This window comes from Panulirus ornatus, chromosome 69, assembly GCF_036320965.1.
Source record: "Panulirus ornatus isolate Po-2019 chromosome 69, ASM3632096v1, whole genome shotgun sequence".
Classification (NCBI taxonomy): domain Eukaryota; kingdom Metazoa; phylum Arthropoda; class Malacostraca; order Decapoda; family Palinuridae; genus Panulirus; species Panulirus ornatus.
The window spans coordinates 9,483,996-9,546,069 of record NC_092292.1 but is presented as its reverse complement, the minus strand read 5'-3'; the positions used below and the strand labels follow the sequence as shown (position 1 = coordinate 9,546,069).

At 42.4% G+C, this 62,074-nt stretch overlaps 1 protein-coding gene and 1 long non-coding RNA gene across 2 annotated transcripts; both read right to left on the bottom strand.

Annotated features, from left to right (window-relative positions):
- Window positions 1–4,017: 4,017 nt before the first annotated feature.
- Window positions 4,018–12,623, bottom strand: LOC139747570 (uncharacterized). Its single transcript, XR_011712415.1, has 2 exons — window positions 12,398–12,623; window positions 4,018–5,888 (listed from the first exon to the last, which is right to left on the bottom strand). It is a non-coding gene; the product is annotated as an uncharacterized lncRNA (long non-coding RNA).
- A 1,780-nt stretch (window positions 12,624–14,403) lies between these two features.
- Window positions 14,404–39,983, bottom strand: LOC139747656 (uncharacterized). The gene is made up of 3 exons (XM_071660221.1): window positions 39,527–39,983; window positions 19,784–20,128; window positions 14,404–14,564 (listed from the first exon to the last, which is right to left on the bottom strand). Exons 1-3 carry the CDS (start codon window positions 39,579–39,581, stop codon window positions 14,404–14,406), a joined length of 561 nt encoding a protein of 186 aa, XP_071516322.1. The 5' UTR covers window positions 39,582–39,983.
- Window positions 39,984–62,074: the final 22,091 nt, after the last annotated feature.

The following is a 62,074-nucleotide window of genomic DNA, read 5'->3' as shown; positions in this document are numbered from 1 at the left end:
TTCTGCTCTCTCAACCACACTCTTTTTATTTCCACACATCTCTCTCACCCTTACATTACTTACTCGATCAAACCACCTCACACCACATATTGTCCTCAAACATCTCATTTCCAGCACATCCACCCTCCTGCGCACAACTCTATCCATAGCCCACGCCTCGCAACCATACAACATTGTTGGAACCACTATTCCTTCAAACATACCCATTTTTGCTTTCCGAGATAATGTTCTCGACTTCCAAACATTCTTCAAGGCTCCCAGAATTTTCGCCCCCTCCCCCACCCTATGATTCACTTCCGCTTCCATGGTTCCATCCGCTGCCAGATCCACTCCCAGATATCTAAAACACTTCACTTCCTCCAGCTTTTCTCCATTCAAACTTACCTCCCAATTGACTTCACCCTCCTGGAGGTGGAAAGATGGAGTGAAGAAGATTTTGAGTGATATATATATATATATATTTTATTATTTTTTTTTATTATACTTTGTCGCTGTCTCCCGCGTTTGCGAGGTAGCGCAAGAAAACAGACGAAAGAAATGGCCCAACCCACCCCCCATACACATGTATATACATACGTCCACACACGCAAATATACATACCTACACAGCTTTCCATGGTTTACCCCAGACGCTTCACATGCCTTGATTCAATCCACTGACAGCACGTCAACCCCGGTATACCACATCGCTCCAATTCACTCTATTCCTTGCCCTCCTTTCACCCTCCTGCATGTTCAGGCCCCGATCACACAAAATCTTTTTCACTCCATCTTTCCACCTCCAATTTGGTCTCCCTCTTCTCCTCGTTCCCTCCACCTCCGACACATATATCCTCTTGGTCAATCTTTCCTCACTCATTCTCTCCATGTGCCCAAACCACTTCAAAACACCCTCTTCTGCTCTCTCAATCACGCTCTTTTTATTTCCACACATCTCTCTTACCCTTACGTTACTCACTCGATCAAACCACCTCACACCACACATTGTCCTCAAACATCTCATTTCCAGCACATCCAACCTCCTCCGCACAACTCTGTCCATAGCCCACGCCTCGCAACCATATATCATTGATAGAACCACTTTTCCTTCAAACATCCCCATTTTTGCTTTCCGAGATAATGTTCTCGACTTCCACACATTCTTCAACGCTCCCAGGACTTTCGCCCCCCCCCCCCCCCCTATGATTCACTTCCGCTTCCATGCGCTGCCAAATCCACTCCCATATATCTAAAACACTTCACTTCCTCCAGTTTTTCTCCATTCAAATTTACCTTCCAACTGACTTGTCCCTCAACCCTACTGTACCTAATAACCTTGCTCTTATTCACATCTACTCTCAGCTTTCTTCTTTCACACACTTTACGAAACTCAGTCACTGCGAACAACAACTGACTCACCCCCCAAGCTCTCTCATCCACAATAGATTGCATGCTTGACCCTCTTTCCAAAACTCTTGCAATTACCTCCCTAACAACCCCATCCATAAACAAATTAAACAGCCATGGAGACATCACGCACCCCTGCCGGGAACCAACATTCAATGAGAACCAATCACTTTCCTCTCTTCCTACACGTACACACGCCTTATATCCTCGATAAAAACTTTTCACTGCTTCTAACAACTTGCCTCCCACACCATATATTCTTAATACCTTCCACAGAGCATCTCTATCAACTCTATCATATGCCTTCTCCAGATCCATAAATGCTACATACAAATCCATTTGTTATTCTAAGTATTTCTCACATACATGCATATGTATGTATGTATGTATGTTTTGGAAAGAGGGGCAAGTATGAAGTCTGTTGGGGATGAGAGAGCTTGGGAAGTGAGTCAGTTGTTGTTCGCTGATGATACAGCGCTGGTGGCTGATTCATGTGAGAAACTGCAGAAGCTGGTGACTGAGTTTGGTAAAGTGTGTGGAAGAAGAAAGTTAAGAGTAAATGTGAATAAGAGCAAGGTTATTAGGTACAGTAGGGCTGAGGGTCAAGTCAATTGGGAGGTGAGTTTGAATGGAGAAAAACTGGAGGAAGTAAAGTGTTTTAGATATCTGGGAGTGGATCTGGCAGCGGATGGAACCATGGAAGCGGAAGTGGATCATAGAGTGGGGGAGGGGGCGAAAATTCTGGGGGCCTTGAAGAATGTGTGGAAGTCGAGAACATTATCTCGGAAAGCAAAAATGGGTATGTTTGAAGGAATAGTGTTTCCAACAATGTTGTATGGTTGCGAGGCGTGGGCTATGGATAGAGTTGTGCGCAGGAGGATGGATGTGCTGGAAATGAGATGTTTGAGGACAATGTGTGGTGTGAGGTGGTTTGATCGAGTGAGTAACGTAAGGGTAAGAGAGATGTGTGGAAATAAAAAGAGCGTGATTGAGAGAGCAGAAGAGGGTGTTTTGAAGTGGTTTGGGCACATGGAGAGAATGAGTGAGGAAAGATTGACCAAGAGGATATATGTGTCGGAGGTGGAGGGAACGAGGAGAAGAGGGAGACCAAATTGGAGGTGGAAAGATGGAGTGAAAAAGATTTTGTGTGATCGGGGCCTGAACATGCAGGAGGGTGAAAGGAGGGCAAGGAATAGAGTGAATTGGAGCGATGTGGTATACCGGGGTTGACGTGCTGTCAGTGGATTGAATCAAGGCATGTGAAGCGTCTGGGGTAAACCATGGAAAGCTGTGTAGGTATGTATATTTGCGGGTGTGGACGTATGTATATACATGTGTATGGGGGGGGGGGTGGGCCATTTCTTTCGTCTGTTTCCTTGCGCTACCTCGCAAACGCGGGAGACAGCGACAAAGTATAATAAAAAAAAAAATAATATATATATATATATATATATATATATATATATATATATATATATATATATATATATATACACTTAGTTGTCCTAGGAGACCCTTCTACTTATTTGAGGCTCATTTAACACTCAGTAAGCTGTCCACAACTGATCGGGACCATAACTCATAATGTTGTGTTTCTTTGCGTTTCCATGTGCGGTGAACGCAAGGCAATTCCTGTTGTGAGTTTTTTTCTTTATAGCAGTTACATTGTGGGGTCAGGGGAATTATTATGTGATCGTGAGGTCGTCTGCTTTTGAAAGGACCTTCATGTTGAGGTTTGATGGGTAGCGTAGGAAGAGACTAAATGGAGTTGGAGTAAAGTGCTCCTTTGGGGAACTCCATTGCATTGTTGAAGTGTCTTACAGGTGAAACCATCCCACTTTTCGTCATTGTTGTGGAAGGTGGTGTCATTTATGTTGGAGGATGTGTTTGGGGACAGCGTCAAATGCTTGATTAGTTAGTGTCTTGCCACTATCCGTGCTCGGGAAGGGGTATGTTGTTTGTGATCAATGTGATAATAATGCGTTAGGGTCTGAGTCCATGATGTGTGGGTGAGAGTGGCAGGTTTTGTTTGTTCTGTTGTGCATCAAATTATCAGAGTTTGGATGCTGAGGATTAAAGTGATAAAGGACGATAAAAAAAAGGATTGGTGGAGGTGGGGGGGTTAAAGGACTGGTTTTAGGGTAGCAATTATCCTGAAGTAATGGAATTTGTCGAGCAGCCGGGAGTAAAGGCTTTGAGTATGTGTGTGTGTGTGTGTGTGTGTGTTCTTTGCGAGAGGGGATTCAACTGGAATGGGGTATAGGTGCTGCACGAGTTGGGGCTGGATTGGTGCGACAAAAGTGGAGCTTTCAATATGCGTCGGAGTTGGCTGCTGTGGTTCTCGTGATTCATTGTGTTGAGGAAGAAGTTGCCAGTTTTCAGTGTGTCATTCACTGATAGGTTAATGATGGTTTTATTCAGACTGGCTGCACTAAATTGAGCAAACGAGTCAATTCTCAAAATTCACGGCAATGTATCATCTAGTCTGAGTTGGCATGAATATTCAGGTCATCAGGTGTGATCATGAGATGCCTACGGTAATCAATGAGCCAATACTAATTACCAACAGTCAGGCGTTGCATGAATACACAACCTACAATAGTTTAAACAGCCGAAAAAGGATTCAAACCTCCTCGGTACTTCAAATTCATACTAATCTCCGAAAAGTAACATATACATTTGTATCGCTCACATTATCTTAATCCTATCATATCAAGTAGAAAAATACAATGGTACATCAATGAAAGTTTCATTCTGAAAAAGTAAACAAACAACTGTTTAGACTTAAAGAACGAAATCTGAATTTTTGTACCTTTGGACTCGTACTTCAGGGCACACACACACACCCACACACACACATCAAACATATAAAACAGAAATTCTCAGTAATACAATGGACACAAAACTTTGCTGGACTGTCTTGTCCAACGATGATGAACAATGGCATCAACTTAACGGTTCAAAAGGATAAAAAGCCACTTTTTTCCAGCGATGAATGCACAATTGTGGCTCCTCGTCGAACGTACAAAATTAGATATATATAAGTGTATCGAACTTTAGGACACAGGGACGAGTTCTATAAGAATCATAGCAATCAAATTTCTTCAGAGCAAACTAATGCACAAGCATTTCACAAAACTCTTAAAGTATCAATTCAAAACTATAGTATACATATGTTGAAAAGAATGGTGCCAATAGCTATCTTAGTAAGTAAATCAACAAAACAAACACAAGATAATCAATCAGTCCTCTAGTTGGGTAACCCAGGAACACCACACTAGCCCCAGCATGAGAGGGTTTCACAAACAAATCAATAAACAATAAGAAACTTTGAGATTCAAGTTAAATCAAACAAGAAACTACTTCTATATGTCTTTGGAGTAATCACCTGTAGATATCTATAACATATTGACTAGCTGTTGTTCGTGTTAATAGAAAGGTCTTATAAAAAAAAATGCTTCCACAATGATAAGAAAAAAATTACAGAAAGATCCAAAACCTTTTCCGGGAATCTGTGAGAAAAGAAAGCGAGTTGTTGTTAATGCCAAATCCATTTGACCACTCGGGTGGACGTCCGCGGAACTCTGCGAGAGTCGCGGTACCAACAATATATTCTTGTATCTGTAAATGAAACGTGTGATTCATACGGATATACAAAGACGTGACGAAGATTCGACCATTCTACCAATGATATCGAAACATACTACAAAGATATCAAAACATCTCACCTTTTTTTGTAATGGGATCCAGAATACTCTCTTGTTACACATATGTGCGGTGAAGGATATTTGATGACAAAGAATGAAAAAATCTGAGCCACAAAGATTACATTCCTGGTAGACAAAACCGCGCTATAACACACCACTGTAACACATGACGGAAACAACAATAGTAGCTTGGATTGTGCCTTGTGATGAGACTGGAATACAACTTTCCCATCGTTGCACATCGCACGAACACATTTCTGCTGGCGAATGAAGAATCGGCAATGTTCTTGCCACGCTTCTCATCTGCCTATTCCATTTGCTTCTCCCACAGAGAAAGAATAATGAAGAGAACTAGATAATATATATATATATATATATATATATATATATATATATATATATATATATATATATATATATATATATACATATCCAGAGGAAGGAGAGTGAAATTGAAATACATTTCGCTGATAAAGAAAGGGTTATAAGGGATTATAAGGATCAGTGACAAAATTAGAATTAGCAAAACATAAGAAAAAGGAAAAGAACTAGATAAGAAAAAACTAAATCCCAAGAAAGTGGAGTGTAACGAAAAAAAAAGACTATTGCTAATAAAAAAAGGATTATGAGAGATTATAAGGATGAGTGATAAAATTAGCAAGAATGAATACAATATAGGAAGGGAGTTCAGAGAATGCAACCAGCTACCACAGGAGACGGCTGGCGAGAAAGACTAGAGTAGAAAGAAGAGGCGTGTGGGTTGCTGTCTTCTGACTGCTGCTGTACGACACAGACCCTGCAAGAAGGAATCAACTGCTTTAGTCTATGGCACAAAATACATCCCACTCAACTTTGTCTCTTAACACAAGTTACTTACATCGCTTTTTTTGTAGCAAAAATCTGCTATACAAAAATGTCTTAGGCCACTAATGACATGCTTGACTTTGCCTGTGAAACAAATTATGGACTTAAGTCAGTGGCACAAATTACATGCTTAACAGTCTGTGGCACAAATTACATACTCTGGTGTAAATCACATACCTAACTTTGTGTGTTGGACAAATTACATACTTTGTGTGTGGCACTAATTACATACTAAACGGTGCCATAAGTTACATACTTAATCTTATATGTGGAAAAATTAAATACTAAGTTTGCCTATGGTGCATATTACATATCGAGGCAAAAAAATTACATATCTAACTTTATCTAAGTCACAAATTACACACTCAATTTTGTACATACAACGAAAATTGCATACTTCACTTTGTCTGCAGTACAAATTACATACTTGTCTGTAACACAAATAATGTACTTAACTTTGTCCGTAGCACAAATTACATGCTCAACCTTGTCTGAGACACAAATTACATATTTGTCTGTGCCACAAATTACAGTCTTAACTTTGTCTGTGGCACAAACTACATACATATTTTTCTTCGATTCAGGGACGAAACCTTCTATACAATGGGAGAGACATATCTAGAATATAATTTGAGTGTAATGCTGAGAGAAGGACAGTCTTACCTTGACGTAGAGATGAGATATATATATATATATATATATATATATATATATATATATATATATATATATATATATATATCCTTTTCTTTTAAACTATTCACCTTTTCCCGCGTTAGCGAGGTAGCGTTAAGAACAGAGGACTGGGCCTTTTTTGGAATATCCTCACCTGGCCCCCTCTGTTCCTGCATTAGCAAGGTAGCGCTAAGAACAGAGGACTGGGCCTGTGAGGGAATATCCCCACCTGGCCCCATTCTCTGCTCCTTCTTTTGGAAAATTAAAAAAAAAAAAAATGAGGGGAGGATTTCCAGCCCCCCGCTCCCTCCCCTTTTAGTCGCCTTTCACGACACGCAGGGAATACGTGGGAAGTATTCTTTCTCTCCTATCCCCAGGGATATATATATATATATATATATATATATATATATATATATATATATATATATATATATATATATACATATATATACACATATATACATATACATATATATATATATATATATATATATATATATATATATATATATATATATATACACATATATACATACATATATATACATATACATATATATATATATATATATATATATATATATATATATATATATATATATGTATATATATATATATAGCAAATGGATTTGTATGTAGCATTTGTGGATCTGGAGAAGGCATATGATAGAGTTGATAGAGATGCTCTGTGGAAGGTATTAAGAATATATGGTGTAGGAGGAAAGTTGTTAGAAGCAGTGAAAAGTTTTTATCGAGGATGTAAGGCACGTGTACATGTAGGAAGAGAGGAAAGTGATTGGTTCTCAGTGAATGTAGGTTTGCGGCAAGGGTGTGTGATGTCTCCATGGTTGTTTAATTTGTTTATGGATGGGGTTGTTAGGGAGGTAAATGCAAGAGTTTTGGAAAGAGGGGCAAGTATGAAGTCTGTTGGGGATGAGAGAGCTTGGGAAGTGAGTCAGTTGTTGTTCGCTGATGATACAGCGTTGGTGGCTGATTCATGTGAGAAACTGCAGAAGCTGGTGACTGAGTTTGGTAAAGTGTGTGGAAGAAGAAAGTTAAGAGTAAATGTGAATAAGAGCAAGGTTATTAGGTACAGTAGGGTTGAGGGTCAAGTCAATTGGGAGGTGAGTTTGAATGGAGAAAAACTGGAGGAAGTGAAGTGTTTTAGATATCTGTGAGTGGATCTGGCAGCGGATGGAAACATGGAAGCGGAAGTGAATCATAGGGTGGGGGAGGGGGCGAAAATTCTGGGGGCCTTGAAGAATGTGTGGAAGTCGAGAACATTATCTCGGAAAGCAAAAATGGGTATGTTTGAAGGAATAGTGGTTCCAACAATGTTGTATGGTTGCGAGGCGTGGGCTATGGATAGAGTTGTGCGCAGGAGGATGGATGTGCTGGAAATGAGATGTTTGAGGACAATGTGTGGTGTGAGGTGGTTTGATCGAGTGAGTAACGTAAGGGTAAGAGAGATGTGTGGAAATAAAAAGAGCGTGGTTGAGAGAGCAGAAGAGGGTGTTTTGAAGTGGTTTGGGCACATGGAGAGAATGAGTGAGGAAAGATTGACCAAGAGGATATATGTGTCGGAGGTGGAGGGAACGAGGAGAAGAGGGAGACCAAATTGGAGGTGGAAAGATGGAGTGAAAAAGATTTTGTGTGATCGGGGCCTGAACATGCAGGAGGGTGAAAGGAGGGCAAGGAATAGAGTGAATTGGAGCGATGTGGTATACCGGGGTTGACGTGCTGTCAGTGGATTGAATCAAGGCATGTGAAGCGTCTGGGGTAAACCATGGAAAGCTGTGTAGGTATGTATATTTGCGTGTGTGGACGTATGTATATACATGTGTATGGGGGGGGGGGGCCATTTCTTTCGTCTGTTTCCTTGCGCTACCTCGCAAACGCGGGAGACAGCGACAAAGTATGATAATAAAAAAAATAATATATATATATATATATATATATATATATATATATATATATATATATATATATATATAAATACACATGTACATATTCATACTCACTGCCTTCATCCAATCTCGTCGTCACCTCGCCACACATGAAATGGCACCCCTTTTCCCCCGCGAGCGCAAGGTAATGCTAGGCAAAAACAACAAAGGCCACATTCGTTCACACGCACTCTCTAGCTGTCATGTATAATGCACCGAAAACACAGCTCCCTTTCCACATCCAGGCCCCACAAAATCTTCCATGTTTACCCCAGAAGCTTCACATGCCCTGGTTCAATCCATTGGCAGCACGTCGACCCCGGTATACCACATCGATCCAATTTACTCTTTTCCTTGCACGCCTTTCACCCTCCTGCATGTTCAGGCCCCGATCGCTCAAAATCTTTTTCACTCCATCCTTCCACATCCAATTTGGTCTCCCACTTTTCCTTCCCTCCACCTCTGACACATACATCTTCTTTGTCAATCTTTCCTCACTCATTCTCTCCATGTGACCAAACCATTTCAATACACCTTCTGCTCTCTCAACCACACACTTTTTACTTCCGCACATCTCTCTAACACTTTCATTACTTACTCGATCAAACCACCTCACACCACATATTGTCCTTAAACATCTAATTTCCAACACATCCACCTTCCTCCGCACAACCCTATCTATAGCCCATGTCTCGCAACCACATAACATTGTTGGAACCACTATTTCTTCAAACAAACCCATTTTTGCTCTCCGAGATAACGTTCTCGCCTTCCATGCATTCTTCAACGCTCCCAGAACCTTTGTCCCCTCCCCCACCTTGTGATACTTCCGCTTTCATGGTTCCATCCGCTGCTAAATCCACTTTCAGATATCTAAAACACTTCACTTCCTCCAGTTTTTCTCCATTCAAACTTACCTCCCAATTGACTTGACCCTCAACCCTACAGTACCTAATAACCTTGCTCTTATTCACATTTACTCTTAACTTTCTTCTTCCACACACTTTACCAAACTCAGTCACCAACTTCTGCAGTTTCTCACATGAATCACCCACCAGAGCTGTATCAACAACGAACAACAACTGACTCACTGCCCAAGCCCTCTCAACCACAACGGACTGCATACTTGCCCCTCCCTCCAAAACTCTTGCATTCACCTCCCCAACAACCCCATCCATAAACAAATAAAACAACCATGGAGACCTCACGCACCCCTGCCGCAAACCGACATTCACTGGGAACCAATCACTTTCCTCTCTTCCTACTCATATGCATACCTACATCCTCGATAAAAACTTTTCACTGCATCTAGCAACTTACATCCCACACCATATACTCTTAATACCTTCCACAGAGCATCTCTATGAACTCTGTCATATGCCTTCTCCAGATCCATAAATGCTAAATGCAAATCAATCCGTTTTCCTGAGTATTTCTCACATACATTCTTCAAAGCAAACACCTGATTCACACATCCACAACCACTTCTGAAACCACACTGCTCTTCCCCAATCTGATGCTCTGTACATGCCTTTACCGTCTCAATCAATACCCTCCCATATATATATATATATATATATATATATATATATATATATATATATATATATATATATATATATATATATTTTTTTTTTTTTCTTTTTTCTTTTAAACTATTCGCTATTTCCCACGTTAGTGAGGTAGCGGTAAGAACAGAGGACTGGGCCTATTTTGGAATATCCTCACCTGGCCCCCTCTGTTCCTTCTTTTGGAAAAAAAAAAAAAAAAAAAAAACGAGAGGGGAGGGTTTCCAGCTCCCCGCTCCCTCCCCTTTTAGTCGCCTTCTACGACACGCAGGGAATACGTGGGAAGTATTCTTAATCCCCTATCCCCAGGGATAATATATATATATATATATATATATATATATATATATATATATATATATATATATATATATATATATTGGTTCTCAGTGAATGTAGGTTTGCGGCAGGGGTGTGTGATGTCTCCATGGTTGTTTAATTTGTCTATGGATGGGGTTGTTAGGGAGGTGAATGCAAGAGTTTTGGAAAGAGGGGCAAGTATAAAGTCTGTTGGGGATAAGAGAGCTTGAGAAGTGAGTCAGTTGTTGTTTACTGATGATACAGCGCTGGTGGCTGATTCATGTGAGAAACTGCAGAAGCTGTGACTGAGTTTGGTAAAGTGCGTGAAAGAAGAAAGTTAAGAGTAAATGTGAATAAGAGCAAGGTTATTAGGTACAGTAGGGTTGAGGGTCAAGTCAATTGGGAGGTAAGTTTGAATGGAGAAAAACTGGAGGAAGTAAAGTGTTTTAGATACCTGGGAGTGGATCTGGCAGCGGATGGAACCATGGAAGCGGAAGTGAATCATAGGGTGGGGGAGGGGGCGAAAATCCTGGGAGCCTTGAAGAATGTGTGGAAGTCGAGAACATTATCTCGGGAAGCAAAAATGGCTATGTTTGAAGGAATAGTGGTCGCGAGGCGTGGGCTATGGATAATAGAGTAGTGCGCAGGAAGGTGGATGTGCTGGAAATGAGATGTTTGAGGACAATGTGTGGTGTGAGGTAGTTTGATCGAGGAAGTAATGTAAGGGTAAGAGAGATGTGTGGAAATAAAAAGAGCGTGGTTGAGAGAGCAGAAGAGGGTGTTTTGAAATGGTTTGGGCACATGGAGAGAATGAGTGAGGAAAGATTGACCAAGAGGATATATGTGTCGGAGGTGGAGGGAACGAGGAGAAGTGGGAGACCAAATTGGAGGTGGAAAGTTGGAGTGAAAAAGATTTTGAGTGATCGGGGCCTGAACATGCAGGAGTGTGAAAGGCGGGCAAGGAATAGAGTGAATTGGATCGATGTGGTGTACCGGGGTCGACGTGCGGTCAATGGATTGAATCAGGGTATGTGAAGCGTCTGGGGTAAACCATGGAAAGTTCTGTGGGGCCTGGATGTGGAAAGGGAGCTGTGGTTTCGGGCATTATTGCATGACAGCTAGAGACTGAGTGTGAACGAATGGAGCCTTTGGTGTCTTTTCCTAGCGCTAACTCGGACACATGAGGGGGGAGGGGGATGTTATTCCATGTGTGGCGAGGTGGCGATGGGAATGAATAAAGGCAGTGTGAATTGTGTGCATGGGTATATATGTATGTGTCTGTGTGTGTATATATATATGTGTACACTGAGATGTATGGGTATGTATATTTGCGTGTGTGGACGTGTATGTATATACATGTGCAGGGGGGTGGGTTGGGCCATTTCTTTCGTCTGTTTCCTTGCGCTACCTCGTAAACGCGGGAGACAGCGACAAAGCAAAAAATAATAATAACAATATATATATATATATATATATATATATATATATATATATATATATATATATATATATATATATATATATATAATGAAAATAGCCTAGCTTTCTGCCGTTTCACTGAACACCGACATCCAGCGATTGTCACCCTCACCTCCCCGTAAAAATTACATTTTACAAATATCTCAAAAGCTATTTGTCTTCAAGAGATTGTAACTCTTTTAAATCCCTTATTCATAATACTATCTAATGCAGTTACTAATAAATAAACCTTTCCCCTTACTTTTGCGTTAATCTAACGCATGAAACGATAAAATCCTGATTCTTTCTTCAAAATCTTTCCTTGCTCCACAGGAAAACAAAACCAGTGTATGGTAACACACGCCTATCACTACCTGCCCGGGGCCGAGCGCAAAGGTCCCAATCCCTGTTGTAGCAGCTGGTACATACACACATATGGGTTGGTCGGCAAAATAGGCAAAAAGATATAAGGAATCACTTTCTGTACTGACCCTGTGAGCCGAACAGGTGGCTATAGTTGTGGGGTAACTCAACAGAGAGGGTCGTCTCGCTGCTCAGCCAGTACATTTCGGGGATGGACGCCACACACTTCACTTGCAGACCGTCCAGCTGCACCATGGTCAGCCGCAGGGGAAACTGCAGGCTCTTTACGGCCGTCTCCAACCCCGACGTCTCGTTCACAAACACCAGCTCCCGACTGTCCCAAGTAGGGTCAACCTGTGTGGGTTGTACAGGACCAACGTTACACACACACACACACACACACACACACACACATACATACATACATACATACATACATATATATATATATATATATATATATATATATATATATATATATATATATATATATATATATATATATATATATATATTCCAATGAGTCCACGGGGGAAATGAAACACGATAAGTTCCCATGTGCACTTTCGTGTAATAATCACATCATCAGGGGAGATACAAGAAAGAAATATAACAGTCAGCTGATATACAACGAAGAGACGGAGCTAGAACGCCATTTGGTAAACAAGTGATTGTCCAAGACAGACAAGACAGCGTATCACAAACTTACTATGTAGACAAGAAGGTGATTTGTTTACATATTTTTTCAACAATTTTCTACTAATATTAAGGTTATAATTCTTTGTATATCTAATAATAGAAGATTTAATGATATGTCTCGTGGTGCTGGAGTTGGAGTTAATAACTGAGATGGCATTACTCCAGTCAATACAATTATCATAGTTTGTAACGTGATTAAACAAAGCATTTGATTCTTGTCCTGTTCTTATATTATATTCATGTTGCTTAAGTCTAACAGAAAGATCCTTACCAGTCTGCCCAACATATTAATGTTGCTTAAGTCTAACAGAAAGATCCTTACCAGTCTGCCCAATATATTAATGTTGCTTAAGTCTCACAGAAAGATCCTTACCAGTCTGCCCAACATAAAACTTATCAATTTTTACATGGCACTTTATAGATACATCCAGGAGAATTTTCTGGCGAGTTCCTGATTAAGATATTCTTTATAGTACTATTGTTGCTGAAGGCAACATTTACATTAAAGGATTTAAGCAACATGGGAAGTAAAGTAAAATTATTATCAAAAAACTATATCCGAGATATTGGAAGAACCGGATGTTGGACTATTGCTATAATAGATTAAGAAGTGAACGCAATAGGCTACAAATTCCCTGCGTGTCGTTGAAGGCGACTACATGGGAAGGGAGCGGGGGGCTGGAAATCCTCCCCTCTCGTTTTTAGTTTTCCAAAAGAAGGAACAGAGGAGGGGGCCAAGTGAAAATATTCCCTCAAAGGCCGTCTTCTGTTCTTAACGCTACCTCGCTAACACGGGAAATGACGAATAGTATGAAAAAAAAAAATGTTTATATATATATATATATATATATATATATATATATATATATATATATATGGAGCCACTTTGTAGGATGAGGATTAATAGTTCAATATCTTCAATGCTGAAGTTTCAGCTTGGGCACGAGACGCCTTGTAATACGTTGAAATGGTGATGGAGAGATAGGTTGTGTACAGAAAACTGAAACACACAGTTTGCACAGATTCCAGAGCGAGATGGAAGGATGGAGCGAAAGAGGCTTTGAATGAAAGGGGGGGCCTGAAATGCAGGAAGGTGTAAGGGGTGTACGTGGTAAAGTAGAATTGGTCGTCCGAAGCAAGTAGTACACTTAAAGGACCCATGTAGACGTAGGCCATGAGAGTCAGCGGTACTAAAGGTTAGTGTTTACTCCTAGTCACTGTGAAAGCCAGCCAGCAACAATGAAAGTCAGCAGTACTAAAGGTTAGTGTTTACTCGTAGTCACTGTGAAAGCCAGTCAGCTACCCTGAAAGTCAGCAGTACTAAAGGTCAGTGTTTACTGCTAGTCACTGCCAAAGCCAGTCAGCAACACTGGAAGTCTGCGGTCCTACAAAAAGACAGTGGCTAGGGTAGTAAGGCTTGTCGGCGGCGTCCTCATCAGTGTTCGCCACAGGGACTCACAGACTCGTTGTTGATGTAGAAGGTGAGGTTTGGGGCAGGCCTGGCGCCGTGGGACGTACAGTTGACGGTGATCAGCTGCTGAAGCTTGTAAGGTCCAACTCCATCTTTGATAATCCTGGGTTCAGCGTCTGGCAAATCTGCATGAGAAAAAAGAGAGCATCAACACTTGCCTAAAAGATCCACATCCATCTGACACATGAAAAGATCTCGCTCCCAATCCTGGCACCGTGGGATTGAACACCATGCAATCCCGGGATATTTCCGGGATGCAGGAGCATGTCATACGACAGATGAATACTTGACTAGGGAGAAGTTTCGTTCTTATTCAAATACAATTAGGATGAATTGGTAAACAAAGTGTGTGAAACATGAATGCTGTTATGTACTCAGGATAAATTGGCAAGAAAATATATGAAACATTATTCCTTATTCAATCAGGATCAATTTGTACACAGAATGACTAAAAGCAATGAATTTTGCAAAATAACCAAAAACCAATTTTTTCACTCATAATATTAATGTTCAAATGATTCCTTTGACCCTTCCCAATAACTATATTTACCATTATGACAGAAAATATCATAAAATGCATGTCTGAATAATATATTTAAGTAATAATAACATATAACGTAATGACACCAAATTAAGGGTTTGTACTTGAGAAAAAATTTGAATAAGCTTTCGTAATCTTGACATATACAGTATTACTCTTTTTATGTGCAAGCTAATACGGCATGGGCAACTGAATGCCCTAATCGAGGACATCTTATTAACGCTATATCATATCAAGAGACAATAATGATCCTCTAATATGGTCACTCAAACTGTCTTTAGCAGCTTCGTCACAAGGAACACCAGCGGCAGAGAAGGGTCTCTCAAGAGGCTGATGCCTTCTGAACTTTCCAGTCACTAAATTTGCTAATCTAGATAATAAAAATGATGCCCGGAAGTCTCCCGAACTTGTGATAAATTTGCCGGGAACCTAGTAATCAAATTTACCTCCGGGAGCTCGGAGGACCACGGTTCACGAACCATACTTGACACTTACATGAATATCCATGTAATGCAAAGGAGCTATTACGCATATATGTATATATATATATATATATATATATATATATATATATATATATATATATATTTCTTTCTTTTTTTTTTTAAACTATTCGCCATTTCCCGCGTTAGCGAGGTAGCGTTAAGAACAGAGGACTGGGCCTTTTTTGGAATATCCTCACCTGGCCCCCTCTGTTCCTTCTTTTGGAAAATTAAAAAAAAAAAAAAAAAAAAAAAACGAGAGGGGAGGATTTCCAGCCCCCCGCTCCCTCCCCTTTTAGTCGCCTTCTACGACACGCAGGGAATACGTGGGAAGTATTCTTAATCTCCTATCCCCAGGGATAATATATATATATATATATATATATATATATATATATATATATATATATATATATATATATATATATATATATATATTCCTTTCATACTATTCGCCATTTCCCGCGTTAGCGAGGTAGCGTTAAGAACAGAGGACTGGGCCTTTGAGGGAATATCCTTACCTGGCCCCCTTCTCTGTTCCTTCCTTTGGAAAATTAAAAAAAAAGAAATGAGAGGGGAGGATTTCCAGCCCCCACTCCCTCCCCTTTTAGTCGCTTTCTACGACTCGCAGGGAAGACGTGGGAAGTATTCTTTCTACCATATCCCCAGGGATATATATATATATATATATATAAATATATATATATATATATATATATATATATATATATATATATATATATATATATATATATTCTTTATGTATTTCATTTATCATACTTAACCGCCGTCTCCCGCGTTAGCGAGATAGCGCAAGGAAACAGACGAGGAATGGCCCAACTCACCCACATGCACATGTATATACATAAACGTCAACACACGCATATATACATACATATACAATTTATCGCATATGTACATATACAAACACAGACATGTATATACACATGTACATATCCATACTTACTGCCTTCATCCATTATCGTCGCCACCTCATCACACACAAAATAGCATTCCCCACCTCCCCTTTCCAGCAGCGCCAAGAAAAGACAAAAAAGTCCACATTCGTTCACACTCAGTCTCTAGCTGTCATGTGTGGTTTACCCCAGACGCTTCACATGCCCTGGTTCAATCCACTGACAGCGCGTCAACCCCGGTATACCACATCGTTCCAATTCACTCTATTCCTTGCACACTTTTCACCCTCCTGTATGTTCATGCCACAATCGCTCAAAATCTTTTATACTCCATCCTTCCTCCTCCAATTTGGTCTCCCGCTTCTCCTTCCCTCCATATGTCCTTTGCCGCAAACTGACATTCACTGGCAACCAATCACTTTCCTCTCTTCCTACCCGTACAAATGCCTTACATCCTCGATAAAAACTTCTCACTGCTCGCAACTTACCTCCGATACTAAATACTCTTAAAACCTTATACAAAGCCTCTCTATCAACCCTATCATATGTCTTCTCCAGATCCATAAATGCTACATACAAATCCATCTGTTTTTCTAAGTATTTCTCACATACATTCTTCAAAACAAACACCTGATCCACACATCCTCTACCACTTCTGAAAACACACCGCGCTCTTCCCCAACCTGATGCTCTGTACATTCCTTTGCCCTCTCATATAATTTCCCAGGAACATTCAACAAACTTATCCCTCGGTAATTTGAACTTTCTCTTTATCCCCTCTGCCTTTGTACAATGGCACTACGCATGCATTCCGCCAATCCTCACACACTTCACCATGATCCATTCATACACTGAATATCCTTACTCACCAATCACCAACACAGTCACCCCATTTATTTATAAATTCCACTGCAATACCATCCAAACCCATCGCCTTGCCGGTTTTCATCTTCCGCAAATCTTTCACTACCTCTTCTCTGTTAACCAAACCATGCTCCCTGAACCACTCACCTCGCACACCACCCCGACCAAAACAACCTATATCTGCCGCTCTGTCATCAAACACAATCAACAGACATTCAAAATATTCACTCCATCTCCTTCTCACCTCATCACTATTTGTTATTACCTCCCCATTTGCCCCCTTCAACGATGTTTCCATTTGTTCTCTCGTCTTACGCACTTTATCTACCTCCTTCCAAAACATCTTTTTATTCTCCCTAAGATTTAATGATAACCTCTCACCCCAACTCTGATTTGCCCTCTTTTTCACTTCTTGCACCCTTCACTTGACCTCCTGCCGCTTCCTTTTATATATCTCCCAGTCATTTGCACTACTTCCCTGCAAAAATCGTCCAAATGACTCTCTCCTCTCTTTCACTAACAATCTTACTTCTTCATCCCACCATTCACAACCCTTTCTAATCTGCCTACCTCCCACCTTTCTTATGCCACATGCATCTTTTGCGCAAGCCATCACTGCTTCCCTAAATACATCTCATTCCTCCTAATTCCCCTTACGTCATTAGCTCTCATCTTTAGCCATTCTGTACTCAATCTCTCATGGTACTTCTTCACACATGTCTCCTTCCCAAGCTCACTTACCCTCGCCACTCTCTTCTCCCCAACATTCTCTCTTCTTTTCTGAAAACCTCTACAAATCTTCACCTTCGCCTCCACAAGATAATGATCAGACATCACTCCAGCTGCCCCTATCAGCACATTAACATCCAAAAGTCCCTTTTACACGCCTATCAATTAACACGTAATCCAATAACGCCCTCTGGCCATCTCTCCTCCTCACATACGTATACTTATGTAAATCTCTCTTTTTTAACCAGGTATTCCCGATTACCAGTCCTTTTTCAGCACGCAAGTCCACAAGCTCTTCACCATTTCCATTTACAACACTGAACACCCCATGTACACCTATTATATCAACTACCACATTACTCACCTTTGCATTCAAATCTCCTATCACTATAAGCCGGTCTTGTGCATCAAAGCTGTTAACACTCACTCAGTTGCTACCAAAATACTTGCCTCTCATGACCTTTCTTCTCATGACCAGGTGCACATGCACCAATAATCACCCATCTCTCTCCATCCACTTTCAGTTTTACCCATATCAATTTAGAGTTTACTTTCTTACACTCTATCATATATTCCTAAATCTCCTGCTTCAGCAGGAGTGCTACTGCTTCCTTTGACTTTCCTCCCAAGACATTCCCAAACCACTCTTCCCCTTTACCCTTGAGCTTCGTTTCACTCAGAGCCAAAACATCCAGGTTCTTTTCCTCAAACATATCAACTATCTCTCCTTTTTTCTCATCTTGGTTACATCCACACGCATTTAGACACCCCAATCTGAGCCTTCGAGGAGGATGGGCACTCCCCGCATGACTCCTTCTTCTGCTGCTTCCTCTTTCATAAACTTAAATACAAGGGGAAGGGGGGGTTCAGCACCCCACTCCCGCCCCCTTTAGTCGCCTTCTACGACACGCGGGGAATACGTAAGAGGCATTCTTTCTCCCCTATCCCTATCCCCAGTTATCTACCCCAATTGTCAACGAAACCTAGGGTGAGTATGGAAGATATACAGTGAAAGTAATGGTTTACTTAGTAAAGCACTAGTTTACGCGACACCCCGGCAAGAGTACTGTGTCTCTAAAAAGTGTACTAGTTTACCCAACTCTTTAGGCGAGTGTCCAGAGAAAGCACTGGTCTACTCAACGTTAGGGCGTGAATACAGGGTCTCCAGGCAAAGTGCTAGTTTATACGACTGAACTGTTTAAAACATAAGAAAATAAAAGCATATACTCAACGCCTCTGTACGCTAAAGCAGTAATTACAGGGTTCTTAACTATAAAACCACATTAACTATAAAACCTCTAAGGAAAAATAATAAAACCACAAAAAAAAAAAAATCTACGATTACACTATTACAATAAAAACTTTCCTCACAATAATATTACATATATATATATATATATATATATATATATATATATATATATATATATATATATATATATATAAATATATATATAATATATATATATATATATATATATATATATATATATATATATATATATATATATATATATATATATATATATTACCGTTGGCATAAACCGTCACTCATTTAAAGTGACCCATGCAGCTGTGATCAAAAATGTGCACTTGCACGCTGCCACCTACCCGCCCTCACCCACCTCCCTGCACACTGCCACCTACCCGCCCTCACCCACCTCCCTGCACACTGCCACCTACCCGCCCTCACCCACCTCCCTGCACACTACCACACCTACCCGTCCTCAACCCACCATCACGTACACTGCCACACCTACTCGCCCACACTCACCTACCTTTCAAACTGCTACCTATCCACCCTCACTCACCTACGACAATCAAGAGGGCACTGTCTGAGGATGTTTTGAACACAGGGGCTTCCCCAGACACCTCGCATCGGTAGTTGCCCCCGGCCGCCTCCGTCAAGTTGTGTATAAGGACGCGTCCGCGGTGCGACTGCTGGGGGTCCACATCGAAGTAAGGTACCGGGAAAATCCTGACCGAGGGTGTCTCGAGGGGCGTCCAGCGGTAGAACTCGTATATGCCGAAGTACCATTTGAGCGAGTAGACGTGGTCCCCTTCGTCCGCCCACTCACACACCAGCCACCCGCCCTCGCCTACTGCCAGGGACGCAGGTACCTCCAACCTGGTGATCCTGATGGCCAACGACACTCCTATAAGGGGAAGACAATAGGGCGGAACGTGTAAGTTGTATGGACACCGTTATCGTAATATAGTCACCATGACGATACAGTCACCAGGACAATGTAGTCATCACAACGATATAGTCACTATGACAACATAATCATCATTACAATATAGCCAACATGGCAATATAGCCACCATGATGTATAGTCTTCATGACAATATAAGCACCATAACAACAGTGCCACCTTGACAATATAGTCATAATGACAATAGAGCAACTATGACATAGCCAATTTGACCATATATTCACCATGACAATATAGCCACAATGACAAAATAGTCACCATGACAGTACAGTCACCATGAAAATGTAGCCACAATGATAATATAGCCAACCTGACAATATATTCACCATGACAATATAGCCATAATGACAAAATAGTCACCATGACAGAACAGACACCATGATAGTATAGTCATCATGACAATATAGCCACCATGAGAGAATAGACACCATGACAGTAAAGACACCATAATAGTATAGACACCAAGACAATATAGACACCATAACAGTATATTCACCATGACAGTATAGACACCATGACAGTATAGACACCAAGACAATATAGCCACCATGACAGCATATTCACCATGACAGTACAGACACCATGACAGTATAGGTACCATGACGATATAATAGCTGGAGGCCTTGAGTCGCAGGCTCGACACACGCTCACATTACCTTTCCATATCTGTTCGTCTATATATCTGTTCATCAACGATCTTTGTCTTCATATATCGTACGTCTGTCTATTCGTCTACCACATTCAACTCTACTCCCACCTACATGGAATAGATCGAGTGCGTACAGCCAAACACCTTTCGTAGGCTTGGATTCCTTTTAGAAATAGGATCGCCAGCCCCACACGTTGCCAAGGAACAGGCTCGGATAGTTTCTCAGAGTCGACTCGCTATCCTGCTACTTTTTTTTCGCACTTCATCTTTTACTTGTCTCGTGTATTTTACTTTCACACTGAACGTTCCTTTCTTTACATGCACTAACTCACAATCTCTAGGCAGATGGGACATATCAATACCACGACTTCACGTCTTATGAACCATCTATTAGTGTTATTTTTCTTTTTTTTTAATCTCGTTATACATTACGATAACGTCTCTGATATCGTAAATTCATGAAAGAGCAAATGAGATAAGAAAAAGAAAGATTAATTCAAATATCTGTATTATCGTACAACCATAAAAAGCTAAACTAGCAAATTTGCGTATTTAAGGATATATATATATATATATATATATATATATATATATATATATATATATATATATATATATATATATATCATCATGCATAATATCAAACAAATTGAAGAAAAGACATAATTACTTCCTGGCTGATGATCAGAAAAGTGTTGGTGGATCCTGCAACTTTACGTTAATCAATGATCCATGAACTGATCCATTACGTAACGACTCTCCTTACGATACGTTCGTAAGTTATTTCACAAAACATCATGAACCAAACTCATGCCCGGCCGGACAACGATCACCCACCTCACAGCCCAGCCAAGTCAAACTTTCTATTAGTTTCTGGTGTCCTTATGTGCCACCACCTGATGCCCGCAACCAGTTCACCACCCAGTTGTTCTAGTTCCCCGCGCTCCATCCAACCCCACTACCCACTCTGCTGTTTTCCCTACACCCCTCCCCGCTCCACCATCCACAATGCTTCTACCCCCCAACACCCACCCTCTTCCACTATGCTCTGCTCCCCACACTCCAGAATCTACGCGTCGACAGCAGACTCTCTCTGATACGAAACAACGAGTCCAACTGGTTTTACGTGACAAGTGAGATGCCCCAAGTCTGAGTCCTTGGACCCATGCTCTTCATCACCTGCATCAATGATCTGGTAAACAGACCTTACCAAGAAGATTTCTAAGCCTGTCGACGGCACATAATGACAGATCACATCCCAGTCAAAAGAACACCACCTAAACATTCCTAGTGCTTTAGAGAAACTGCTGGAGCGGTCAAAAACATGGCAAACAGACTTCAAGGTAAACAAATGTGCGGCAGTACTATTACACCTAGCAGTAACTGCAGCAGTACTACGACAACCAGCAGCAGCTACAACAGTACTACCACAACCAGCAGCAGCTACAACAGTACTACTACATCCAGCAGCAGCTACAACAGGACTACCACAACCAGCAGCAGCTACAACAGTACTACCACCACCACCAGCAGCTACAACAGTACTTACACCACCAGCAGCAGCTACAACAGTACTACCACCACCAGCAGCAGCTACAACAGTACTACCACAACCAGCAGCAGCTACAGCAGGGCTACCACAACCAGCAGCAGCTACAACAGTACTACTACATCCAGCAGCAGCTACAGCAGGACTACCACAAACAGCAGCAGCTACAACAGTACTACTACATCCAGCAGCAGCTACAACAGTACTACCACAACCAGCAGCAGCTACAACAGTACTACTACATCCAGCAGCAGCTACAGCAGGACTACCACAACCAGCAGCAGCTACAACAGTACTACTACATCCAGCAGCAGCTACAACAGTACTACCACAACCAGCAGCAGCTACAACAGTACTACTACATCCAGCAGCAGCTACAACAGTACTACCACAACCAGCAGCAGCTACAACAGTACTACTACATCCAGCAGCAGCTACAACAGGACTACCACAACCAGCAGCAGCTACAACAGTACTACTACAACCAGCAGCAGCTACAACAGGACTACCACAACCAGCAGCAGCTACAACAGTACTACTACATCCAGCAGCAGCTACAACAGGACTACCACAACCAGCAGCAGCTACAACAGTACTACTACAACCAGCAGCAGCTACAACAGGACTACCACAACCAGCAGCAGCTACAACAGTACTACTACATCCAGCAGCAACTACAACAGGACTACCACAACCAGCAGCAGCTACAACAGTACTACCACATCCAGCAGCAGCTACAACAGTACTACCACAACCAGCAGCAGCTACAACAGTACTACTACATCCAGCAGCAGCTACAACAGTACTACCACAACCAGCAGCAGCTACAACAGTACTACCACAAACAGCAGTAGCTACAACAGTACTACCACAACCAGCAGCAGCTACAACAGTACTACCACAACCAGCAGCAGCTACAACAGTACTACCACAAACAGCAGTAGCTACAACAGTACTACCACAACCAGCAGCAGCTACAACAGTACTACCACCACCAGCAGCAGCTACAACAGTACTACCACAACCAGCAGCAGCTACAACAGTACTACCACCACCAGCAGCAGCTACAACAGTACTACTACATCCAGCAGCAGCTACAGCAGGACTACCACAACCAGCAGCAGCTACAACAGTACTACCACAACCAGCAGCAGCTACAACAGTACTACTACATCCAGCAGCAGCTACAGCAGGACTACCACAACCAGCAGCAGCTACAACAGTACTACCACAACCAGCAGCAGCTACAACAGTACTACTACATCCAGCAGCAGCTACAACAGTACTACTACATCCAGCAGCAGCTACAGCAGGACTACCACAACCAGCAGCAGCTACAACAGCTCTACCACAAACAGTTGCAATTGCAATAGTACTGGTTTAGCAGCTACAACAATACAACCACAACCGCCTGCAGCAGCAGTACTAACAAAACAAAAAGAAGTGGCAGTAGTAGTAGTACCACCACAACAGCCACTAACGACAGCAGTGGCACCACTTCCACCACCCATACCACCACCACCACCTAGCAACAGCACCACTGCCACCACATCCACCACCAGCAACAGCATCACTGCCACCACATCCACCACCAGCAACAACACCACTGCCACCACATCCACCACATCCACCACCACCACCACCAGCAACAGCACCACTGCCACCACATCCACCACCAGCAACAGCATCACTGCCACCACATCCACCACCAGCAACAGCACCACTTCCACCACATCCACCACCACCACCACCAGCAACAGCACCACTGCCACCACATCCACCACCAGCAACAGCATCACTGCCACCACCACCACCACCAGCAACAGCACCACTGCCACCACATCCACCACCACCACCACCAGCAACAGCACCACTTCCACCACATCCACCACCACCACCACCAGCAACAACACCACTGCCACCACCACCACCACCAGCAACAGCATCACTGCCACCACCACCACCACCAGCAACAGCACCACTGCCACCACATCCACCACCAGCAACAGCACCACTTCCACCACATCCACCACCACCACCACCAGCAACAGCACCACTGCCACCACATCCACCACCACCACCACCAGCAACAACACCACTGCCACCACCACCACCACCAGCAACAGCATCACTGCCACCACATCCACCACCAGCAACAGCACCACTGCCACCACATCCACCACCAGCAACAGCATCACTGCCACCACATCCACCACCAACAACAGCACCACAGCCACCACATCCACCACCAGCAACAGCACCACTGCCACCACATCCACCACCAGCAACAGCATCACTGCCACCACATCCACCACCAGCAACAGCACCACTGCCACCACATCCACCACCAGCAACAGCATCACTGCCACCACATCCACCACCAGCAACAGCACCACAGCCACCACATCCACCACCAGCAACAGCACCACTGCCACCACATCCACCACCAGCAACAGCATCACTGCCACCACCACCACCACCAGCAACAGCACCACTGCCACCACATCCACCACCACCACCACCAGCAACAACACCACTGCCACCACATCCACCACCACCACCACCAGCAACAGCACCACTGCCACCACATCCACCACCAGCAACAGCACCACTGCCACCACATCCACCACCAGCAACAGCATCACTGCCACCACATCCACCACCAGCAACAGCACCACTGCCACCACATCCACCACCAGCAACAGCACCACTGCCACCACATCCACCACCAGCAACAGCACCACTGCCACCACATCAACCACCAGCAACAGCACCACTGCCACCACATCCACCACCAGCAACAGCATCACTGCCACCACATCCACCACCAGCAACAGCACCACTGCCACCACATCCACTACCACCACCACCAGCAACAACACCACTGCCACCACATCCACCACCAGCAACAGCACCACTGCCACCACATCCACCACCAGCAACAGCATCACTGCCACCACATCCACCACCAGCAACAGCACCACTTCCACCACATCCACCACCACCACCACCAGCAACAGCACCACTGCCACCACATCCACCACCACCACCACCAGCAACAGCACCACTGCCACCACATCCACCACCAGCAACAGCACCACTGCCACCACATCCACCACCAGCAACAGCACCACTTCCACCACATCCACCACCACCACCACCAGCAACAGCACCACTGCCACCACATCCACCACCACCACCACCAGCAACAACACCACTGCCACCACATCCACCACCAGCAACAGCACCACTGCCACCACATCCACCACCAGCAACAGCATCACTGCCACCACATCCACCACCAGCAACAGCATCACTGCCACCACATCCACCACCAGCAACAACACCACTGCCACCACATCCACCACCAGCAACAGCACCACTGCCACCACATCCACCACCAGCAACAGCATCACTGCCACCACATCCACCACCAGCAACAGCACCACTGCCACCACATCCACCACCAGCAACAGCACCACTGCCACCACCACCACCACTAGCAGTGGCACTATGCCACCACAATCACCAGCGGCACCACTACCACCATCACAACTATCATAAGCACTACAACCACATCCAATAGCAGTTCGTGCACCACCACGACAACCAGTACCACCACAATCACCAGCAGTCACAGTCATTTCTCTTGTGCACCCAGCGATGGCAGCCATCCCTGAGGTACATTCAGTCATGACTTCGCTTTTGTGCACTCCTTGATGACGGTCAGCCTCACATACATGCCCTCCACGACGGCCGTTTAACAACGTGTACTCACACCTGTGTGCCGTACTCCTTCCCGACAACACCAGGGGAGCCTGAGACCAGCCGGTAAGAGCTTTTCCACCTGACTCCTTGGCGTTGATTATCGATAAAATGAGGCAACGAAGGCAGGTAGCTGAGCAAGGCTGCGTAGGAGCAATCACACCGACTCTCCACTAGACAGGACCCAGTGCCTGGCCAGTAGTGTGCCACGACTATAATTACGACTGCCTTCCGAGACCTGGCCTCCTAAGACAGGCATTATTCAGGCCATAAGATATCAAAGTAACTGCTGCATATAACTAGAATACGGACGAAGGGAGGAACTAGGAGATGGATGTAAGGGATGTTACGTGGGGGTGGGAAGATGATAAACAGAAAAAAAAAAGTTCATTAAATGCAGCTTTATTCAAGCTACTGAATATCAATAGAAAGAGAGAGAGAGAGAGAGAGAGAGAGAGAGAGAGAGAGAGAGAGAGAGAGAGAGAGAGAGAGAGAGAGAGAGACTGCGCTTTAAGTAATGGCCTCACAGTACATCTACAACACAAAGAAAAATCTTTATTTGCCTGTTGAACCACACCAGAAGGTTCAAGGTTGTAATACCTCAGAATTGGGTTGAAAATCCAAAAGCTACCAGCAAGTAAACGAGATACTTAAATTCATTTACGTTCAAAATGCTAAGGCTATATATTTCAGAACACGTGAAGTCTTACAGTAACCTAGTATCAAACCATCTATGTCACTGTTAAAGATCACAATTCGCTTCACACAGTAATTAAAAGCAGCACATTCCTAGCCAACACTTTCTCTGGCCAACAACCCTTCACGCCCGTCCTCTTCTCAATTGTCAATATAAGATGAACTTTGGAATTACAGTCGCCTCTGGTCGAGTATGTACGTCTACTTATCTTAAATATATGTACCTACGATTTGACACTCCTTGACCTCTCACACAAAACTATACACATGAACATCATAAGATGATTTCTCTGGTAAGAGATCCGATCTCTTTCACTGAGACAGTCGTTATCTCGTGCCCGACGGAACTAAAGCGAAGCACATACATGATAAGACTCCCAGCGCATGACTTCCCCAATACACTTGAGGATTAATACTTGCCTCACACGCAGGAATTCCGTCACCTGTCGGACTGACCACTGTTTTACACCAAGGTACGACTCTCTTATTACGCCATAATTCGATAGATGTTTCCTATAACCAAGCTGTATGAAGGACCAAAGAGCGTCATATACAATCACGCGTGACAGATATCCAACACATACAGAACTAGTAATAACACCTATAAGGTATCAGTCTTCAAAATCAACAACTCGGATATCCGCTACTGTCTATGACACAAAGTATCTATAGTTTGAAGATATCATGACCAATATATATTCTTCCATTACACGTAAGAAAAAAGCAGGTTGAGGCGGGAGGAGGGGAAGGGACCTTGGCAGTTAGCTTTCGGCCGTGTGCTTTCGGAAAGACTCACAAATCCCAGATAGACAAAGGGGATGAGAGAGTTACATTCCTCCTCAACAAGTTGTGGGAGGCACACCCGAAACCTCAACCCAAAATCGCCTGATGGTTCTGCAGGGTAACAACAAACAAGTGTTGAGTGAGTGCAACAAACATCGGTACATGTCCTGTATTACGCCGAGGAAACATTTAATATATCACCCACTACCTCAAAAGGCAACACAGGACTTCACTGTACAATCGAACTAGTTAGTTCCCGAAGCACGATCTCTTGTGTCCTCAAACATAAAATAAGGGAATTTTCCTTACTGATTTATTATGTTCTATTTTCGTGGATTCATCACTTCACGAATGCTACAGCGTACATAACAGCGTGAATAACATGACCCAATACATGCTAACTTTGTATTAGCCAGAGATGAAACCGAGGTCCTTCAAAACGAGGGAAGTTAAGCTTTCTGTGTCCAATCTTGTACACTGCACACATTTGAAAGTGGTCTACATTTGATGCTTCTCTAGAGAATAATTGTTATTGTACAATGTGGAAGTATATTTTATACAAAAACAGCCTAGGCTTTGCACTGTAAGCAGGTAGCTGTTGTACCTATGTACTTAATAGGAAAAAAAAATATCAATTTCATTAGGCTTAATCAAAGTTTTGGAACAAATCTTCGAAGAAAGTATAGCGAATTTATCCACATATCAAACAAGCATTTTAGCTTTTTGTAAATAACTATGAACCTCAGAGGTGTTGTCGTTAGCGTTGCTGACCATGACACATTCACGGGTCGCCCCGAGTCGAGCGCATGGTTTGACTCCTAGTTGCGGCTACCGCGTTAGCAAGGTAGCGCAAGGAAACAGACGGAAAAAATGGCCCAACCCATCCACATACACATGTATATACATACACGTCCACACACGCACATATACATACCTATATATTTCAACGTATACATATACATACATACACAGACAATACATATATACACATAAACATATTCATACATGCTACCTTCATCCATTTCCCGCCGCCACCCCGCCATTCATGAAATGGCACACCCTTCCTCCCCGTGTGTGTGCGAGGTAGCGCTAGGAAAAGACAAAAAGGCAACACTCGTTCACACTCAGTCTCTAGCTGTCATGTGTAATGCATCGAAACCACCGCTCCCTTTCCACATCCAGGCTCCACAAAACTTTCCATGGTTCACCCCAGACGCTTCACATGCCCTGGTTCAATCCATCGACAGCACGTCGACCCGGTATACCACATCGTTCCAATTCACTTTATTCCTTGCACGCCATTCACCCTCCTATATGTTTAGGCCCCAATCGCTGAAAATCTTTTTCATTCCATCCATCCACCTCCAATTTGGTCTCCCACTTCTCCTCGTTCCCTCCACCTCTGACATAATATATCTTCTTTGTCAATCTTTCCTCACTCATTCTCTCCATGTGACCAAACCATTTCAATACATCCTCGTCTGCTCTCTCAACCACACTCTTTTTATTACCACACATCTCTTTTACCCTTTCATTACTTACTCGATCAAACCACCTCACACCACAAATTTTCCTCAAATATCTCATTTCCGACATATCCACCCTCCTCCGCACAAGCCTATCGATAACCCATGCCTCACAACCATATAACAATGTTGGAACCTCTATTCCTTCAAACATACTCAGTTTTGCTCTCCGAGATAACGTTCTCGCCTTCCACACATTCTTCAACGCTCTCAGAACCTTCGCCCCCACTCCCACACTTCCGCTTCTGTGGTTCCATCCGCTGCCAAATTCACTCCCAGATATCTAAAACACTTCACTTCCTCCAGTTTTTCTCCACTCAAACTTACCTCCCAATTTACCTTTCCCTCAACCCTACTGAACCTAATAACCTTGCTCTCAGCAGTTTCTCACCCGAATTAGCCACCAGCGATATATCATCAGCGAACAAAAACTGACTCACTTCCCAAGCCCTCTCATCCACAACAGACTGCATACTTGCCCCTCTCTCCAAAACTCTTGCATTCATCTCCCTAACAACTCTATCCATAATCAAATTAAACAACTATGGATACATCACGCACCCCTGCCGCAAACCGACATTCACTGGGAACCAATCACTTTCCTCTCTTCCTACTCGTACACATGTCTTACGTCCTTGATAAAAACTTTTCACTGCTTCTAGCAACTTACCTCCCACACCATATACTCTTAAAGCCTTCCACTGAGCATCTCTATCAACTCTATCACATGCTTTCTCCAGATACATAATGCTACATACAAATCCATCTGTTTTTCTAAATATTTCCCACACACACTCACACACACACACACACACACACACACACACACACACATATATATATATATATATATATATATATATATATATATATATATATATATATATATATATATATATATGCGTAATTAGATGGCTTTGATTAGTGCGCCCTAATTCAGTTCGCTCTGCCGTCTCAGCCGACATAAGAAAAAAAAGTAAACATCGTATCGTATCTGTTGATATCCCGTGTGTTATATGTCCTTCTTTACAACACGCCAGATCCTTTAGTTCTGAACCGATGAGTGAACAGAAAAAAAAAAAATCTAGGGCACATATGGCTGAAAAAGAATAAAAGACTAATGCGATATAGTCTGGCGCCATTACGCATCTTCCAGGACATTTCGATAACCAACCATCCTGACACCCTCAAAGCCAAATTCTACAACGGCAACACTGAAACATTCGTAGAATTCGCCTCGTTGCTCTAGCTGGTCATGGTGTCATTCACTGGTCATTCATCTGTGGTGTGGGACATAAAAATGAGAGGAAAGCACCATAAATGTTGCCTCAGGACTCAGGATATAAGCACAAGGAGGAGGAAGAGATAGAGGATCAAGGAAAAAAAAATCGGGCGTGGTCGATGCACAGAAGCATTCGCCGTCCGGCACATCAAACATCGAGACGGACCTCGAATTCAGCTTCCTGAAGCAACATCTTAAGTGACCAACGACGCTCCACACAGGCGGTTAGCAACAATCCTTTGACTACACCACTGGCATCTACCAGACACTTTAAACCCACGCCTGTCTGTCTCCTGCCATGTACAGGGCTGGTGTCTCGCGGACAATGACGTCTGGTGCTGCGCAGATCCAGCACCGTAAACCGGAAGGGCATTACCATGCAATCTACAACTGGCGGAAAAAATTATATAAACGGACAATATTACTCTATCTTACCAGCTAATGTCTGCACATTAAAATCCGCATAGCAGGCACATGTACACACCCCACACTTACGATTCTTCTAACACCTTATATATATATATATATATATATATATATATATATATATATATATATATATATATATATATAGAGAGAGAGAGAGAGAGAGAGAGAGAGAGAGAGAGAGAGAGAGAGAGAGAGATTGCCGGACTTCGCCTGCATGTCGGTGCGTTGCGAGGTGAGGCTGTATCATTCATTGTCTGCTGACAAAATCGAGCGCTGTAAATTAGGCATGTGGTACTCCAACATACCCATGATGCATGAGGCTCTCTCGGCTGCCGTCGTCAGGTGCTTTGCAACTCGGGTTCTGGGAACCATATCTCACGAGGCTACGCCCTGGGAAGAATAGGATATAAAGAGAAAGTGAAGATGGTAATCTTCTAGGACCCGGGCCGTGGGCTATGATGCGGATGTGGTTACTAAAAATAAACCCATGAACACATCCTGGAGTGTGATCTGCTGGCGATCAAGCACGTCTTGAAGTGTGACCTGATGTTGATCAAAAACATCCTGAAGTGTAACGTGAAGGTGATCAAACACAACCTGATGTGTAATCTGCTGGCGATCAAAAACATCCTGAAGTGTAACTTGATGGTGATCTAACACCTTGAAGTGTGACCTGCTGGTGATCGAACACATCCTGAAGTGTAACTGATGGTGATCTAACACCTTGAAGTGTGACCTGCTGGTGATCGAACACATCCTGAAGTGTAACGTTCTAATCAAACACCCTGAAATGTGAGCTGCTGGTGCTCTAACGCATCCCGAAGTGTAACGTGCTGGTGATCAAACAAAACGAAATCTGACCTGCTGGCGATCAAACACATCTTCAAGTGTAACGTGAAGGTGATCAAACATATCCTGAAGTGTGACCTGTTGTCGATCAAAAACATCTTGAAGTGTAACCCGCTTGTGATCAAACATCCTGAGGTGTGACCTGTTGTCGATCAAAAACATCCTGAAGTGTAACCCGCTTGTGATCAAACATCCTGAAGTGTGACCTGTTGTCGATCAAAAACATGAAGTGTAACCCGCTTGTGATCAGACATCCTGAGGTGTGACCTGCTGTTATATCAAAACCATCCTGAAGTGTGACCTGCTGGTGATGTGCACCACGGATGTCCGTTCTTCATTAAGTCGTTACCAAAACAAGCCACTCTGGATGATCTACGGGTGTCAAGCGTTGACTATTCTTAAATACTCTTCCCTTAAATCTATCCCCAGATTGTAACACCGTAAAGATTTACATTCATAAATGACACCAAAAGCTCTGAACCTACGACCTCTAATTCACATCATCTAGATTTGTGTTCAAGCCCAAAATAACAGGCGCTTACCAGCGATTCACAGCTGCTACATGCAACATACCCATAGTATTTCCAACTGTCCCGTAAGCATGTCTCTGAGATGGTCAGTTTTACATCATTAACTGCACGTCTGGGCGTGTTTCATTCCATAATTCGTAGTTCTTGATGCATTACAACCTTAATCAGGAAAAACTAGGAGTTGGGAATTTATATGTCGAAACTGATGGTTAACTGAAGTAAAAGTATTAGGAACTTTGGCATAAGACTAGATATAGAGAGAATGAATAAACTATATGTCTGAAATGAACAGATGAAATGGGAGGTAAGAGCAGTAAGAGAGACATAGCAAACGATATATAGGGAGGGAGCGGTCAACGCTTCTACTGCAGTACTGCTTCAAGTCACAAAGGGTAGTGTGTGAGTGTGTGGGGGTAGGCTATGCCAAACATTCGGTAACTGCACTGAAAACAAAAGCAAAACTGAATATGCCGAGGGAAATAAGATAAATTACATTTTTTTTTTTCGCAAACGAATGAAAGGAAATGCGTCAAGATGAAAAAAAAAAATAACCGGATGATTAGGGCTAAGTTCAGCCAAAAGATGTAACAGAAAGAACATCTGATGAATGCAAAGAATACGAAGAAAAAGAAGTTCCTAAGCTTGATTCCGGTAAATGCTTGGTCGGGAACAATTTGGGGAAGGCTGGATACTGACGCAACACCAGAGAAGACAAATGCATGCCAAACATACTTTAATCAATGAAACCTGACCGATTTATTCCCTTCTACAAGAGTGGACGACGGATACTTGATACTTTCCATAAATTGCCTATTACATGGTCAAAAATCACTCGAAGTCTATAATACGGCCTTTTATCACGAATAATCTTAAAGCAAGTCTCAAGGTTCCTTCCAAGAGCAACGGCATCTGCACCATAACCGGAAAATATGCGTGCTCACACAACATACCATTTTGCCATGGAAATCGAGGCTGTCAGTTTTCTTGTCATGAAAAAGATATTTTCATTTTTAGATACATTCCAATGGCTAATGTCATGATTACAGTTAATCAAGAAAGAAAATTGAAAATAAAATTCTCAATTACTTGATGACATCCTGACAACAGGCGCTGATGAAATCGAGACTATTACAAACACACTTTCGTTCCTACATGGGAGTGACCGCTCGCTGGGCATATAACAATGTTCCTGTCAAATCGTTGCGTTGTCCCGTTGCCTAGCAGCCTTACCCTTGTTATCTCAGCCTATTCGAGCGACAGACAAAAATTCAAATTATTTTGAATCATATTTAACCGTTCGACTGGCTAACTACTGTAACCAGCAACCTGACATTAAGAAAAGCAAACGTAACTTGACTATTCTTAAATACCATTCCCTTATATCTATCCCTAGATTACAGCTCGTCAAAATTTTACATTTATAACTGACACCGAAAGCTTCGAACCTACGACCTCAAACTTACAATACCTAGACTTGTGTTCCAACCCAAAATAACAAGGCACTTACACCCAGCAGATTTTTCCCATCAAAAAGCATTCCGTAAACATGCAACAATAATATTTCAGAAGTGACATTTTATGTTTATGGGACTGCAATATGTTTGCCAAGGTGGAGCTCGAAGAGGTGAATGAGGCTGCAAGGTAAATAGATAAGATAAGAATGACAAAATACTTCACCTCACCAAAAGCGTCTTCTGTAGAAGGATCTGCCAACTTGGGGTATAACATGTAGGGATTTGCTGTATAAGATTCTGGCATGCAACCTTTGAGTGTCGCGTACCAGGACTGCTTGGAAATGTTCTGTGTTTGGATACAAATAAGTTGTCGACTGGATCACCCATTAAATAAACACGTGACTCAAACTCGAGGGACGTACTGAGTCGTCGATCGTGTATTCCGTAGTTACGGCACCGGCTTGCGAAACCTCGCTCGTACACCCACTTAGTTCTCATCACAACATTTCACATACACTACAACTGTTAACACACTGAAAGCATGATATCTGACGACTGTTGGGGAGAGAGGTGAGTATGCAGTCTGCGCGGGATGAGAAGGACAAGGAAGTGAGGCAGTTGTCTGCTGATGTTACTGCACTGGTGGCAGATTCGAGTACGAAACTTCAGAAACTGGTGACCGAATCTGGAAGTGTGTGAAAGTTGACAGCAAATGTGAATAAAGGCAAGATTATCAGGTTTAGCTGGGTTGAGGGACAGGTTAGTTTGGAAAAGTTTGAATGAAGGAAACTTGGATGAAGCGAAGCGTTTGATCAAACATCTAGTAGTAGACTTAGTAGCGAATGAAAGCGATAGTCATAGGGTGGCCGAGGGGGTGAAGGCTTTTAGGACCGTTGAAGAATGACTGAAAAGAGAGAACGTTATCTGGGAGGGCAAAAATTGGTATCTTTTTAAGGTACAGTAGTTCCAACATTATATGAATACGATGCATGGCTATGGATAAGGCTGCGCGGAAGAGGGTAGATGTGTTGGAAATGAAATGTTTGATGACATGTAGTGTGAGATGCTTTGATCGAGTAAATAATGAAAGGGTAAGAGAGATGAGTAGTAATAAAAAGAGTGTGGCTAAGAGAGCTTAAATAGTTCGGCGATATAGAAAAAAATCATTGAGGATAGGTTGACAAAGAGGATATAAGCGTCAGACGTGAAGGGAACGAGGAGAACGGGGAGACTAAATTGGAGATGGAAGGAAGGAGTGAAAAAGAATATGAGTGATCGGGACCTGAATGTGCAGGAGGGTGAAAGCCGTGTAAGGGATAGAGCAAACTGGAACGATGTGGTATACTGGGGTCGACATGCTGTCAATGGACGGAATCAGAGCATGTGAAGCATCTAGGGGAAACCATAGAATGGTCTGTGGGCCCTGATTGTGGATAGGGAGCTGTGGTTTCGGTGTATTACATATGACAGCTAGAGTCCGCGACTGGTACTACCTCACTGACGCGGGAAACGATCATGTGTAATATATATATATATATATATATATATATATATATATATATATATATATATATATACATATATATATATATATATGTTTGTGTATAGTGGTTAATAGACGTTACCGGGCTCCGCCTGAAAAAAAAGTTACACTGCGCAGTCTCTCTCGTTCTCAATATGTGACATGATTCAATCATCACCCTTAATTCACTCATGACCTTCATGTGCATCTGCGTGTGATTTGCGTGATAATGGGAAAGAACATGACGCTTGTGTGTGTGTGTGTGTGTGTGTGTGTGTGTGTGTGTGTGTGTGTGTGTGATTAGTATTTGTGATAACTATTAAGGTGTCACGGAGAGTTAGTCTTACATTCATGTTGTCCCGTCTCTTTGCCTCGTTTTTATGTATCATGTCTTTATGTATCATGTCTTTATGTATCATGTCTTTTCTGTATCATGTCTTTTTATGTATCATGTCATATGTATGCACACACACACACACACACACACACACACACACACACCAGTCTAGGCCAGGTACCCATTTATCGAATAGGTCCGAGGGGAGGATGTAAACCTGGGATAACTCTAGGCCCACTGCCACATCCAGAATTCTAGCCCTCCGACCACGGCTGGCCCATGCAGACTCATGGTCAGTAACGCCAGCCAACCACTGCACCATGGAGGGCAGTAATATATACTGTATACTATAATATACTATATAAAGAAATATTCTTATTGCTTTCCAGGCTGCTGCTAGGGTGTGTGTGTGTGTGTGTGTGTGTGTGTGTGTGTGTGTGACCTGTAAATACGAATGACTAGCTGAACAAGTGTCCGTTAGTTGACCTCAGGTGAAGGATTTCGGCACCACTTAGCTCTTGGTGTTGGCGAAGTGACCCCCACCAGCTAATACGAGGGTGTCTTATGGTTGAGCCAGCTGCAGATCTCCAGCACTTGCTGGCCCCTGAGTATCCGCTGTTTCACCTCAGCAGGTCATCAGTGCAAGTTGGCCCTATGTTCACTAACTGACCCTGGCATGCAGCTTGCAGCAACAAATGGCCTCACGTGAACCGACTGACCCAGGAAGGTCATGACATAAGCTGACCCTAAGTTCTCTAACTAACCTTGGACAAACGTCTGTAATACCACTTGGGTTCAATGACTGACCCCAGAACCAGGTCTCCCGAACAAGTCAGCCTTGCGTGTCCACTGATTAACCCGAGCAGCTTGTCTCCAGCACCAGCTGGCACTCTCAATGGGAGGGTAATGAACGCTTTCAAGTGGCACGACCATCTAAGTCATCGCGGTTAACGACGGTCTTAATGAGCTGTGACACAGCTGGCACCAATGACCGATGTACCCCAGGTCACACTCATATCCCCTACCCAGCACCTGCATCGCCAACCCGTAACCGACATGGCGATGCCGTTCCCTGTATGACTAACCAGTTGTATGCGTCTACAACCTATTATGTACGTACCCACGCATGAACTAGCACAGTTAACCGGTCGGCTCCAAAGCTAAAACAGACATCTTCCTGCATTATACCAACACACACACACACACACACACACACACACTACACAGCTTCTGACAGCCTACACGGCCATCAGGTCGTCTACATACGAAATAAGTTCACTTCTTAAACCAGTGATCTGCAGAGCCAACATTCGTCAGTAAAGCCAACCCGTCCACTGTACTGCAAAGCCGTTGCTAACAGAGCCATCCCGGCGACGGCATAATCAACCCTTCGCTTAAACAACCAACCCGCCACACGGACAGCCAAGCAACAGCGAACGCAGCCATTCACTTTCATGGAGAGTCAAGTATTTCAGTTACACAGCAGATCCCTTGCTTGCAGTCGCCTACACAGTATCAAAAACCTCTCAGACTGAATAATGATGAATACACCATAATGTGCAAGTAGCCTTTACTTTCAAACAACCAAATTACACCGCAGCAAGACATATAATGATGAGATGATTCATGTCTCGAAATCCCTTAGTAATCCGTTAATCCACCAGATCTTTGTCGTACGACCAGTCCAGTACTGCTGACGTTATCAATGTTAACCATGCTGCATTTATCAGTAACAATGATATTAGTGCATTTATGGAAAGTCAACAAAGACAACACAGATCCTACCAGTTAGTAATTACGTCACATTATTTATAGTTTGAGCAGCGATCGTGTATTTGATAATTACCATAGCCTAAGTGTTGGAAATAATTATATCAATAGGTTCTGATACTGATATCATCAGTGCTATCAAGAATATATTACTTTAGGGTCAGTAATAAATTCATAGTTTAGCTACGCAACGATACTAGCTGTTTCAGATATCAATTTTGTATTGCAGTAATAGTGTAGTATCCGAAAAAAAAACGATAAAAGATGTGCAGCGTGTTTCGGAGCATCATAATTCATTCTACGATATCAAATAAGGCGATATTGGTGAGGGTTATGAATATCATAGTAAATGTTAGGTGAATGAAAGTAACCCGTAAAACTGCTGTAAAAAGTCTACTGAACCAGTCATAATAACTATCCTTGCCTAACCTCCCGAGCTACCGAGATTCATCCCAAGTCCCAATATCCTTCTCGAAATATACCAAATACATACGATCGAGTATCGCGGCAACTGACGACGAACATGCGACAGACCAAGTGGCCGAACCCACGCCGCCCAACCTACTCACACGCAGCTATGGTAGATGGTCCGGACAGTGGACTACATTAATGTTAAAATATTTCTTATATATGTTTCGGCTGCTAGGTAAGGTAAGGTGAGATTTTCTGAAGTTTTATCAACAGTGACATTCAAGAGTTCTGTTAACGCAAGATTACAAAAATACTAGTGTAATACTGCTACCCAAGGTGTATTATAGGTAATTAAATCCCAATTCGTAAACACTTGATCTCGAATAACCAATGCTTATCATACATTACTCCCACCCCTCTAGATCAACGAGGTTAAGTGCACGGCATGCACGGATACCAGTTGCGTTCAATTCTATGACAAACAGCGTCGCCTAGATAAACATATACTTTACCGTGATAACAACGGCTTCCGTTCCACTTTAGACGTGTCAAGGTGCGACGTGCCAAATTGTGTCGTCACACTTCCCCACCGCCCCATAAAAGGGACATATATCACAAGTAACAACATTTATACTGATTTTACGGTTCAGTGGCACTGCTGGTGAGAAGGACATGATATTCACCAGTGGAGGGTGAAGGTCATATCCTTCCTCCTTCCCTACCTTACTTGACTCACACCTGTCTCCCCGCCTATTTGCCTCTCTCTCTCTCTCTCTCTCTCTCTCTCTCTCTCTCTCTCTCTCTATATATATATATATATATATATATATATATATATATATATATATATATAATAGATCCCTGAAACTATTTCATGATACTTGAGGGGTCACTTTACCAGCGGCAAGCTATCAATTCCTCGTCGACGGAATCTCCATAGCAAGAGATTAAAAATCGAACAAGAAATGAAACCAGTTCTAGTGAACCAACTATATGAGAAAGATGAAACGAACCTCTACCATACACACTTCCTGACTTTGTAACATAGCAACCTTTAATTCACTAAGTGAAACGCTGTCGCTCTTTGACAACAATTTTTTTTATTTACTTACCATGGCTAATATCATTTGATTTTGTACACTGGACATGGGATGAAGAGGTGTATGAGTAAAATAAGAAGCTTTGCAGTATGAACCAGAGCTACTCCATGAAACCGAAAACAGCTGATAATGTATAAATGACACTAGCTAATATCTTACATCTATACCTTCGATCTCCTTCTAGATACTGTCCACTTTGTAGGCACTTACTGTACTTCTAAAAACAAGTTAATTGTTTTACTGTTAAACACACTGTCGCTTTCTGAGCGGCTGCCGAGCTGCAACGGCTGGCGGCTGATGCATTACCTAGAGACACATGCATGACTTTCTGACTCTGCCACGGCTTGCTAGCTCTCCACGCAGAGGCTTATCCCACAGGACGCTCAGACATATGACACAAACTACCTTTTTAATGTTAAATAAATTCTTACCAATGGGCGACAACTAGCTCTTAAATGAGCAGTACAGGTAATTGTCATATTTGGTCTATAATTTCACTGTAAAAGCAAAAACCTTTACTGTCGTTGTTGGATTTAAAGTAATAGTCATAAGAGTATAAAAAAAAAAACACAAAGATGAGATACACAGTCTAGGAGGGTTGGGGGGTCGGAAAGTCCAACAATGGAGGACTTCCCCTCCTCCTCCCTTCATTATCATCAACACATCCGTCCCCTCCTTATCCTTACCTTGGATGATGAGAAGACGGAGAATGACGGCAGTAAATGAGGGTGTGGACGTCATGCTGCTGAGCTGGGAGTCAACGTGCGCCTGTATTCTGGTGTTTCCAACACTTGTTGATTCACTGCGACCCGGCCGATTCCCAGCTCTTGAGAGATTTTCACTAATTGACCATTGCTCACTTTATATCCTTACGACTTTCCACCAAACTCTGCATAATTATCTACTTCCCATTCAAACAAATCAGTAAGATGACACCTCAGAATACCTTACACCTTCCGTCCCCACAGTGACATCAACATGCGGATGCTTCCCAACCTCACCCATCCGACAGTTTGGTGACTACCGCCTACTAGTGTACGACACCTCAAACCCATCAAACAAGGAACAAAAACCATAAAAGTATGAGAACACTTGAGTTAGAGTATACATATATAATGAACTATACTGCATACCAGTAACATATATACTAACAAGATAGTCGTAGAAAGATTTCCTCAATAATTTTGCTCTGGAACTTTGTACGCCTGACAGCGCTACTCGGGGACGCTGTAACTATGGCAACGACTTCATGCGAACAATATACACTGGGGTAAAGTTTCGCAATGAATTTTTAGTCGTATACTTTGAAACACGGAACTTCCAATGAAAAATCATTGAAAAGAATTCATATTCTTAATACTAATGCTAGAAAGTAAAAAGATTCTCCACTTTATGCCATAATTTTAGCAATTTCACGACCAAAAAAAGAAAAAAATAAGCTTTCCTATCACAAAAGTACTAAATTCCTGCTGTTACTGGACTTGTGAGTAGCTTAGGTTTCATCTGCTCTACGGAGACATGATCCTCATTAATGCATGATACACCTTTCGGAAGTAGTTTCATGGGAGTTGAGAGCCAATAAGGACCCTGGGGCCACACGCTTAAACAACCTTGCAATCCTTTTGAAACGAGAGGAACAGCGATGTTATTGGGAGCGCTTTTTCTCCCTTCCTAACTTTCTTTCTTTTTTCGAACTTAAATAGATTCGTTTTACTTCCATAACAGGACTGAGTAGGATTTGGGAGGAAAAAATAGAGAGATTTAGGCACTGTAAATAAGCTGTAAGCTTCGGATTATAGCCAAAAAGAATATATATACATTTCTCCACTTTCCACTGGCTTCGGTACATGAAATTACTGTGCCCGTGTGCGTACTTCGTAACTTACTATTAAGAAAGCGTTAACATCTTAAAAATGTCAATATATCGTTATTAGGGAGACTATGATTAACGCGGCCTTTAGTGAAGCCTGCGTTGACAGTAATGTTGACAAACTGTACCGCACATAATAGCCGCCAGGTTTGTGTTATCGTTTCCCTTCTTGGTCTACACGTTTATTTCTCCTTTATCTAACCTACTTGTGGAGCATCGTCTTGAGCACCTGCTTATTTATCGCCTTTCATCTTATGCTTCTACTTTCCTATCGTTTGGCCAACTTTTTCCTCCACACCTGAAAAGTGTACTCTTTTCATATGAACTATATATATATATATATATATATATATATATATATATATATATATATATATATATATATATCTTCGCCATTTGTCGCGTTAGCGAGGTATCGTTAAGAACAGGGAACTGAGCCTTAGAGGGAATATCCTTACTTGGCCCCCTTCTCTGTTCCTTCTTTTGGAAAACTGAGCTCACTGGCAACACGTCGCTCCCCTGTATACGCATCACTCCAATTCTCTCTATCAGAAGTATCCCATGTACTCCTCACACCCTCCTGCAAGTTCACGCAAAGCATCTATCACTGCATTCTTCCACCTCCTCCACGGTTCGCCCCTTTTCCTTGTCCCTATTACTTCCGACATGTATACCCTCTTGGACATCCTCTCTTCACTCATCCTCTTCGTATTTCCAAACCAATTCAGTACACCCCCTTCAGTTCTCTCATACATGCTGCTCTAACCACCACACTTACGTCATTTCTTGTCAGATCATACCTCCTCATGCCACATATTATCCTCAAATATTTCATTATCTTTATCTAGGTTCCATATTACACCGTTGGCATTAGCAGACCACTACGCGCAACTATCTTTGCCCTCAAAGACACCGATCTCTCTTTCTACACACTTTTCATTGCGCTGAGGACTTTATCTCCTTACTCATACTATGGCTAACTTCATCTTCCGCAGTTCCTTTCGCTCCCATGTCACTCACCGGTCACCAAAGCAACAACCATCTTGTTCTTTCCGTCCCAACTCACACTCCGGTTAACCTACCTCTGTTCACCACACACACACACACACACACACACACACACAAATACAAACTCAGGCACCAGTTTCTGCATTTCGTCACTCGAATCTGCCACCAGTGACGCGACATCAGCAAACGTTCCCCCCCCCATCCCACCGATCACCGACAGATACAGAAGACATGCCCCTCTACCCAGGACCCATGTGTGCGCCACCCTCACCTGAACCCGATCTATACAAAGAAAATAAAACATGGTAACGCCAGACTCACCGGCACCTGTTATATCTATGTATATCACAAACGCTCAACACCTGCATACAGGGGTGTGTCGAAGGGCGTGGAGGTGGAGAGAGAGAGAGAGAGAGAGAGAGAGAGAGAGAGAGAGAGAGGGGGTGGGGGGGGCGGTTGACGGAGGGCAATCATATCTCTCCCCCTTGAGCTACACACTGTACGATAAACTTAATGACATCATTTTCTTTTGTAAATGTAGTAACCTTTTTCATCCCTCGAGAGGAAAAAGAAAATGATACATGTAAATGTGGGTATACTTAACTATTTCAGTTATTTGCACGAGTAACATAAATCAGCCATGTCGTTTATGATAACGATACTTTCTTTACCCGTAAAACCATATTCACTTGTTTCATTGAAAAGAATTCCCTTGATTATTGCTGTTATTTGTTATATGTTACCAATGTTATCGTATCATTACTTATCTTTTTTTTTTCTAAATGGTTGCCGGTCTCACAGTTAACTTAAATTCTCGTAATGAGAAATGGACGAACATTTTAGCGAATTCATATAACTTCCAAAAATCTTCAAGTTCTCTAAGATACAACGTGTTCTGGGGATATCGCTCTTGCTTTGAACTTATCATCATTATCTTGGCGGGTTCATGATACGCCGCTCCCCTCTGACAATATCATGGATACGCATCTGCTTACACACCTGTGCAACGATACTGACTGCCTCGTCCATGACATCCACACACCGCCCACGATGTAGAAGTATCATACTCACTCCGACCTCACGACTCACACACCTGTGCTCTCAGATACACCCTGCTGGTCTCAGCAAACACCGCATTAACCTCCAGAAAGGGACTATTGCCCAGAAAGTGGATGGAGGCTATTATTGTACCGATGCCAAAGGGCAAAGGTGAATACATTCCGGTCTCATCAACATCCTGTATTTGTAGAATGTTAGAAAGGATAATTTCGGATAGCTTATAGTACTGTTTGGAAGATACGATTTCCAGCAATTTGTACGGCTTGGATAAGGATAAAGGTACAACTGACTGTTTCATGACTCTTTTGTCTTCTGCTCATGAAACCTGCAGGGTTATTGCAGACCTCCAAGGTACCTTTGATAAGATAAACAGCCAGATGATGATGTACGAACTGGCAAATCTTCTGTTAGGTTGGATTTTCCATTATCTCAGTGAAAGATACGCCAAGGTCTTAGTATCAGGGCAAACTTTCTGTAACTAGAAATTTTGAAATAGGAACTCCTCAAGGTGGGATCCTAGTTCCAACTTTATTTAACTTACTGATAAGTAAAACTGCGAAGGATGGGTATCCTCGTAGAGTTAGGCCAGTGATATACGCTGATAACAAATCATTACAATCATCTGCGGAAGATGCAAGTGGCATTGAATAAGCTGAGCGATAATCGCGCGAAGGTTGGACTTTTTTTTATTTCTAAACGAAGAAAAAAAAAATTAGATACCAAAGTAAGTCTCACAAGAACATTACATTAGCACGAAATTAGTTGGAGCTTGAGAAAGTACTGGCCTATAAACATTCGAGGGGTATACGTATGTAGGTAATAATGTCGTTGCTAAAAATGCCGAACTGAGACGCAGCTGTCTCGGTGTGATACATATACACGTACTATTAGATCGTTCATTGACTATGTTGCACCTTGCTCGTCGGTCATGGGTAAAAATTGGATTGGCAGAGCTAAAATGAAGCAATCGAACGGCTGTACTAGAGACGATGGTGATATGCAACATTTGATGCAATGTGAAAGGAATTACGTCTCTCAAGTATTCATGACAGAATACAGGAAGTTACCGTGGGGGAAAAAAGTAACGAAGTTATTAAGAAGAGGAGTAGATCCTGACATTGTTCGAGAGTTAAATAGTAGGAAAAATGTAAGGCGTAATTTATGAATAAGACCAAGAATGTCTCGAAATATTTTGAGAACGTTTTACCGTCACGCCAAAGAAAGATGAGATACACATTGTATGTGATGGTTCAGTAGATGAAAGAAGGAGAGCAGGCTGTGGAATAGCGATAAGAGAGTGTAATACAGGTGGAGAAAAAACTGAAAGAACATTAAGTTTTCGACCGTCTAATGGAATTTACTCTACTCAGGGGTCGTCACAGGGAATTCGTGCTGCTGTTCGTCAAGTCTAGGAATATAAGAGGATTATGTGATATCACACGAATATTATAAAGAAATTAATGTTCGTTGGACCCCCTCTCATGTTGGGACATATTCAAATAAGACTGCAGATGTGGTAGCAAAATGCGTAACCACTAAAGATGAATTTGACGTCCCTTGTCACTTAGTACGTGACACGTAAGAACATCCTTTACGTATAAACAAGAAAACATGAGTAAATGTAGAATACTGAATGAGCAATTTGATGATGTTACTTTATGACTGTGATAGTAATATCATTAATATCGTTTGCTGTACAAATGGTACAAGGAATGATTCCGTCCAAGTAAGACTTAGGATATAAAGTTGTTAGCAATACTGAACTGCTTCTGGTCTCTTCCACTGTCACAAACAACCTAGTTAAGACCCATTGATTTCTTGCAGTTTGAATTTAGTTGTATTACGTTGCATTCTGTTATGGTGCCGCATTAGAACATCATATTCTTATATGTGTGTGTGTGTGTGTGTATGTGTGTGTGTGTGTGTGTGTGTGTGTGTGTGTGTTAGTGTGTGTGTGTGTGTGTGTATCAGTACGTATAGTAAATACAACTGACGATGTGACACAGCAGATTTTTTTTTGGATGTTAAACAATGGAAAAGTTAAAGGGATATTAAGAGAACACAGAATTTTTACACTACTAAGATGGTTTGTACTTTGACTAAGGTATCGTTTTTTGGGTGAGAATAATATATGCTAAGTGTGCAATGACCAATGTATGTATATAATAAGCTATTAACATTACTATGTATACAGACGAATGTAATGCGTATAGCAACCAAAGAATGTATTGTAATGTGTAATGTAAATGTATTTTAATTACCGTACAGTCTTGGATGAGAATAGAAATTTATCTCTTCATTGGCTTATGTTGTTTTATGTATACTAATAAGAGATTAACTCAACCCGAGTAACAAAATATCCACACTGGTATGAATCGGCAAACAATAAAAACTGAACCCCAAACCCGATAGCAAACTACTTTCCAATAGATATTCCCGAACAGAAACCTTAAACTTCGTTATCATCAGAGTGGTTTCCAGAAGGTGTCCATCACCGAATAATTGCTGTTCTATCTGGCATTCTCACGCCTTTCTTCCTACGTTACTGGTGCTACTTCTCTAACGCGGGAAACATGTGAGAAACTGCAGAAGCTGGTGACTGAGTTTGGTAAAGTGTGTGGAAGAAGAAAGTTAAGAGTAAATGTGAATAAGAGCAAGGTTATTAGGTACAGTAGGGTTGAGGGTCAAGTCAATTGGGAGGTGAGTTTGAATGGAGAAAAACTGGAGGAAGTGAAGTGTTTTAGATATCTGGGAGTGGATCTGGCAGCGGATGGAACCATGGAAGCGGAAGTGGATCATAGGGTGGGGGAGGGGGCGAAAATTCTGGGGGCCTTGAAGAATGTGTGGAAGTCGAGAACATTATCTCGGAAAGCAAAAATGGGTATGTTTGAAGGAATAGTGGTTCCAACAATATATATATTATATATATATATATATATATATATATATATATATATATAAAAAAATATATATATATATATATATATATATATATATATATATATATATATATATATGCAGTGTGTCGTGGATGAGAGAGCTAGGGAAGTAAGTCTGTTGTTGTTCGCTGATGATACACCGCTGCTGGCTGATTCGAGTGAGAAACTGCAGTAGCTGGTGATGAGTTTGGTAAAGTGTGTGAAAGAAGAAAGCTGAGAATAAATGTGAATAAGAGCAATGTTATTGGGTACAGTAGGGTTGAGGGACAAGTCAAATGGAAGGCAAGTTTTAATGGAGAAAAACTGGAGGAAGTGAAGTGTTTTAGATATCTGGGAGTGGATTTGGAGCGGATGGAACCATGGAACCATATATATATATATATATATATATATATATATATATATATATATATATATATATATATATATAAATGGGTATGTTAGAAGGAATAGTGGTTCCAACAATGTTGTATGGTTGCGAGGCGTGGGCTATTGATAGAGTTGTTCGCAGGAGGGTTGATGTGCTGGAAATGAGATGTTTGAGGACAATATGTGGTGTGAGGTGGTTTGATCGAGTAAGTAATGATAGGGTAAGAGAGATGTGTGGTAACAAAAAGAGTGTGGTTGAGAGAGCAGAAGAGGGTGTTTTGAAATGGTTTGGTCACATGGAGAGAATGAGTGAGGAGAGATTGACCAAGAGGATATATGTGTCAGAGGTGGAGGGAACGAGGAGAAGTGGGAGACCAAATTGGAGGTGGAAAGATGGAGTGAAAAAGATTTTGAGTGATCGGGGCCTGAACATGCAGGAGGGTGAAAGGCGGGCAAGGAATAGAGTGAATTGGAACGATGAGGTATCCCGGGGTCGACGTGCTATAAATGGATTGAACTAGGGCATGTGAAGCGTCTGGGTAAACCATGGGGCCTGGATGTGGAAAGGGAGCTGTGGTTTCGGTGCATTATTACATGACAGCTAGAGACTGAGCGTGAACGAATAGAGCTTTTGTTGTCTTTTCCTAGCGCTACCTCGCACACATGAGGGGGGAGGGGGTTGTTATGTCGTGTGTGGCTAGGTGGCGATGGGAATGAATAAAGGCAGACAGTATGAATTATGTACATGTGTATATATGTATATGTCTGTGTGTGTATATATATGTATACGTTGAGATGTATAGGTATGTATATTTGTGTGTGTGGACGTGTATGTATATACATGTGTAAGTGGGTGGATTGGGCCATTCTTCCGTCTGTTTCCTTGCGCCTCCTCGGTAACGCGGGAGACAGCGACAAAGAAAATAAAAAAAAAATATATATATATTTTTTTTTTTTTTTTTTTTTTTTTATACTTTGTCGCTGTCTCCCGCGTTTGCGAGGTAGCGCAAGGAAACAGACGAAAGAAATGGCCCAACCCCCCCCCCCCATACACATGTACATACACACGTCCACACACGCAAATATACATACCTACACAGCTTTCCATGGTTTACCCCAGACGCTTCACATGCCTTGCTTCAATCCACTGACAGCACGTCAACCCCTGTATACCACATGACTCCAACTCCCTCTACTTCTTGCCCTCCTTTCACCCTCCTGCATGTTCAGGCCCCGATCACACAAAATCTTTTTCACTCCATCTTTCCACCTCCAATTTGGTCTCCCTCTTCTCCTCGTTCCCTCCACCTCCGACACATATATCCTCTTGGTCAATCTCTCCTCACTCATTCTCTCCATGTGCCCAAACCATTTCAAAACACCCTCTTCTGCTCTCTCAACCACGCTCTTTTTATTTCCACACATCTCTCTTACCCTTACGTTACCTACTCGATCAAACCACCTCACACCACACACCGTCCTCAAACATATATATATATATATATATATTTATATTTTTTGCTTTGTCGCTGTCTTCCGCGTTTGCGAGATAGCGCAAGGAAACAGATGTCTTGGAAGGAGGTAAATAAAGTGCGTAAGACAAGGGAACAAATGGGAACTTCAGTGAAGGGGGCTAATGGGGAGGTGATAACAAGTAGTGGTGATGTGAGAAGGAGATAGAGTGAGTATTTTGAAGGTTTGTTGAATGTATTTGATGATAGAGTGGCAGATATAAGGTTTTTTGGTCGAGGTGGTGTGCAAAGTGAGAGGGTTAAGGAGGATGATTTGGTAAATAGAGAAGAGGTAGTAAAAGCTTTGTGGAAGATGAAAGCCGGCAAGGCAGCGGGTGTGGATGGCATTGCTGTGGAATTTATTAAAAAAGGGGGTGACTGTATTATTGACTGGATGTTAAGGTTATTTAATGTATGTATGATTCATGGTGAGGTGCCTGAGGATTGGCGGAATGATTGCATAGTGCCACTGTACAAAGGCAAAGGGGACAAAGGTGAGTGCTCAAATTACAGAGGTATAAGTTTGTTGAGTATTCCTGGGAAATTGTATGGGAGGGTACTGATTGAGAGGGTGAAGGCATGTACAGAGCATCAGATTGGGAAAGGGTAGTGTGGTTTCAGAAGTGGTAGAGGATGTGTGGATCAGGTGTTTGCTTTGAAGAATGTATGTGAGAAATACTTAGAAAAGCAAATGGATTTGTTTGTAGCATTTATGGATCTGGAGAAGGCATATGATAGACTTGATAGAGATGCTGTGTGGAAGTTATTAAGAATATATTGTGTGGGAAGAAAGTTGTTAGAAACAGTGAAAAGTTTTTATCGAGGATGTAAGGCATGTGTACGTGTAGGAAGAGCGGAAAGTGATTGGTTCTCATTGAATGTAGTTATGCGGCAGGGGTGATGTCTCCATGGTTGCTTAATTTGTTTATGGATGGGGTTGTTAGGGAGGTGAATGCAAGGGTTTTGGAAAGAGGGGCAAGTATGCAGTCTGTTGTGGACGAGAGAGCTTGGGAAGTGAGTCCGTTGTTGTTCGCTGATGATAAAGCGCTGGTGGCTGATTCATGTGAGAAACTGCAGAAGCTGGTGACTGAGTTTGGCAAAGTGTGTGAAAGAAGAAAGTTGAGAGTAAATGTGAATAAGAGCAAGGTTATTAGGTACAGTAGGGTTGAGGGTCAAGTCAATTGGGAGGTAAGTTTGAATGGAGAAAAACTGGAGGAAGTGAAGTGTTTTAGATATCTGTGAGTGGATTTGGCAGCGGATGGAACCATGGAAGCGGAAGTGAATCATAGGGTGGGGGAGGGGGCGAAAATTCTGGGAGCCTTGAAGAATGTGTGGAAGTCAGGAACATTATCTGGGAAAGCAGAAATGGATATGTTTGAAGGAATAGTCGGTGAAGGCATGTACAGAGCATCAGATTGGGGAAGGGCAGTGTGGTTTCAGAAGTGGTAGAGGATGTGTGGATCAGGTGTTTGCTTTGAAGAATGTATGTGAGAAATACTTAGAAAAGCAAATGGATTTGTATGTAGCATTTATGGATCTGGAGAAGGCATATGATAGACTTGATAGAGATGCTCTGTGGAAGTTATTAAGAATATATTGTGTGGGAAGCAAGTTGTTAGAAACAGTGAAAAGTTTTTATCGAGGATGTAAGGCATGTGTACGTGTAGGAAGAGCGGAAAGTGATTGGTACTCAATGAATGTAGGTTTGCGGCAGGGGTGTGTGATGTCTCCATGGTTGCTTAATTTGTTTATGGATGGGGTTGTTAGGGAGGTGAATGCAAGGGTTTTGGAAAGAGGGGCAAGTATGCAGTCTGTTGTGGACGAGAGAGCTTGGGAAGTGAGTCCGTTGTTGTTCGCTGATGATAAAGCGCTGGTGGCTGATTCATGTGAGAAACTGCAGAAGCTGGTGACTGAGTTTGGCAAAGTGTGTGAAAGAAGAAAGTTGAGAGTAAATGTGAATAAGAGCAAGGTTATTAGGTACAGTAGGGTTGAGGGTCAAGTCAATTGGGAGGTAAGTTTGAATGGAGAAAAACTGGAGGAAGTGAAGTGTTTTAGATATCTGTGGGTGGATTTGGCAGCGGATGGAACCATGGAAGCGGAAGTGAATCATAGGGTGGGGGAGGGGGCGAAAATTCTGGGAGCCTTGAAGAATGTGTGGAAGTCAGGAACATTATCTCGGAAAGCAAAAATGGATATGTTTGAAGGAATAGTGGGTGAAGGCATGTACAGAGCATCAGATTGGGGAAGGGTAGTGTGGTTTCAGAAGTGGTAGAGTTTGTGTGGATCAGGTGTTTGCTTTGAAGAATGTATGTGAGAAATACTTAGAAAAGCAAATGGATTTGTATGTAGCATTTATGGATCTGGAGAAGGCATATGATAGACTTATATATATATATATATATTAGGAGAGCAAACACGGTAATGCCGTAACCACCACTGCGTAGCACCTGTCTGGTAGCAGGTGTCAGTTGTTTGAAGGTCGGGTATGTTCCTAGTGATGCAGTCAGTTCATGTAGACATCTTTTGTTGTCGTGGTGTGAATTCAAACTTCGCAGTCACGTTGCGTAAATGTTTATCAGTGTAAGTCTTCAAGCTGCAATCATTTTGAATGTTTATTTCGACATAGTATCGTTTTTACTCGTACTAGGTAGTGAGTGTTACGACTGGTCGTCATCGAGCCGAGGTGCTGGTTAGTGATTATATGATTGGTCGTCAGTATAAGGACGTCGCAAGTGGGTGGGGTTAAGTGTAGCGACCAGCTGTGACAAACCATAGTGATCTCTTGAGTAACTGCAGGTGCTGCCGCTGTTTCTTTTGTAGGACAGCCAGCGTTCCCTTTGACAAATAACTTCCACAACAGATGTGTAACCAGTTGTTTTCTTTTTCTTTTTGGTACTATATAAGTTTATCGTATCTTTTACAGTTTCTAGGTTAATGATGATTCGACAATCGATAACCATTAGACTGAAATAACGTTACGTAACACACGTCCAAAGCCAATGTTCCGCTTAAGCAGGGCGCTTTCGCGACCGCATAACTTCTGCATTCAGTGGTGAAAGTCTGTCTCTGAGAGTCTGATCTTTCTTTCCACTTTCGCAGTTCATAGTTGCAATTGCAGGAGCAGATGCTGTACCGACTGGGTAGTTTAGCTGCCACTTTGGTGCAATATCCACAAAAAGCTCGTTCTCTTAAACACACGTTATCTAAATCAGATGTGTTTGTATCTGAGAGGAAGGCTGTGTAGGTCTATAGAGTACAGGCGCTATAAACTTAGTCTAGATTAAAAAGGGTTGCCTAATGACCTTCCTCATCGGTCGATGGACGTAAAATCCAGTAAAAGAAAGAAAGACTGCCGCCGCGCACTTAAACATTGTAGCTGAGCGCTTCCCCAGCGACAGCGACTTATTCTGATCTTCATGTGTTCGGAAAACGTAACTTCATTTGATAAGATACGGCTTCACTGTGATATGAGATACAGAAAGAAAGAAAAATGAATATCGTTCCACTTTCGATGGATCGACAGAGATACCTAGTTTTAGGCTGACGCCGGGACAAAGAAGCAAGCGTACTGTGAATGCGGTCGGTACTCTTTTGATTTTCTCCACGTTATCGGTAAAATTATAAGCATTTACACTCATAATAGATGTGTCTATTGCTGGATAAAGTAATAGGTTATATAGTTAGACGCTGTGTTGCAGGAAGCTTATGAAACTGCACCTGTGCTTGTTTGTTCCATTTTTTGTGTAATAAACAGAACTTTTTCTTGGAAGAATGTGATGGTACCTCCCATCCCTAAGGATCGTGACCGCTCTAATCCCTCCCTCCAACTACCGTCCTGTTGCTTTGACATTTACCATTTTCATATTCTTTGAATCCTTCCTCAACTCCCATATTCTCATACATCTTGAATCTTTAAGTCCTTTCTCTGACACCAGGGTGGCTTCTTTTAAGGCGAGATCCACTGGTGATATTCTTTCGTATCTTACTAATGTCTGGCCATCATCCCTGAAAGATTGGGACATATCCGAACCTTTTGACAGAGTGTGGCATTGGGATCTCATCTCTAACCTTCCCTCTTTTGGCTTCCCTCCCTCGCTTTGCTCCCTCGTGTCTTGCATCTTCTCTGGCGATCTATTTCCGTGGTTGTAGATAGACCAGCCTCGTCCGTCCCCTTTTTCCATCGACAGCGGTGTCCCTTAAGGTTCTGTCCTGTCTCCTACACTTTTTCTCCTTTTAATCAACGATTTCCTTTCTTCGACAAATAACCAAATGCACTCATACGCTGACGACTCAACAATGCATTCCTCCACATCCTTCATATCTGCTCTTCTCACTCGATCTGCATCTCGTCTCGACACAACTTTCTCGACAAACTCGGACTTGGACAGGATACCTCAGTGGAAAAGACGATATATGGTTAAGTTTAATGCTTCCCAAACACAGTTTCTACCCATCTCTTTGTCGTAAATCTATCACTTTTCCCGTTTCTTTGACAATTCCGTAATTCAACCTGTTGACTCATTGCACATACCTTGTATTTCTATAATATCCACTCTATCTTGGAAACCCCCACATGATGGTAATAGTTAAGTCTGTCGCTAACAAACAGGAATCCTGTTTCATTTCTTCCGAATAGTTGCTCCGGTTATACAAAGGACCAATCCGTCCTTGTAAGGGGTACTGACCTCACATCTGGGGTGGCTCTATCCCTGCATCCTTATTTGACAGTCGAAAGCGGTCCAACTGAAAATCACTGCCAGCCTTACTTCAAAACTTGACCCGCTTGCCCTGCACCGCAATGTTGGCATACTTTCCCCTCTTCTAAAGGTATTACTTCAGTTTTTGTTCCGGAGAGCTGGTTACTTGTGTGTTCCCACCACAAGCTAGACCACACCTTACCCAGTAAGCTGCTGCGTCAGATGGCCGTTGGCAACTCATGGGTGAGCCATTTTGATGACTGTTTTTCCCTGCACCTCGAAGCTTTGAAACTATTTACCATCTCATGTCTTTCTCAATAACTATGACCTGGAATATTACATATGACAAATTTTTCACTTTCCCAAAATTTGTAAATACTCTCCTTTGTCTCTTCCCTTTCATCGACCTCTCTATATTTCAGTTAAGGCCCGGCCTTGATGTGGAATTTTGTCCGTGACTGGAGCCTCCAACGTAAGAAGAAAAAAAAAGAACATATTTGGTTTTACGGCAGAGTAACTCTCGGTGCATTTTCACAGCCATTTTATGCAGGACACCTGACTTTAGTCAACCTCGTTTAACTAATAGCCACTCAGGAAGGGCATGTATTGTTTAAAGTGTTCACGACTCGGGCTGTGAGTGTAAGCCGTTCAGAGAACAAGCTGGCGCCTAGGAGAAGAAAGAATGCTTGGAACACGTCTATCTTCACGGTTGTTACATGTAACAGCTGGGAGAAGAAAACTGACCGTATTTGTCACGTTCATTAACTTCACTCGGGCTTATGACAGAATACATAGTCATATATTATCTAAAGCATTACGACAATTAGGTTGTGGATCTGTGATGTTAAGCGCTTCAGTTGAAATGTATTTTGTGACAGGAAGCTGGATCGGAACCGCCTTAGTCGTGATTACCCTTGGCGTAAGACAGGATTCCCCAAAGTCTTGCCTGATATTTATCATCTTTGTTGACAATCTCATCACGATTATTAAGGAGGGAAGTGGGCGTGATGGCTTCTTCCAGTGGTTGAGCATCCTTGTCCTCATGGCTGATCCTTTTTTTTTTATCGTCATCTCAACAAGGTAGGATAACCAAATTGTCTATACTTCAAATTCATCATATTGATTATTCTATGAACATCAGCCAAACAGAACTTAATATTTCGTGATTAATGGCAGTAAGGTGGACTGTGAGCTACTGGTGGTGGACGAGATGGTTGTGGAACACTGTGACATGATCGTGTACTAAGGGTCTGATTCCATTAGCGATAGCTCTGTCTCATCAGCCGTCAAAGTACAAGCTGACTTAAAGATGCCACATTTGTTGAAATTCGTTTCGTTTATCAGTAAGAACAAGGATGTCCCTCTGATTGTGAAAAGGCGAGGCAGCTCTCACGTCATTACTGATATATGGATACGAGTCATGGATTTGGAGCTGACGTCAAACCTGTCTGAACTGTACAACTGGTGTTTGAAGCAGTCACTAGGTGTTCGGTGATCAACATGTAACGATGCTTGTCATGCTGAGTCAGGAAATCTCCCCTTATACAAGACTTTCTTAGATTTAAACAACACAGATCCTTCCGTTCGATTTGGCAAGGAAGATCCAGCTATGATGACGATCCAATATCATTTGTGTTTGATCTGGTGACTGAATCGAACTCTTACAGGAAGGTTAGTGAGGGATTTTCTGACCATTGATGTGAGACCTGAATGTGACTATGCAGAATGTAATATCTAGTATCACGGACAATGACTCTTCCAGGCGTGTAACTTATAAGTTTTTCTGTGCATTACAATGATGGGGAGAACCTAGAATTAACGAGAACTACCAACTGTCCTTCACAAAGTTTCGAGTGAGTGGACACGCCTTAGCGTCCGAGAGAGGAACGTGGAGTAGACGGGGTCGTGGTCGCTTTCCACTACATGAGCGATTGTGTGTATGTGATGAGACACAAACCGAACGACATGTAGTACAGGAATATCCACTGACTCAACACATTAGAGATACACGTCATTTCGTCTGTGAAGACTTAGTTTCCGACTCAGCTGCGCCGGACGTGACGTAAATCAATTTACATGATTTTGTGGATTTATTAGTAGTAATGTAAGAAATCACTAGTGTTTGCTTAGATTTAAGGATCAGAGGTTTAATTGTGGCGATGCAATAAATAACCTGCAGTTTTGAGATGGATTTTCACAGTTTGATGTATATAACTGTGTATATATTTGCTGACAGTAAAGAGATGTGTTTTGATGTGTATTGTTGTGGCAAGTAAACTGAACTGAACTAAACTAACCGTGTTCCAGTAAGGCAGAATGTCAACTGAACGGATCAGATCCGAATTCAAATACGTTCGAATGTTTTAAGCTGCGTAAAGTGAGATTTTGTTGCTTTAAGCAGGCGCATGAAGGATGTTTGGGTGATAATTGTTATTTATATCCCATTTGATTTAGAAGATAAGGTGAAAATACGTATGGACATATACTTGATAGCTTTATACCTGCAACAAAAATTATGGCAACTTGCAAAAATTGTCTTGACTCTTTAAACGCATATACATGGTTAATTTTAAAAATTCATGCATTTTAAGGTGTGTGTGTGTGTCTGTGTGTGTGTGTGTGTGTGTGTGTGTGTGTGTGTGTGTGTGTGTACTATCATTTAGCTTTTCAAACTTTTGTATGATGTCCACATTTATAGTCATCTCACAACCCAATTCATTCCATTCATCCACCACTCATACACTAATATCATCTTTGCTCACAAGTTTCGAAGAACTATTCACTGTCGATGCCATCAAACTGGTGTAAAACGTAGTTTTCATCATATCACCCATGACTCTTCACTCCTTCATAATAGACAAACGTATGACCTCTAACCCCGATCCACCCGATCTACATAGGCCCTTAACGCGGTGGTTGGGTTTGTGTGGAGCAGTGATGGCTTGAACTGACGTATAGGATTTCCTTTTCGCTGGAACGTGGCTTTTACCCAGCAGCAAAGGTCAAGCCTGAGCTCTCACACCAACACATGTAGGCCATTTTCTCTCCTATACTTTACGTTCTTCCCTTCTTGGTCTATCAAAACTAGAATTGGTCATTTGTTTGAGTTGAAATGAATTTCTAAGATAGAATATTCGAAACTTATTACGAGCGCTGAATAGCCTTAGATACTCCAGTGCTTGGCTTATAAGCCTAGATTCTATAATCCAAGCTAACCCCGATTTGTAATCCGACTTTTTAGAATTCTGGAACCATTCTCTGTCACCCTGAGAAGCATATTCTAAATTTGTCCTCACGTAGGATGAGAAAAGTTTACCGAAATTTTCCTTATCCACGAACAGTCGCAGATTAAAGTGGGATTCTGAGTCTGAAGCTTAATAAACAATTTGTCATGTGTATCGACAGATGACTCGCTTCTCTGTGTAGGTTGTGGTTATATGTGCCTGTGAGCATGCAATTTGTGGTGTGTGTGTGTGTGTGTCTGTGTGGACGGAGATACGACATACTAGATCAAATCAGTTATAATCACACATCCCTAATGAACATTAATTTCCACACATGTGCGTCAAAAGACATTATCATTCATATATCATATATCATTCATATATCATTCATACATCGAGGATGTAAGGCATGTGTACAAGTAGGAAGAGAGGAAAGAGATTGGTTCTCAGTGAATGTCGGTTTGCGGCAGGAGTGCGTAATGTCTCTATGATTGTTTAATTTGTTTATGGATAGAGTAGTTAGGGAGGTGAATGCAACAGTTTTGGAGAGAGGGGCAAGTATGCAGTCTGTTGTGGATGAGAGGGCTTGGGAAGTGAGTCAGTTGTTGTTCGCTGATGATACAGCGCTGGTGGCTGATTCGGGTGAGAGGCTGCAGAAGCTGGTGACTGAGTTTGGCAGTGTGTGAAAGAAGAAAGCTGAGAATAAATGTGAATAAGACCAAGTACAGTAGGGTTGAGGGACAAGTCAATTGGGAGGTAAGATTGAATGGAGAAAAACTGGAGGAAGTGAAGTGCTTCAGATATCTGGAAGTGGATTTGGCAGCGGATGGAACTATGGAAGCGGAAGTGAGTCACAGGGTGGGGGAGGGCGCAAAAGTTCTGGGAGAGTTGAAAAATGTGTGGAAGACGAGAACATTATCTCGGAAAGCAAAACTGGGTATATTTGAAGGAGTAATGGTTCCAACAATGTTATATGGTTGTGACGCATAGGCTATAGATAGGGTTGTTCGGAGGAGGGTGGATATGTTGGAAATGAAATGTCTGAGGACAATTTGTGGTGTGAGGTGGTTTGATCGAGTAAGTAATAAAAGGGTAAGAGAGATGTGTGGTAATAAAAAGAGTGTTTTTGACATAGCAGAAGAGGGTGTACTGAAATGGTTTGGTCACATGGAGAGAATGAGTGAGGAAAGATTGACAAAGAGGATATATGTGTCAGAGGTGGAGGGAACGAGGAGAAGTGGGAGACCAAATTGGAGGTGGAAGGATGGAGTGAAAAAGATTTTCAGTGATCGAGGCCTGAACATGCAGGAGGGTGAAAGGCGTGCGAGGAATAGTGAATTGGAACGATGTAGTGTACCGGGGTCGACGTGCTGTCGGTGGATTGAACCACTCTGGGGTAAACCATGGAAAGTTTTGTGGGGCCTGGATGTGGAAAGGGAGCTGTGGTTTCGATGTATTATACATGACAGCTAGCGACTGAGTGTGAACGAATGTGGCTTTTGTTGTCTTTTCCTAGCGCTACCTCGCGCGTGTGCGGGGGAAGGGGGTTCTCATTTCATGTGTGGCGGGGTGGCGACGAGAATGAATAAAGGCAGCAAGTATGAATTATGTACATGTGTATATACGTATAGCCTATGTATGTGTATATATGTATACGTTGAAATGTATAGGTATGTATATGTGCGTGTGGGGACGTGTATGTATATACATGTGTGTGTGGGTGGGTTGGGCATTTCTTTCGTGTTTCCTTGCGCTACCTCGCTAACGCGGGAGACAGCGACAAAGTATAATACATAGATAAATGTATTACGTGTTAATTGATAGACGCACGAAAGAGAGACTTTTGGATGTTAATGTGCTGAGAGGTGCAACTGGAGGGATGTCTCATCATTATCTTGTGGAAGCGAAGGTGAAGATTTGTGGGGGTTTTCAGAAAAGAAGAGAGAATGTTGGGGTGAAGAGAGTGGTGAGAGTAAGTGAGCTTGGGAAGGAGACTTGTGTGAGGAAGTACCAGGAGAGACTGAGTACAGAATGGAAAAAGGTGAGAACAAAGGAGGTAAGGGGAGTGGGGGAGGAATGGGATGTATTTAGGGAAGCAGTGATGGCTTGCGCAAAAGATGCTTGTGGCATGAGAAGCGTGGGAGGTGGGTTGATTAAAAAAGGTAGTGAGTGGTGGGATGAAGAGGTAAGATTATTAGTGAAAGAGAAGAGAGAGGCATTTGAACGATTTTTGCAGGGAAAAAATGCAAATGAGTGGGAGAGGTATAAAAGAAAGAGGCAAGAGGTCAAGAGAAAGGTGCAAGAGGTGAAAAAGAGGGCAAATGAGAGTTGGGGTGAGAGAGTATCATTAAATTTCAGGGAGAATAAAAAGATGTTCTGGAAGGAGGTAAATAAAGTGCGTAAGACAAGGGAGCAAATGGGAACTTCAGTGAAGGGGGCAAATGGGGAGGTGATAACAAGTAGTGGTGATGTGAGAAGGAGATGGAGTGAGTATTTTGAAGGTTTGTTGAATGTGTTTGATGATAGAGTGGCAGATGTGGGGTGTCTTGGTCGAGGTGGTGTGCAAAGTGAGAGGGTTAGGGAAAATTATTTGGTAAATAGAGAAGAGGTAGTAAAAGCTTTACGGAAGATGAAAGCCGGCAAAGCAGCAGGTTTGGATGGTATTGCAGTGGAATTTATTAAAAAAGGGGGTGACTGTATTGTTGACTGGTTGGTAAGGTTATTTAATGTATGTATGATTCATGGTGAGGTGCCTGAGGATTGGCGGAATGCTTGCATAGTGCCATTGTACAAAGGCAAAGGGGATAAGAGTGAGTGCTCAAATTACAGAGGTATAAGTTTATTGAGTATTAATGGTAAATTATATGGGAGGGTATTGATTGAGAGGGTGAAGGCATGGACAGAGCATCAGATTGGGGAAGAGCAGTGTGGTTTCAGAAGTGGTAGAGGATGTGTGGATCAGGTGTTTGCTTTGAAGAATGTATGCGAGAAATAATTAGAAAAACAAATGGATTTGTATGTAGCATTTATGGATATGGAGAAGGCATATGATAGAGTTGATAGAGATGCTCTGTGGAAGGTTTTAAGAATATATGGTGTGGGAGGCAAGTTGTTAGAAGCAGTGAAAAGTTTTTATCGAGGATGTAAGGCATGTGTACGTGTAGGAAGAGAGGAAAGTGATTGGTTCCCAGTGAATGTAGGTTTGCGGCAGGGGTGTGTGATGTCTCCATGGTTGTTTAATTTGTTTATGGATGGGGTTGTTAGGGAGGTGAATGCAAGAGTTTTGGAAAGTGGGGCAAGTATGCAGTCTGTTGTGGATGAGAGAGCTTGGGAAGTGAGTCAGTTGTTGTTCGCTGATGATACAGCGCTGGTGGCTGATTCATGTAAGAAACTGCAGAAGCTGGTGACTGAGTTTGGTAAAGTGTGTGGAAGAAGAAAGTTAAGAGTAAATGTGAATAAGAGCAAGGTTATTAGGTACGTTAGGGTAGAGGGTCAAGTCAATTGGGAGGTAAGTTTGAATGGAGAAAAGCTGGAGGAAGTGAAGTGTTTTAGATATCTGAGAGTGGATCTGGCAGTGGATGGAACCATGGAAGCGGAAGTGAATCATAGGGTGGGGGAGGGGGCGAAAATTCTGGGAGCCTTGAAGAATGTGTGGAAGTCGAGAACATTATCTCGGAAAGCAAAAATGGGTATGTTTGAAGAAATAGTGGTTCCAACAATGTTGTATGGTTGCGAGGCGTGGGCTATGGATAGAGTTGTGCGCAGGAGGATGGATGTGCTGGAAATGAGATGTTTGAGGACAATGTGTGGTGTGAGGTGGTTTGATCGAGTAAGTAACGTAAGGGTAAGAGAGATGTGTGGAAATAAAAAGAGCGTGGTTGAGAGAGCAGAAGAGGGTGTTTTGAAATGGTTTGGGCACATGGAGAGAATGAGTGAGGAAAGATTGACCAAGAGGATATATGTGTCGGAGGTGGAGGGAACGAGGAGAAGAGGGAGACCAAATTGGAGGTGGAAAGATGGAGTGAAAAGATTTTGTGTGATCTGGGCCTGAACATGCAGGAGGGTGAAAGGCGGGCAAGGAATAGAGTGAATTGGATCGATGTGGTATACCGGGGTTGACGTGCTGTCAGTGGATTGAATCAGGGCATGTGAAGCGTCTGGGGTAAACCATGGAAAGTTGTGTGGGGCCTGGATGTGGAAAGGGAGCTGTGGTTTCGGGCATTATTGCATGACAGCTAGAGACTGAATGTGAACGAATGGGGCCTTTGTTGTCTTTTCCTAGTGCTACCTCGCACACAGGAGGGGGGAGGGGGATGGTATTACATGTGTGGCGAGGTGGCGATGGGAATGAATGAAGGCAGACAGTGAATTGTGTGCATGGGTATATATGTATGTGTCTGTGTGTGTATATGTATGTGTACATTGAGATGTATAGGTATGCATATTTGCGTGTGTGGACGTGTATGTATATACATTGTGTATGGGGGTGGGTTGGGCCATTTCTTTCGTCTGTTTCCTTGCGCTACCTCGCAAACGCGGGAGACAGCGACAAAGCAAAATAAATAAATAAATAAATAAATAAATAAATAATGAGATAGCAAACCCATAATGTAATGAAAACGGGGAAAAAATTCCAAATGTCTCCAGATTTACATTTCATTTACTGGTGATGGATCCTCATCTCACCCTCATGCAGTATTTATACAGCCTGACGTGGAAATTCGAGGAGACCCGACAGGTGGGTAGCTACGTATAGGTACTGGCCCAGTAACGGTGGAAAAACCTCACTGCCAACCGTACGATAAATCCGTTATGTTACCCACCTTACAAGGCCTTACACTACCTAGGCTCACACACACACACTTCTAATGTAATGTATGATGGAAAAGTAATCTTCTTTTCTGTCAGTGTGTTACGTATGTTTCAATAGACAAGTAAAATGCAGAAGGCTCCTTATAGTACCCGCTTCCTTGATTATGTGTATATCACCAGAGAAGTCACGATCTACAGAGGCAATTTGAACTGTGTTTGCGACGAGGGAAATGACTGAAATCGGTGATGTTTTCTGTGGGTTTAGAGGTGTTGGAGGCAAGTCACACAGTTCCATTGACTGACGGTGACTGAAAGTAGAAGATCCAGAGGTTAACCCACGAAAACATCACATCTTGGCCCTGCAGGCCAGGGGCTACGTCGATGGCTGAAGTTAAACAAAGTAATAACTAACAGATATGTTATATTTCAGCAAACGTTCTTGTGTATGACCTCTCGAATTTCATAGAATTGATCCATACAAGTTTATGCTTCAAGTATGTGGGCACTACAGTACGACACTTGTATTCTTAGGTCTCCATCAATGTTATTACCCACATATATGTTATCAAGTATGTATCACAGAGCAGTGCGTTCAATGCATTACCAACTCTCCCTTAAATGTATATTTAGGCTTAATCAATATTGCTTCCACAACATATAGTCTGCCCTTCATAAATGAGTTGCAACTACCTGTAAGCCTAATCAACCTCAAGGTCAGCAGATGTCTGCTGCTTGCCGTCTCCTATACTCAGCTACCTGCCCACCTCCTACACGCTTCCCACACATCAAAACCACACACACCAATCCTAGGCATTCAGTGTATTTTCGATTATCAGATACTGCAATTATCTAAAACCAATATTCCATGTAGACCCAGTGTTAAGGTTGATTGGTTGTTTGGGCTTTAGGTCTATCAACTGGCAGGGTCATTAAGGCCGTTAACGTACGCTACATCCACCAACCGAAAAATCTTTAATACCTTCGGGTGTTATAGATAATTCTAAAACCAAACACATTCTCATCATGCATGTGGGCCATGCGCTTAGGCTAAAATTTGGGCATTTAAAGGTCGTCACGTGCTTAACTAGTCGATATTGTAAGTTGCCATTTCGTATGTTTATACTGGCTGCCAATACCGCATTCCACTGAGTTTAATGCCATTTACATGAATCACTGGTCTTTCTAGTCATATGACAGTTTATATTGCATTCATATAAGACATTTCAACCTTATGCCTTATTTGTTATGTTTTCTGGCTTGAACAAAGATCTGCTTCGTGTCGAAAGGATAAATAACAACATCAGAGGCAAATGCAGGTTGGGGACATGAGACACTTAGGGGAGCGGAGATTTTGAGTACCGGTCATTTCAAATACCATTATGGTTCAGTACAAGTTTCATAACCTTACCCTCGATATTAATGAAATCTTATGATTGATGTTTCCCCTACATTTATAACTGACATTAAACTTTAGGATAATAGTGAAACCAGTAAGGTTGATAATCGTAGTATGAATGTTCTATCCAAAGTAAAACAATTTCTGTGTAAAAACAGTGACTAATTGATAGTTGATCCCATGAGATATGGGATGGAGAACAATATTATCGAGGAATATTGCAATTATTGATTACCGTAATTGTTAGCCACAGATGACGGAAGATTAGCGGTGTATGATGATATGTGGGGACTGTGGTGGAATATATCGCAGATTTGCGGGAATGATAGTGATAGGCGTGTTTGAACAA

Coding starts and splice junctions, on each gene's coding strand:
- LOC139747656 (XM_071660221.1), bottom strand. CDS start 39,581: ATGACGTCCACACCCTCATTTACTGCCGTCATTCTCCGTCTTCTCATC. Junction 20,129..39,526: donor CCGTCTTCTCATCATCCAAG/GTAAGGATAAGG, acceptor TTCCCCTTATAG/GAGTGTCGTTGGCCATCAGG. Junction 14,565..19,783: donor TGCCCTCTTGATTGTCGTAG/GTGAGTGAGGGT, acceptor TTTCTCATGCAG/ATTTGCCAGACGCTGAACCC.